Source organism: Periplaneta americana, chromosome 6 (genome assembly GCF_040183065.1).
Source record: "Periplaneta americana isolate PAMFEO1 chromosome 6, P.americana_PAMFEO1_priV1, whole genome shotgun sequence".
NCBI lineage: Eukaryota > Metazoa > Arthropoda > Insecta > Blattodea > Blattidae > Periplaneta > Periplaneta americana.
The window spans coordinates 30314384-30386472 of NC_091122.1; the positions used below are offsets into that span (position 1 = coordinate 30314384).

Here is a 72089-nt window from a genome sequence, read left to right on the forward strand (position 1 = left end):
ACAATCTCTGTGTGACAATGTGTATGTTAACAGAAAACCACAATTCCAAGTCACACAGAGATTGTGTGCACTCGATGTGGGTCTCTGGCGTTTCGTCAGCCCATGCGAGTTGTGTGGATATAAAGGGAAAAGTTGAGACGGTGTCGGGTGGAGTTCCCAGGTAGCTCAGTTGGTAAAAGCACTGGTACATTCAACCAGAGGTCCCAGGATCGATACCCGGCCCCGGAACAATTTTTCCCTTGAAATTATTCAAATCTGCTTTACAGGGAGCTTCACCTGAAAGACTAGATTTACAAGTACAGAAGTGTTTACAATACAATGACAAATGAACTAAAAATCTATGTGCGATGCTGTCTTCACTTGTCTTGCAGTACCGGAAAGGGGAGAGACGAATTCAAATGAAGAAGGGAGTTCGAAAATAGACGTTATGGAGCTGTCAGAAGTTGGTTCTTTCCTTGAGAGAGCTTTAGTAACTTCCTTTTAAAATCTTTTTTCAAGATCTCTCAGTATTATATATATAGTCCTTGCTTTACTAAAAGATGCGTTATGTGAAGAACTACAACAATAAGTATTCAGTCAGTTTATTTAAACATTTGCATAGTTTCTTGTGTTGGTTACTTCTGGTAGATATTTAGTATTCCATGACCTCCAGACCATACCATACGGACACCTGGTTAAGGACCCCTGCATTAATTAAAATAATACATATGAAAATATAAATATCAACATATATACATAGTTACTTAACTGGCCTCACCATACATGATTGAAACTTTGTAACACTTTGGTCATTTTATGAGCAAACACGGCAAGTTTATAAGTTTTAAATTTCTTCACAATATGAAGAAATTTCATGGCAGTTTTTTTTCTACATAATTCACACTCCATCGCCCTGATGTATTCAGAGTTTCGAGTTTCCTATATAAATAAAAAAACAGTCCATAGGCAATATCTATCACCCTGATGCCATAAACCGTGTCTTTGAAAGAAGGCCAACCTTCAGTCTATGAAATATGAAAATAACATCTCCATATTTGATCACAGCATCATTCTGGAAACCACTTTAAATATGATTTATATATATATATATACGTATATATATAGCCTTGACTTCTAAAATATTGCAGATGCCACTTCGTTTGGCTCAAAAAACAAGTTATGGAACACAATATACACATACATTCATAAAATAAAACTTTGAAACCAGTCTTTACATAAGCACAAGTATTTTTACACGTATCTTACTTTCCCATTCCAACTAGAGCTTCGTCCATTAGATCATCATCTATACTGCAAGGCGATGCAGAAGGTGGTGAAGTAATAACCATGGGCGAGGCTGTGGTGGGGGTGGCGGCAGGCGACTGAACGATATGTACCTGCACAGAAGGCTGTGGTGGGGGTAACGGAGGTGGGGGCGTGTTTCTGCGACTTGGGGCCGATACCGCCACTGCACGCTCAGGCACAGTAGCTAATTTCCCAGGTGGCGGTTCTGAAGAAAGTGGTTTGTTTGGAAGAGATGATGACGACATATCTAGAAGGATTTCAGCCGCTTCTTGTGAGGTAGTAGGTGCGGGAGCCATCTTGTTTAAGGACTTATTTGGCATATCACCTAAGATCGCAAGTTTCTTGGACTCATCTACTTGTTTTTGAGAGGAAGATGAAGAAAATTTTGTTTGAGAAGAATCTAGAGACTTACTAGAATTTAACGAAGATAGGGGAGAAGGGTCATTATTGCTATTACTAGAAAAAGATTTTGAAGGGTTTTCGAGTTTACCAATTGCTTGAGATGGCATCTCCTCTTTTGAACTATTTCCCGATGACTGTCCACTACGGGACAATTCTGGCTTTAACCGCGACACATCTGCCTCCCCTGAAGTAGATTCTGAACTGCTGGCAGCAAGACCAGGAACTACCGGGGCAGATGCGGTTGCAGAAGTTTGAGGACCAGTGTCTATATTTATATCCTGTAATTTTGAGCTAATTGAAGGAAAAGTTGTGATTGGCGGCGGTTTCAATATGGGAGCTGATATTGTTAATGGTGGTGTGACAGATGCTATTGACGAAATCTTAGAACCTTTTATGTCATCGGAGGTTTTTGACATAGACGGAAATTTTGACGAAGTATTAGAGCTGTCTCCCTTCCCTACCAGATCTATAGGTTTTGCACTGGAATCCATTCGATTACTGGACTCTGAACTACCGAGAACAGTTTTGTCGGAAGACTGCTTTTTTGAATCACCTTCATTCAGATTACTACTTCGTGCAGATAGTTTAGGTATCTGAAATTTTGTATCTAACGTTTTTATCAAACCTTCGACCATAAGCTGAGGTGGTAATGTTGGTTCCATTTTTTGATGAGCCTGAACAAGCTTTAAAGGTCTTTCGCCCTCTATTTCATCTCTGGAACCACTGGGACTGGATTTCCTCTCAGGACCTTTAGAAAAAACCGACTTTTCACGATCACTACTGCTTTTTGGAGGCCTTGGTTTATTATCCCTCCTGTTAGAATCGGCTAAACTACTCATTTTAGGTGAACCGGTGGATTTGGAGAGGGACTTGGAGAGCATACTGACTGGTGAACTGGAGGATTTTGTTGTAGATTGGGTCTTGGAAGAAGGGTTGCTGCTGCTTGCTTTATTGCTGCTTGAACTAGAGCTAGAAACGCTACTTCCACTCGTAGACTTCTGCTGCAGCATTTGATGTGGTTTCTTGGATGCTGGTCCACTGTTCACACCTGGTTTCAGTCCGGTATGTGTCTTTGGTGAGCCTGAACCAGTGCCAGATGATGATGCTTTCACAACACTTTTAGGTTCCTTTCTAGTTTTATTAATCGTGATCTTTATGCCTTCCGAACTAGATTTTACCATATACTCACCAGGATTCTTGCTACTATTACCACTAACAGTGCTAGCAGACGCATCTCCAGGTGTTTTACTACTAGTATTAGCACTACTGCCCCTCTCTTTAACTACTTCACCTGGTTCTGGTCCCTGGTGCTGGGCTGACTTAAGTTTATCTATCACAGCTGAAAGAGAACCTTTCCTGTTGCGCACTTGTGGTGCTGTGGAGGACTTGCTGCCATCTGTGTTGCTTGACGGAGGCGTACCACCTCCACTCTGGGAACCCACACCACCTTCACTACTTCCACTTGACAGATCTAACTGTTTCAACTTAACGCTAGATGATTTCAGTTTTGGGCTCGAGCCTTGCCCAGACCCCGAACTTGAGCTGCTCCCACTGAACGAACTGGATGTTTTACGGTCCTTGTCCTTGTTCGATGAGGATTTTGTTTTGCTCGCATCACCCGACCCACTCTTCCCTGTTGTTGATGGAGAGTTTGCTGCAGATTTCAGGGCAGACATGCTTGGCTTCCCAGAGCCTCCAGATGACTGGTGTTTTGGAGAAGAGGTGCCGTGGTGCTTAGGGCTGCTTGTGGTGTAGCCCGGGGAGTGTTTTGGACTTTGGTGCGAGGACGAAGGCTTGCTGGAACTGGACTTCGTGACTGAAGGACTCATATGAGTTGGGGAAGAAGTAATTTTTCGAAGAGCACCTGCAGGTGATGACGGACGTACAGATGACAAAGGCGGCAACTCAGTTGGCTTTATGCTCACTGACACTGGCTTAGATAAAGGGTCTTGCTTGGGGGGAAGTTTGTCTGGAGGACCCATTGCAACACCTGAACTGCTGCTCCCACTCGGACTGTCTTCTCGTTTCCGCTTATTGCGCTTCTTTTCAGGTCTTGCTTTATCCTCTGTTCGACTTTTTCCGCTCTTCCTATCTCTGTTGTTACGGTCTTCTGCTGAAACTGCTTTGGATGAAATTGGAGTAATTGTAATAGAGGTAGGAAGAGATGTGGCTGGTGTTGAGCCTATGGGAATTATCTCAATACCCGGCCTCCGCTCCAGTCCCAAGACAGAATTAAAAGTAGAGCTGGATGACGTGATAGGAGTGATGCTCACTGATGGCGCCACAAGATTTTTACTTTCAGCCAAATCTAGAATGATTGTTGGTGGGGAAGTTTTCTTCTCTTTCTTTGGTTTTCTAACAACCATCTCTTCGACCTCATCAATTGGCATAATTTCTTCCTCACCAAAATCTGAACTTGGCTTCTCCTCTTCGCAGTCAATGTTAGTTTCCATTGGAGCATCCCTCGAAGTAGGGGTGCCCAGAGGAGTTGAATCGCTGCTCGAACTCTCCAGAACGATCTCACACTCTTCACTCTGTTTCCGTTTGGGGCTTCTTCGCCACATTCCATCTTTGTTACTTCGTTTCCTTTGTTTTTTGGAGGTTGTTGTCTGTTCCCCAAGCATGTTTAACAACACGGGCCCCTTCCCACCTGATCCCTGAGACAGAAGAGCACTGAACTGAAAAGGGTTTGACACAGAATTGTCAGACGGATTTCCTGGACTCTGGAAGCCGACACTCGATTCTGACATATCAGGACCAAACCCCTGACGACTACCAGAGCCGCCCAGTGATTGATTGTGAGATAAACTGCCACCGTCAGGCTCAGTTTTAACTCGGCTCACATCAAAATCCGGTGGCATAGAGTGGCTTCCATTTGAACCACCATGACCACGTCCAGGATCACTCCCTGGAGGAAGACTGAGGTTGCCACCAGTTGTAAGACCATTTGAACGAAGAGTCTGACTCTGCCAAGAACGAATCAGCGCCCTCATTGTCACTGGTATTGACCAGCACCTGTAACAAACATTCAATAAGATAAATGTTAAGTCGTTGGTAGTCCAGTGGTTATTATACTTGCCACTGAATACAAGATTTGAGGGTTCAGACCGATCGATAATGATAGATTTTTAAGGATGATAGAAATCCTTAGCCAGGCTTCTTCCAGAAGACGAATAAGCATGAAAATTGATTTACACCATGTAAAAAAACCTTAAGAGTGCTCCAGCAAAGTTTACCATCTATTCATTACTATAGCGAGTAAAAATATGAAATTTAATATTTTAAATTATGAAGAAGAAGTAAGTGGGAACTATAAATCTTTACGTTTTAGTCCTAATCACATATAAATCTCACTGGCCATTCCCATAAATGGCAACATATGAAAGAGAACAGTCACCAGGATCTCCACTGTCGAAAATGAACTTTTGAACGACTGCTAGATGGAAGAACAGATGCAAGCTCCATGGAGTAATAGTTATTGCTCCAAGTCAGCTCTACGAATTCCTCTCTCATTGTATCATATAGAAAAACTATACAATTTGAGTGTGCCAACATTAAATTCTCATTAAATTAAATTAAATGAATTTATCCAAAGTGAATGAACCATATGAGTAATCTAAACTATTTCATTTATACTGTATAACAATAATAAGCCAGGTATATAAATAAGAAACATTGTTTAGAACAATAAATTAAACTAGTGGCTTGTGCAGCAAATGTTGCAAACTAAGTTCATTAGACGTTCAAATAAAAATGTTTAAGATTTATTTTCAATAAAGAATACCAGACATTTTGAAAGTTAATTCCTTCCGTAATAATGAAACATATTCCCTCTGAATGGTTTTTTTTATGGCAAATACTTTCTCTTGAACCTTATCACCTTCAAGTTTTGAGCTCCAACGCGAAAACGCAAGTAACAAGGTCAGGACGATCAGTGGGTTTTTCATGTGGGAGTAAAGCAATAACTATTTCAGGTCATTGTGGATTGTAGGTGAAACTTAAAAAAATGTCAGGTTTGCTATGCTTTCGAACAATAACATAGCATCCTGGTATAGCTGCTGCATGTAAAGCTTGAAATGTAGAGGGTAAAATCATTTTATCCTGCTAAGATATCTTGCTGAAATGATCGGGAGACTACATAATTTTGTAGGCTTATTATTTTATCTGTAAGTAATACCTTTTGCTCTTTCCTCAGGAACTCTAATTTTTGCGCTCTCTCGAGCCACTACTGAAGAGAATGACGCATATAAATATCTACACCACACCGCCATTAAATATATAAAAACGACCCAACCTCACTTGACTAATAACTATAAAAATATTTGATTTTTAATAACAATATTATTATCTTACGTAAGTTTTGTAGTTATATACTATATAGCCTTCACTCAGTAAATTATAGAAATGAAGAACTAATTTAAGATATTCTCTATTCTATAACCCCAAAAAGTTTCACTTTCATATCATCAATATAGCATTAATATGTATAATATTAATGAAAAGCAGTTACATCATGGCATTAACTATAATAATATTTCATTTCTAATGGTAATAATGTCATCAAACCACCTCAAATTTTGTAGATTTTAATATCAAATACACCACAACTCTATTCAGATAATTTCACACCGCAGAATCAAACTTGTAAATTATTTTTAGTAATTCTTGAAGTTTTTAATAACCAATTGAATTTGAGCTCTAAATATGTCAGCAATCCTGCAGGTCATGGCCTTCATGTAATATCTTATTGTTTATTGCAGTGCTGTTTTGTTTTATATTGAAATCCAATTAGTTCTTAAAACTGACGAAAGATGGATTTTGGAAAATAGGAAAATTATGTAGGAAAACTAACGCTTCACTGAAAGTTACTATTTTTCTGAAAAACTTCAGGTTACAAGCTTCAAAATGAGGGGTGAGTTATTAAAATCCGTTCAGCCGTTTTCCCGTAATTTCCATTACCAGTTCAAATTATATATATAGATACTGTACAATAACAAATGCACGATCTTTCTTTACATCCATTTTGTTTTCAATGCAACTTTACATGCTTTGAGTTTGTGGTGTCATACACCAGCTCAGAAATATTGCAAACATTTTATACTACATGTGACATATTTGAATTGTTCATATGTTTTTCATAATGGACCTAGTAGGTAGCTCTGAAACATAGCAAACATTTGGTCCAAAACATAGTGTAAATTTGTATATTTCCTGATTTCACAAGCAATGATTTTTAACTACTGTAGTGTGTATCACTCCAAACACAGAAAAAAGTTCTGAATCCTTAATATGACAATTATAGTTCAAATTACAAGTACGCACAACAATATTTATATTAGAATTTTAAAGTGGGTTCATTTGTCAATTCTGAATTATAAACAATGGCATAACACAGGCCTGCGATGAAAAAACTTCGTAAAAAATTTTAGCTCTCCTTTATGTATTTTTGTGTGGTGAAGCCAGAAATGACATCAAAAATGGCACATCAAGCACCATTTTTACACAAAATTATATTTTATGTTATTAATATAATAGCGACTATGCTGTATACATAATTCAGGGCTCTAATGTAAAATTTTGCACTAACTTGTTAATGAGGATCAGAATTCAGTCATCCAATAAGAGATTTGGGATTACCCAAAGAAAAAGTTGAGCTCTTACGCTCCAGATTAAAAAAAATTAATTTGCTGACACCAGGAACATATCTTCATTGCCCTGGCACAGAAATGGAGAAGAGTAATTTACGCCCTACTTTTCATAAGAGGATGCCTTAGTATACCGCAGTGACATTTCTGGTTTGATACTAAAGTTTAATATTCAGTATGAAGTGGATGAGTGGAGACTTTTATCGATTCCTTCAAAAGAAGTATGAAGGCAGTGATCAGTGCTTTTGCACAATGGTAACAAGTATGCTTCGTTACCTGTTGGTCATTCAGCTCGCCTTAAAGAAACTTATGATAATCTTGTACTGATTCTTACAAAGATAAGATACAAAGATCATAACTGGATGATCTGTGGAGATCGGAGAGAGTTGTGCATTCTTCTTGGTCAGCAGGCTGGGTATACAGTAAAATCCCTCATAACCGGCACCCAAATAACCAGCAATACCAACACAACGGCACTTTTGGCTGGACCCAAAAAAAATTTTTAAATCTGCCACACTGCCACAGTCTCAGCCGTCAGTTTTACCACATTAGGAAGTTCGTACGAACTTTCGTTTTCAGTGAATATTCGAACTTAAAATTAGTGTATTATTTGTGTTGTGTGATGTGTTTTAATAAAGAAAGTCCACACAATTTTTATGTTTATTTAGTTATGTTCGGACTGTCAGTGTTGCCACATTAGAAGTTCGCACAAACTTCCATTTTCAGTGAATATTCGAACCTAACAGTAGTATAGTGTGGCGTGTTTTAACAAGGAAAATCCACACAGTTATTCAGTTATGAGCAAGTGATAGAGAAATAAGCTTCACACGGATGCAGTTTCAACATGTGGCATCATGAAATAACTTTTTTTTTGTATATAACGGTATTTATTCAATTATCCGGCAAAATCTCATATACGGAACTAGCCTGGTCTCTTTAGTGCTGGTTAAGAGGGATTCTACTGAACTAAGTTTCCATACTTCCTCCGTGAATGGGACAGCAGAGCAAGAAGCAGTAATTGAGAACAAAAACACTGGCCACAAAGAACATCTCTTGAACCTTACACAAGCGAAAAAGCAACAAACACAACTTTATCATGAAGAGAAAAAGATTATATTAAAGATATGAATAAATGTGAGTTGTTAATTATGGATAATCTAATAATTTTTGTAAAATATACCTTTAATATTTGCCATAGGACATGTTTCTCTTAATCACTTTTCCATATTAAATTCAATAACGCTACCTTCACATTGCTATAAAGTGCCAATGCATGTTACGGAAAAACGCTACGTGATAGAGAAAATCTGAGCTCAGTTTTGGATTCAGCACCCCAAGAAACCATAAATGTAGCATAAATTTTTAGAAAAGTTTTTATGATCCTTAATTTTGCAGGCCTGTGTAATTAATCTTTAAAAATATAACTGAACTGAAGTACTTACGAATGTATTTCATTAATGTGCAAATGTTCAAAATTACCCTAATAAAAACATAGGAAATGTTTAACTGAATACATAAGTTCTTTAGTTCTCCCATACTGTATCCAATAAATACAATTATGGAAATCCGTAACGACAGTAAATAAAGTTACACTACCTCTGCAATACTTTGCTGGCATGCTCAGGTGTGCATCCATTCTCTCCATTGCTGGCTCCATACACCTTACACTTGATGCTTCCAATATCAGTTAGATCCAGTTCTGCTGTCGTCATGGTCTCTTCCAGGGGATGTTCAAACGAAATAGAGAGATGTTGCCATGACAAAGCAGTCACTTCAAACATTATCACACTCTCCAGATCCGCTATAAACATAAAACAGAAACAATTCAAATGAAATAGAAAGATATTGCCATGACAAAGCAGAACATAATCACACTCTCCAGGTAGCTAAATCAAACACTCGAAATAATTAATTTTGGACGAAACAACCAGCCTTTAACATACTCCCTACATTCAGAATTTAACCATTTCCAAAGAAGCTGATCATTCATTCGTAGGTGCTGAATTACTAAGCAGTTAACAGTTATTATTTTCTAGATCTATTGATCCAACATACCATGTAGCCCGACTTCTAACATGGACATGGAATAGACATACAAGGTGTTTAAAAAATACGGGGCATAATTTCAGGTATGTATTTCCCACATGTAGACAATCAAAATAGTTCATTACAACATGTGTCCGGAAATGCTTCATTTCCGAGTTATGACCTTCACAACATTGAAATTCACCGGAACGTTTTTCTTTCCGCAGGTCGTTGTCATTACATAAGATGTTCAAAATGTCCACCTCCTGCTTGAATACAGACCTCACATCGATGTCTCATTGACCTGCGAACACGATCCCAAACTCCAGGAGTATTGCGTATGTCCTCAGAACATGCCACAATTCGATTCCACACACACACACACACACACACACACACAAACATACATCCAGGTGCATCCAACAACTAGAGAAGACATGAAACAAAGAATTAGAGAAGCCTGTGGGTCTCTCAGCTGTGCTGAAGTGCAATCACGGATGTTAGGAGGTGATCAGAACATTGTTTAGCACAGGGTGGCGTACATTTTGAACACTTATTATGAAGAGAGTACGTACATAAACAACATACCGCATTTCTCAGAAGATACTATTTTTATTGCTTTGTGAATAAACAATAAAAGTTAGAGAAAAAGAGTTTCAGTAAAAGTTGTTTCTTTTTAAAAGTAGTTTTCAATGGTACCTTCAATGACTCATGTTATCATTTGAAATTTCGAAGTTGACCACAGGTAGCACTACTTCCGGTTTGTTACGGGAAATGGTACTACCACCAATCGATTCTTTACATAGGTTTTGGTTATCAATATTTTTTTTATGAACAACCAGTATCACATAGTTTTCGAGAAAAAAGGCTGATATACAGATGGTCTGAAATACCTGGTATATACTAATGTCACGCATATTGACATGTACTTCTGTCTACATGTTGGCAATTATGATGAAGAATCCTGTTCTGAGGTTGGGGCACCCACTAGATTGGATTCTGTTCACCTCATACGATAGGATGACATGAGTATGGAAGTAGGCAGGATGGATGAACATGAAGGTGTACCCAGAGACTCACGCTGAAAGTTACCCAGCATTTGCTCTCGTAAGTTGAGGGAAAACCCCGGAAAAACCTGAACCAGGCAATTTGTCTCAACTAGGATTCGATCTAGTTTCACAATCAGACACACTGCCCACTACTCCAAAGCAGTGAACACACTTTCAATGTTAAAAAAAATGTATCCCTACAGATTCCGAAACAGCAATCTTAAAACCCTTCGTTTACTAAATGGGTACAATATGTACCCAGGCCATCTAACTTTATTTATATATTTATTGATGCTGTGAAAATAAAATTTTGACAAATCATGTATTTGTTCTCTAAGCTCTTCTGAGTGAGTGTGTGTGTGTGTATGTGTGTGTGTGTGTGTGTGTGTGTATATATATAAATATCGTATCGTGGGACCAACTTTTGTATCCCTCTGTCGTAGAACTCTGCCACTTGTGAATGGAACCAGCGTGTGACAGACGTCTTCAGCTCTTTGTCGTTGCCAAAACGCTCACCGGAGGACAGGAATTTCTTGAGGTGCAAGAAAACGCGAAAATCGCTGGGAGCAAGATCAGGACTGTAGGGTGGATGACGAAACAACTCCCAGCCAAATTCCGTCAAAACAGCTGCTTTGCGCCGAGCCGTATGTGGACGAGCATTGTCATGGAGGAGCATAACACCTGCAGTAAGCATTCCACGCCTCTTGTTTTGAATGGCACGTCGCAATTTTCGCAGTGTTTCACAGTAACAGTCAGCATTCACTGTTTCACCTCTTGGAAGGAAGTCAATGAGCAGAATGCCCTTCCTGTCCCAGAACACCGTGCACATCACTTTCCGTACCGACAGCATCTGTTTGAATTTCGTCCTGACCAGAGATCCACTATGCCGCCAATGCATTGACTGCTGCTTGGTTTCCGGGGTGAAGTGCGAAATCCAAGTCTCATCACCCATGACGATCCTGTCGAGGAACTCGTCGCCGTCATCGTGATACAGTTGCAGAAATGTCAGTGCTGCTCCTAAACGTTGCATTTTGTGTTCGGGTGTCAGGTTTTTCGGCACCCACCTGGCACACACTTTTTTGAACAGCAGGTGCTTAGTGAGAATCTCATGCAACAAGGATCGCGATATCTGCGGAAAATGCCTGCTCAGCTCCATAATCATGAAGTGACGGTTCTCCATGATGCACTGCCGCACCAGCTCAACACGATCATCATTGATGAGGGATGGTCGCCCACTGCACTCTTCATCATGGACACTTTGACGACCTTCGGAAAACTGCCTACACCAGAGACGCACCATCTGCTTACTCATGATGTTCGGCCCATAGACCTGACAGAGCTGCCAATGAAGTTCAATTGGCGCAATGCTTTGTGCATTAAAGAACTTTATCACCAACTGAACCTCGCAGGCAGCGGGAGAAGGAATAAGAGCTTTCATTTCGGACGACTGCTACCATGCTACTGGCACCAGGCGGGACCTGTCCAGCTGGCATATGATTGATATGTCATAGATCTGTTACGCATGTGCAATTGACACGGCTAATTACGTTTAATTTCAAGGGGAAAAATCGGGAAATTTACTTTCTGGATGCGCCTCGTGTATATATACACACACACACACACACACACATGTACATATAGTAACTTCTTTTTCACATATACACTTTCTATTTATTATTTAAAAATATTTTGTTACTGTTCCAACTAGGAAATAGACTTGAAATGTAATTAATGTAATGAAATATGAATGGGTTTGCTAGGATCACAAAGAAAAACTCATCTGTGTAATGTGCAAGAACTGTTCAAAATAGCTTTATCGTTTTCAAATAAAATTTGGTTTTTGAAGAAAAAATGAATATGATTGAAATTAAATACATAATTAGTGTGTCAAGTGTAAAAAGAGTTCAAATGACATTGTTGTCTTCAAATAAAACTTGAAAAAAAAAAAAAAAAATGAATAAATGAAAAAAATGCATTAAATTTGCCTTAAAAAATAATAATGGGTCCAAAATGTACCGAGTCAGTAAAACTTAGAAAAAAAAATTAGGTCAGTTAACCAAGAGTTACAATAGAAACCTACAGATTAATCATACATCACATCACAAACATAATTCAGCACCTTACATGCTAATCGTTCTTAGCAAGTGTATACGAGCAGCCTTAAAAAAATGTATTTTTTTTTAATAGCCCGCACACTCTACTTTTGAAACAAGAACAACAATTAATCCTGATTTAAACCTAATCTGGCATTAGTAAATCCCAATAAGACATTTAGATACTGGGACTTAACCTAGGATGAAGTTTTTCATAAACATTATTGACAAAATTCCGTTAGTGAAAGTTGGGTTATCTCAATCCAGCAATAGGAAGAAATAAAGTTCACAGTTCAATACATTATTTCCATTACGAAAGAGTAGATTTTAAATAACAACAGTAGGAATAACCTAACCATTGCTTATGCTCACAAAACATACCATGTTTGCTGGCTGGTCTTATGCAGCTGGAGACAAGAACATTAAAAAGAGCCTGCTGTCTTAAAAAGACGAGGATCTGTGGCACATGAGCTGGATGAGTGAAAGGGATGTTCGAGACCAAGATGCCCTCGAGATTCTTACTTTCTGTCATGAAGTAGCAATGTTGTTGGTCCGGCAATGTCTGCAAGTACAATAACAAAACATAATGTCACAAGCCCTGAACACATGGAATTAGAAAGGAACCTGTGGAATCATAACGCATTAAGGGGTCATATATATCTTTGGAAGCAGAAAAAAAAAATGCTTTTTTTTTTTAATTTTTTATTTATTTATTTTTTACTTTTCTCAATAGTATGGTAAAAAAGAATGTTTAAATACCTCTAATATATTTCGAGTTGTGACCTAAAATGTGAGATTGTGTCAATTGACTTGGCCATTTAAATATGGACAAAACTTTTCATCTTCAGTAAGTTTGTCTCATTTCCCATAACTTAGATTTTCCAAATAATACAAACCACGCAAGTGAAATGGGTAGGCACTGAATAGACACAAATTTTCCAAATCCATTTTCCTCATAACTTCCACTTTTTTTATATATAAATTCAAGAAATTTTCCATGCAAGTGTATTTCATACTGGAGAACAAACCCTGCCTTTAGCACTGTTTCATCATTTCAAGTTTTTTTTTTTTCATTTATAGTTCTTTATGTAAAACTCGGTAAATTTTACAATTCATGGCAAAATAAAACGCAAAATATATTAATTTATATATTCAATTGATAATGGCAGGATTTATTAACACTCTCATTATGAATGAAACTGAGAAAAAATCATTAACAAATATTCAAAATTGTAGAAGATATCAGCAAAACCAGTTTTCCCTGCACAAATTGTATCCTCCAATATATAAACAATAAACATTGTTTGACTAAAAATTGTTTACTAACCTTTCAACTTGGTATTTAAAAGTCCTGACACTAATTGCTAAAGTGGTATTTAAATGCCCTAGTAGAATGAAATTTACATGACGTCACTCTTTTATTTCTATTTTCGAAATGGTTAAACATAATACAATCAATCATATGGCAGTAGAAACCAGTTTCTCTGCAATACACTTGAAACAACTGCACGAAAATACAGTAGAACCTCTATTATCCGTGGTAATGAAGGGGGTGGACTGAACGGTTAAGCGAAAAAATTGGATAATCCGTACCGTAAATTTTTTTTCGTAAATTAAGTGAATAATAGTTGTATTTCTTAATTTCCTCCGTGTTCTTGTGTTTAACACGCCAGATATTGAATCAAAAGTTCATCATTTAAGTCTGGTTGTCAACGACGGGTTTTCAAGGGGCAAGGAAATTCCTTGAACTGGCTGTCAGCAGAAACATAAGAATAATACAGGTCTCATGTTGTAGATTTACATAATTTATACACTTCAGTGTTGATTTTTATTAAATCGCGCACAGTTGTAACACCAATCTCGTACTCTGATTCGAGATGAGCCATAGTTTCTCTTTCCCCGAACCACTCAATTATTTCTGTTTTTTCGGTACTTAGCACAACACGTTTTCTTTTGATATTGGGGGAATATATTTTATATAGAAATTCTATAGTACGGCAACTCTAACAGCAGATCATACTGTGTAAGTGTCAAGGTTTGTAATAACACATTCCAGAAAAAATACGTACTGGTACTACGAGTAATATAACGTACAGTAGTACTTCATACATATGAAGAAGACGGACTATATGTGTGTCCTGTAGAAAAAAAAAAAAAAAAAAAAAAAAAAAAAAAAAAAAAAAAAAAAAAGCATAGTCTGAGTCGGATAATCCAGCAATCGGTTAATAGGGTGATGGATAATCGGGGTTCTACTGTATCTCAAAACAGATTACGAACTGTGGCCAGTTTTGTTCAATCATGCATGATGTGTACATATGTATGTAAAACCACTACAGACTGCATACACGCATACGGCAAACTGGCCTGAGGGGTTAATTTAGAAATATCTTCTTGTTGTTTTCTAATGCCGGGCGTTTGACAATAAAGTCATTTGACCTCTATTGTAAAATTACTATACCAATTCCAGCATCAAATTAATTCAAGACACGTAGCCATCAAATTTTGAATTTTACTGACTTGTACTACCAAAAGGTGTAATATCTCCTTAAGTTATAATGTCCATTAATTTTAAATGCCAATTTTATTCTTTGAAAAGGTGGAAAAATTCAAGTATCTTGGAGCAAGAGTAACAAATATAAATGACACTGGAGACAAAATTAAACGCAGAATAAACCTGGGAAATGCCTGTTATTATTATGTTGAGAAGCTTTTATCATCCAGTCTACTCTCGAAAAAACTGAAAGTTAGAATTTACAAAACAGTTATATTACTGGTTGTTCTGTACAGTTGTGAAACTTGGACTCTCGCTTTGAGAGAGGAGCAGAAGTTAAGGGTGTTTGAGAATAAGGTGCTTAGGAAAATATTTGGGGCTAAGACAGATGAAGTTACAGGAGAATGGAGAAAGTTACATAACGCAGAACTGCATGCATTGTATTCTTCACCTGACATAATTAGGAACATTAAATTCAGATGTTTGAGATGGGCAGAGCATGTAGCACATATGGGTGAATGTAGAAATGCATATAGTATGTTAGTTAGAAGACCTGAGGGGAAAAGACCTTTGAGAGGCCAAGGTATAAATGGGGGAGATAATATTATAATAGATTTGAGGGAGGTGGGACATGATGGTAGAGACTGGATTAATCTTGCTCAGAATAAGGACCGATGGCAGGCTTATGTGAGGGCAATAATGAATCTCTGGGTTCCTTAAGGGCCATTTGTAAGTAAGTAAGTAAATTTTAGAACGACTTACACGGAAAATAAATATAATTTAATTATTTAAAGCTCACCAATAATTAATTTAAAATATAACAAACATAAAAGACATCTCGTCCTGTAATTCTGTTATTGTTTTCAATTTTCCAGTAAATGAGTAACACTGACATACGTACCACAAAGAGTCCACGATTGTTGGCACAATCCAACTGGCCCGCTGATGCATGCTGAGTGACTAGGCTCAACAGGGGATGTGGACTGGAGAGGTCTCCACATTCCATCTCCGTGACTTGCTGAATTCGACGCACCAGGGCAAGGCACATAGGCATTGGATTTTTCAAACGTAGTACAAAGCAGGCAGGCAGTGTTGCAGAATTGTTTGTATTCAGATTTGCATATGATGGAGAACTAACAAAAGAAACAACAAAACTAGTTTATTATAATGCATGGCTTGTGGTTGGTTTACTGGCTGATTTCACTGTTTCCAGATATGGTGAACTAAAACTTTCCTGGATTCCGCTGTTTTGTGTGTTACATACAGGACATTTTGCATAAATTTTCTTGAACTCAAATATAAATACAGACTTACAGACTTACATATAATTCAACAGAATGCTTTTGCTTACATTATACCAAAGTAAGGAATCCAAAATCTCATTTCAATGCAAAACAAAAAAAAATTAACACCTGTTACGTATTCCCGTTTATTTATTGGTTTATATTCACTTCATTTTTGGTGCTCAGCATTACTTAACAATATATACTTATGGCGAAGTGCATCAACATTGATTAAAAACGCAGTAATCATAGATTACGAAACGACGGTTAAACAGTAGCCGTGGTTAAAATGTAATTTATGTGCATCATTCATAATCACCGATTACTAAAACATGGCTAGCTGACACCTCATTTAACCAGAGTAAAGTCTATGATGGTACATTGTTTCTACAAAATGACTAAAGGAAAGCATCCATACCGCTGCAAAGATAATAGTCAATGTCTAAAAACGACTGCGCTCACTATGTTCTACATCGAAATGAACGTATCCTACATTTTCGCGTTGCATTTGTTTGCCTTTGGGAGCTGTTATATTTGTGAGTTCCATTTCTTTGTTTTTCAGTACCTTTAGGTTAAAATCGTACAAAATGGAAAATTGAATCCAAAAATGATTATATCCCAATGTTAGGTTGAAGTATCGATAGACTTAATTACTAGATTTAAATGTAGGCCTATTATATAAAAAAGATGGAATATCCATAAAGGAAAAGGATGCAGAAAATTGGTAGGAATGTGTGTACGATCTTGGATTACACCAGGGAATTGTGCATTATCCTAAGATCCATCCATAATCTCTCTTTGTTCAGCCAGTGACATAGAGAAAGAGATACTGGTATTCGAGTATTCCCTCTTAAAATACAGAAAATAATAGTTACATAGAATCGTAATATAAGCAGCCAATCCGTAGGAGAAATATGATTGTTCTTGTGTTATTTCAATTGATCCATTTGTAGATTTTGATAAACGAAATCCCTCCTGAAATTTTCTGTCACCTAATTGCTCGCAAGAATTCTCTCTTTCCACTAAAGAACCTTCACGCTAATGCTCTATCCAAGTAATTCAAGTACTGCACAATAATAACCATCTTCGAAATAATCATCTGTGGTTATGGCCGCCATTTTGCTTTACTTGCTCTACTAATCGCTGGTTATCTCCTTTAACCGCTCATATTTGGCCGGTTAGAGATTACTGTGGTTAACTTCCTAATTAAGTCGTAACTGAGGTCGATCCACCGTAAAAATGCTTAATCGGGGATTAGGTCACAATTTTAACCGATGGTTACACTAACCGACGTTGATGCACGTGGGCATTAATGTGCTATCAGATCAAAGATTTTCCTTTACATGTTCCAATCACAAAAATATAATTTCTGAGAGGTGTAAGTTATGTATGGGACACTTCATTTTTAACACAATTTTTTTCTCCAGATATCGATCATATTCCAGCAGAATTAATGCAAGAGGGTGGAAGCGCATTATCTAACGAAATTTATAAGCTTGTACTTGCTATTTGGGAAAAGGAAATTGTACCAGAACAATGGAAGGAGTCCATTATCGTACCTATCTTTAAGAAGGGGGACAAGACTAACTGTAGTAACCTTCGAGGAATATCACTTTTGTTGACGTCATACAAAATTTTGTCCAATATTCTTTTGAGAAGATTAACTCCATATGTAGATGAAATTATTGGGGATCATCAATGTGGTTTTAGGCGTAATAGATCAACTATTGATCAGATATTTTGTATTCGACAGATAATGGAGAAAAAATGGGAGTATAAGGGTACAGTGCATCAATTAATCATAGATTTAAAAAAGGCATATGACTCGGTTAAGAGAGAAGTTTTATATGATATTCTTATTGAATTTGGTATTCCCAAGAAACTAGTTCGATTAATTAAAATGTGTCTCAGTGAAACGTACAGCAGAGTTCGTATAGGTCAGTTTCTGTCAGATGCGTTTCCAATTCACTGTGGGCTAAAGCAAGGAGATGCACTATCACCTTTACTTTTTAACTTTGCTCTAGAGTATGCCATTAGGAAGGTCCAGGATAACAGAGAGGGTTTGGAATTGAAAGGGTTACATCAGCTGCTTGTCTAACATATGAATATGTTAGGAGAAAATCCACAAACGATTAGGGAAAACACGAGAATTTTATTGGAAGCAAGTAAAGAGATAGGTTTGGAAGAAAATCCCGAAAAGACAAAGTATATGATTATGTCTCGTGACCAGAATATTGTACGAAATGGAAATATAAAATTTGGAGATTTATCTTTTGAAGAGGTGGAGAAGTTCAAATGTCTGGGAGCAACAGTAACAAATATAAATGATACTCAGGAGGAAATTAAACACAGAATAAAATATGGGAAATGCCTGTTATTATTCAGCTGAGAAACTTTTATCATCCAGTCTGCTGTCGAAAAATCTGAAAGTTAGAATTTATAAAACAGTTATATTACCGGTTGTTCTGTATGGTTGTGAAACTTGGACTCTCACTTTGAGAGAGGAACATAGGTTAAGGGTGTTTGAGAATAAGGTGCTTAGGAAAATATTTGGGGCTAAGAGGGATGAAGTTACAGGAGAATGGAGAAAGTTACGCAATGCAGAACTGCATGCATTGTATTCTTCACCTGACATAATTAGGAACATTAAATCCAGATGTCTGAGATGGGCAGGGCATGTAGCACGTATGGGCGAATCCAGAAATGCATATAAAGTGTTAGTTGGGAGGCAGGAGGGGAAAAAGACCTTTAGAGAGGCCGAGACGTAGATGGGAAGATAATATTAAAATGGATTTAAGGGAGGTGGGATATGATAGAGAATGGATTAATTTTGCTCAGGATAGGGACCAATGGAGGGCTTATGTGAGGGCGTCAATGAACCTCCGGGTTCCTTAAAAGCCAGTAAGTAAGTAAGTACCACTAACTTTTAAATTGGATAAATCTTGTAAATATATGGTATGAAATAGTTTTAAGTACATGTCTTTGAAAACATAGGTAGAAATATTTCAAATAAATTATTTAAAATTTAAGCCTTACAGAAATACTGTGACTTCACTCTACTGTCTAATCAAATTAAGGAGAGTTAGTAGTAATCGCATGCAAAATAATGCTAAAAATAGAATATCTTCAAGTAGTCATAAATATAATATTTATCAGAGCTCTTTCATCTTTTTAGTGATGTGTGTATACATATTTAGCTTTAAAATAAAAAAAAAAAAAATAATGGTTACTCTAGAGTAAATCTTTCACCTGAAAAGAAAGCTTATAGTACATCTTAAGTATATGAAGCTGTTCACTTGTTCTACTGCCTCCTTTAGAATTCGCAAGTTCAAATGTTTTGGTGAAGCTAACATTAGTTAAATAGAATTTTAGTAAGTCAATTAATACCTACTTCATTGTATTAACGTATTTATTTCTTCTTATCTTTATATACTTTCTTCTGTTTTTATCACCTCCCTATCCTTTGTTTATGTGCCAACATTTCAAACTATAAACTCAATATTACTGTAAATGCATGGGAACATATTTGCAGCGGTGTTCCAAATAACTTCTTTAGTACGATTCTTGTCATCTCTCAGTGCTGTCCCTACCCGGAGATCCGATTGAGGGACTATTTTACCTCCGGAGAATTTTACACTGAGGCAAAATACCCCTCATTTCTCGTGAAAAACAACAACTGAATAGACTACAGTGGACTAAACTGGACTTTATGTTGTCAGCAAACAGCTGGATACATTAAGAAGATTGATTGATTGGTTGATTGATTGATTGATTGATTGATTGATTGATTGATTGATAGATATTTAAAGTGGGGGAAAGAAAAAGAGAATGCAAAACTATTTATGACGAACTAAATGACAAAGTGTTTGAATATTGTTGTTCCTTTACATTATACACAGTAATTTCCTTTCCATGCATGCTCAAAAATTTCTACTCCCCTCTACCTTGGACACCACATTAGGTTGGAGAATTTTTTATTGAACCATATGTGTCCAGGTTAGAGAGATTTCACTGTAGAGGAAACAAATTTTAAAATGTTATTTTTGTAACTAAAAAATCTGAAAGTTAGAATTTATAAAACAGTTATATTACCAGTTGTCAGTGGCTGACCATAATAATGGAAAATAATGAAAAATATTGGAATGCAAGAAGTCAAATGACTTTATTGTCAAACGCCTGGCATTAGAAAACAACAACATATTACCGGTTGTTCTGTATGGTTGTGAAACTTGGACTCTCACTTTGAGAGAGGAACAGAGCTTAAGGGTGTATGAGAATAAGGTTCTTAGGAAAATATTTGGGGCTAAGAGGGATAAAGTTACACAACAAGGAACTGCATGCATTGTATTCTTCATCTGACATAATTAGGAACATTAAATCCAGACATTTGAGATGTGAGGATAATATTAAAATGGATTTGAGGGAAGTGGGATATGATGATAGACAGTGGATTAATCTTGCACAGGATAGGGACCGATGGCAGGCTTATGTGAGGGCGGCAATGAACCTGCAGGTTCCTTAAAAGCCATTTGTAAGTAAGTATTTTTGTAACCATGGGTTCCAGAAAAATGCGTATGCACTGTAAAGCCAGATATCTACATTATGTATTAAACCTTGCTCCAATGGTTCACTTGTACATAACAAATATATTTACAAGAAATCCTATACCATCAAAAATGAAACAGAGGTAACAACACAGCTGCAGGGGTAAGTGCTGCTTAGGGATAAGGAAACATAACAGGCACACCATAAGTGCTGTGTTTTCGCGTAGCATGCAAAGAAATGGTTCAGTCTGCATCATATTTCCTTACTTACTTACTGGCTTTTAAGGAACCCGGAGGTTCATTGCCGCCCTCACATAAGCCCGCCATTGGTCCATATCCTGAGCAAGATTAATCCAGTCTCTACCATCATATCCCACCTCCCTCAGATCCATTTTAATATTATCTTCCCACCTACGTCTCGGCCTCCCCAAAGGTCTTTTTCCCTCCGGCCTCCCAACTAACACTCTATATGCATTTCTGGATTCGCCCATATGTGCTACATGTCCTGCCCATCTCAAACGTCTGGATTTTATGTTCCTAATTATGTCAGGTGAAGAATACAATGCGTGCAGTTGTGCGTTGTGTAACTTTCTCCATTCTCCTGTAACTTCATCCCTCTTAGCCCCAAATATTTTCCTAAGAACCTTATTCTCAAACACCCTTAATCTCTGTTCCTCTCTCAAAGTGAGAGTCCAAGTTTCACAACCATACAGAACAACCGGTAATATAACTGTTTTATAAATTCTAACTTTCAGATTTTTTGACAGAAGACTAGATGACAAAAGCTTCTCAACCGAATAATAACACGCATTTCCCATATTTCTTCTGCTTTTAATTTCCTCCCGAGTGTCATTTATGTTTGTTACTGTTCCTCCAAGATATTTGAATTTTTCCACCTCTTCGAAAGATAAATCTCCAATTTTTATAGTTCCATTTCTGCATCATATTTATGATAATGAAAAGAAGGGCAGAAAACAACTACTGCAACTGAAATGATCAAAAATGAGATATAATATATTATCTTTAAACATTTTAATAAAGCATTAACTCGGCATTTGATAATTACCTTTTACCATTAGGGCTACGATTCACAGAAATAAGAGGGGTGATCTGCAACTTATGAGCTGTAGAACCTTCCATGCACACCATGACACTATAACCAAGATTCCTCGACGTTACTTCCTCCACAGACAGAGGCAGTGAGGTCTTTGTTTGCTGGTCCAGTAAATCATAAGGAGGCACCAAGTAAGTCAACTTCATTGCATGTCCTGCAAAATCCAAGGTAAGCATCACATAACAAGGAAACACAACACACCTAACATTCAACTATTCTCATATTCATATGAGAGGTCACATCCAAATATAAGTAGATTAATATTAAAGAAAATGGGAACACTTCATTTTTAAAATGTTATTTACTGCAAAACTATGACTCTAATAACTAGAATGAAATAGCATTGTTAAAATTGAGAAGAAATTCTGTAAATACAGTACTTTCTGTAATTTTGATTTCAATACAGTTAACATGATATATGTTATTATAAGAGCCCAGATTCACACGCATTACTTTGTATACAGAGTGAATGGTAGCCTCTGCACCAAAATGAAACTGGTAATAGATCATGAGGAGAAATTTGAAAGATCTAAATAATAGTGCTGTTGATCGATCAAAATATTTAATCGATTAAGCAAGTTTTATCGAGTTGAAAAAAATGTTTTAATATACTGTAATATACAATTATTGTTAAATTTAACTTGTGTTTGGTGATAAGCATAAGTATTAAAAGTTGTATATCTATATATATTGTATCGTTATATTACAAAACAACTATTTTAATTACTTACTAACATATTTATTATGAGGTTTATAATTTATTGTGTCAATTTCTCTGGGAATTTTTGAGACAAACATAAATAACAAAAAGTATGAAGACTCACCTAGTTAATACTGCTTCATCCAGGATTTTAAACATGTGATGTTTCCTGTAGCACTAAACACGAAAAAACTTTTTTCCTGCCAAGCACTTCTCCACGATCATTCAATTTAAATCCAAACGTTTCGCCGAGTTTTCCTCTCAAATTCTCATATGACATAATGGAGTTTACACTTCTCACAAACCACAGAAAACTGATTTTTTTTTTCTTTATCGGACTAAACACACAACCTTCATATACAAATTCAGTACAGAAACTGCAACTGCAAAAGTACAGCGGTCGAAACAGAAGACTGGCCCGTATTGTAATCGAATTACCAGATTTTAGAAAGAGAAGACGGTAATTACGCTTTTACTTGCACACACTGTAGACATGGCTATTTTATAAGGGACGAGGGGGACGAAGCCCAGAAAAGTATGTATTTCATATACTAGGAAGATGAGCTGACAACAAAGTGGAAGTTTTCTTGGAAAACCATAAAATTTAATAAGGGTTTCAGATTGTGTTTCAACTTTCAATAGAGGTAGACTAGGTCACTGTCCTCATATCTGCATCTCTATGCAAAGATGTTCCCTACACTACCTGATTTACAGTTAGAAAATAACAGTACTATTGTGCTTTTAAGTAAGCAATTTCCGAGAGAGAAATATTGTCGGAATTTTTAGTATGAGTTTGTATTAACAAAATAATAATTAATATCAACTACAACTGATTTATTTTAATTGACTCGATTATTTGATTAAATATTTTTGATCGATTAATATTACAATAGAAATTGATTGATTAATCGATTAAATCCCACAACACTACTAAATAAGTTTTATTCTCTAACATTCACAATTTTAGAGGAAATCGTTATGTTTCTATGAAGCATTTGGCAACATCACTGCTGCTGCTGCAATAACTCTAAGCAAGTGCAGCCTGTACTCCTTATCTTAGTACTCTAAAGCCCATAGACCATTTGAAACTCAACCATCAGCCACCGGCAAAGATATAATGCAAAATCGGCATGCCTATTCACGTACAATTGATGTCATTTTTAGCTTACAGTGCATATATATTGACCTGTAATTATTTAACTCAAAATTATGACTAAACTATTTTTTGCGGAGTTTATTTGTTATTGTGGATGTATTTACGAAATTTTTAACAAAAGATGATTTGAAAGGTCATTCTAAACAATTCAAGTAACAGCAATTTAAAATAGAAGATTTTAATAATTATTACGAAAAGAACTACAAAAGTTCCTCTGTTGAGAACACCTCGCCATTTACAGAATCTGCTAAATCTGCTTGCTACTATAGAATGTAACTGGAACAAAATGTGGGAAACACCCAGAAACTTGCTAAATTCATGCCTTGACGAAATTTGACAAGTCAAAAAGTAAAATGGATCCTTATATCTTATTAGATAGGTGTTTATAATAAGGTGACTATTCAGTATACTGTATTTCAGAAAGTCTGCGAAGTTTTAAACTGTAGGCATTTTGTTAAACACAAGATAAATTCCACTACATATAAACATTCTTAAAATACAAAAAGTCAACATTCCTAAAACTTGAGTAAATAGTAACAGTGAAAGTAGGCAAATTTTCTACCAGGAATATATGAACATGCTGCTACATTAAATATACCTCCACGCCTCTTCTCTAAAATGCCAACAGGAGATTTGTGAACCAAATTGAAAGGTTCCTTGATGAATGCCTGGAGTGAAGCAAGGACTCCCAAATCTGATTCCAGGCTCTGCAAAGCACTAAATGCATTGCATTTCACCTTTTTCTCTGCATTTAGCTGGTAGATAGATGCTAAGCCTTCCAATTGGGCTGTGAAGTCAGCAAAGTCGCCTCTTGAAAGACAGGCCACCAATTCTTCACAGCTCTGTACAAAAGATATGATAATATCTTAAATAAAACAGCAATGTGTGTCTGTATGGTCACGTAACATCTGAAAAATATGTCAGGGCAGAACAAATACCGAGTGTGCCTAGAATATTTTGTTGACAAGTCATTTAAAAATTCCAGTTGATAATCGACATGACTGCTTGTAGCTCCTGCACATTGAATGCCATGGTAAATGGCCATTAGCTGTTTCAAATCTCCTTCGTCATCCTCTCCACAGTTGAGTTTAAAAAACGTCCCTTCCATTTACGTTAGAAACAGTGATGTTTAGAGATTCGGTGCAAAAGCATTATGGTTTATGCATAACATTGTGATATATTTCAGTGTGTCATTGCAATAGTTGACATTACAACCTCGCAAACTTAGAGAATGAAAATAATTGATTAAATGGCACCGAAACAGCTGTAAGCCGCACATGCTTACACAATTAACACGAGTAAGATCGCCATTTAATCAATTATTTATATTCAAGTGTTAAAAGTACTGTACGAAAGATTCAACATGGATTAGAGAATGATTTGAACACGTGCATAATTCATGGATTTTTAGGAAAGCTATAACTTTCTGTTACAGTAGAGCATCGATTATCCGAAACAATTGGGGATGTGTGGGGGGGGGGGTTTAGGATAACTGATTTTTCAAATAACCGATCGTTTACGAAAACAAATTGTACCAGTGTCATAGGAGCTGTATGAAACAAAGAAACACTGATATTAAACACAAAACTGTACATAGAGCAAATATTTTGTATCACATGGCTTACAAATAACACAGAAAACTGACTAGTCTAGTTTCACAAGTTCAAAACGGCCATTAAAGTAGGCCTACAGTTTAGGAAAAAAAGTCCTAACTTTTTTTCTTGAAAGCTGAGACTCGTTTCTTTTTTTCTGCTGCTAAATCTCGCAAACAGCGCTAGCGAAACTTCTACATGGCGCACGCGAAAATTCAAATTTGGTGATTGGAATGCTTTCGGTTAACTGATGTTTCGGTTGATCGATATTCGAATAATCGATACCCTAATATATTTGCATACACCCAGTCCCAGTCTCCACAGTATGTTATGAAAGAGGTTTGAGTCTGATGGATCTCATTAACCCTTCTACTATCATGGCGTCAATGGTGACCCTACGCATTAAACAAATCGTTTGTATCTCCTTCAAAAAATGTTTATATTTTTTTTCTCCTCTTTGACTTTTATTTATTTTTGCTTAATGACACTCCTGTAAAATATTTTTCGGCCACAATTTTTATTTTTTGAATTAATTTAATTACATCATACCACGGGGTCAACACTGATCCCAAAACGACATTTTGTGCAGGTTATAATTTATTGCGGACGAACCACTCTTGTGCTACCTAGTCGCAGAGTATGACATCCTCTACACCTGTTCTTAATTTTTATCGGTTTGATTGCACTATTATTTCAGCCATTAGCTGCCTTTGTTTTGTGGTCTGTTGAGCAACTCCACTATGGCTGCTGTAAATCTGCCCGATCATGAAATACTCAAAATTCTGTTAGAAGAAAATAATAATGCAAAACATTGTGATGCTAACAACATTGTTGTTGACATAAAACTCAGAAGGTTAGAGTGGCTGGGACACGTAGCCAGGATGGAGAACAATCGCACACCCAAAGCTCTACTAGATGCATTACCGGTAGGAAGAAGGAAAGTCGGACGACCTAAATTGAGATGGCTGGATGACGTTCAGGCTGACCTAACAAAAGTTGGAATTAGAAGATGGAGAACACGAGCATTAGACAGGAGTGATTGGTCGGATGTTCTGAGGGAGGCTAAGGCTAAACTATAAGGGCCGTAATGCCAATGATGATGATGATTGTGATGCTACGTTATTGACGAATAATAACCAGAACCTCTCTGATGAAGATGGTGAGGTTGACACCATCGAAAGTTTTGAAGACAGTGATGCTTGGAGTAATTATTATCCATCAAGTGTCGAGTCCTCGTCTGACAGTGAGGATGAAAATATTGACTCTGCTGTTATCCAATGTACTGTCAAGTTAGTCATATCTTTATTGTATAATGTCCTAAACATAGAATAAAGCCTTCCAGTTCATCAGCATTAGCATGTGTCCCTATCACTATGTGCAACCTGGGTTCAATTTCTGATGTTGACTGAAATAATAATTGTGATGGATAATATCGGAAAATTAGGATTTTTTTTCAGGGTACTTCTATGAACCGAAAACATTCAAGCAGGTGCTCAAATTGTGCAAATTTTACATGTCAAGTTCATTTTATATGCAAACAATGTAGTAATTCATTAGAAAAGTTCTTCGAAGCACACATGAAAAATGTTTGAAAAATATTCTCTCTCTACACATCAGTGTCAATTACTATAGAAAAACGTTAATATTATAGTTAAATAATAATTTTATAAATAAATTATGATAAAAACAACAAGACTAATTTAGTACAGAAATGTCAATATCGAAAATGTCTTTTTTTTCCTTAAGATTTTTTAAATACTGGGGTCACACTGACCCTATGATATTGTGGCACCAGTCTGGATTGTTCTGGTTGCCTCTGGAGTGTGCGCGCGCATGTAGCGAGAAGGGAAGCATGGGGAAACAGAAACTCGAGCTTCGGGAGGAGCAGTAGCGTGGTACGGAGCGAGGGGAGAAGAACTACAGTGACGGTGCAGAGCGGAGAGAGCAAGGAAAACATCTAGAAGCGGAATTTTCTCGAAGATTCTGAAAGCCATGCGAATCGAAGATTCCAGAACATGTGGTTTAATAAATAACACTGTGACTGCCGACAGAAGAGTCAGTCAGTCTTGAGTCTTCAAGTCTTGTCTTGGACAGCAGCGAGCGATGGGACCTGGGTTCGACGTGCAGTGGACCGTAACTGGGAAGACCTGAGTTCGATGTGCAGTGGACCGTAACTGGGAAGACCTGAGTTCGACGTGCAGTGGACCGTAACTGGGAAGACTTGAGTTCGACGTGCAGTGGACCGTAACTGGGAAGACCTGAGTTCGACGTGCAGTGGACCGTAACTGGGAAGACCTGAGTTCGATGTGCATTGAACCGTAACTGGGAAGACCTGCGTTCGATGTGCAGCAGACCGTAGCTGAAAGACCTGAGTTCGACGTACAGTGAACTTGAGAGAGTGAGTCTGTAACTGTGGCAGTGTCCAAGCGAATGCGACGCAGTTCGGAAGACCTGAGTTCGACGTGCAGTGCACTTGAACAGTGAACTAGAAGAATTAGCCAAGGCAAGCGAATTGTGAACTGAGAACTGACAGTTTTGTTGTTCTGCACATAGTGCATTGTGAACATTAACTGAAATTAGGAGTACATTGTTGTTCTTCTCAATAATACACGTCGTGTATTGCCATGTCGTCGTGTGGAGTGCGCAATAACGACTACTGTGTTGCTGTGTTGAGTGGAATACCCACTGTTGTAGGATGAATTATTATCAGGGAACGGATTTATATGGACTAAAAATATATGAAATATGTAAATATATATGTAGTTATTTTTACCAAAATATGGAATTAAATATGGATTTTTACCAAAATATGGAATTAAATATGGACTTAAAATTATAAAAAAATGACTATGTACGTTAAATATTGGTACATTTTAATCAAACTAAACAAAAAATATAATGGACGTACCTTATCTTCCAATGTAGTTTCAACAAAACACAATTTTTATTGTCTGTTACCATAACAATAGGTTACAAACATTTCTTTCAAGTGCTGAAAAGTGAATCTTCTTCTATTGTCTCTGAGGATAGATTTATACTGACTAAAAGAGCGTTCGACGTCACAAGAAGTAACTGGTACATAATTCAATTTCACAATGTCTGCTGGGGATAAGTCCAAGTTAATCTTCACTGTTGATTCACCACTCATCACAGCAACAACCTTTTGTAGTTCTTCATATCCAGGGTTTTTTGAAAGTACAGTGTCCACCTTAGCTCTTACTGCATCTGCAACTTTACCTCTACCACGATTCAGTTGTTCCACAGTACTATTTATAATTTCAAAACTTTCAGATAGTGAAAGGTACCTATTTTGGAGACTTTTGAGCGTTTTTATGATGCATGAAAATGTATGCTGAATGTGAGCTAAGTCATTCTTCACACTTATGTCACAGGTAACTGTTTTCGCAGTATCAATTGAGACTGCATCTTCAGAGTCCAATGCAAGGAGAACATTGTTAATAGAGTCTATATGTTCGGCATAATATTCAACTGCTTCTAGCCATGTACCCCATCTAGTTAAAATTGGCTTTGGTGGCAATGGAATTTCAGGGTACATTTCTTTCAACACGTTAACTCTACTGGGAGCTTTGAGAAATACTTTTTTCACTGATGAAATCAACAAATCTACTTTAGGGAAATTGTCTCTGACCACTTCTGCCACACGATGAAATGCATGCGCCACACAAGTAAAATGAGTCAATTTAGGATATACAACAGATAATGCTTGTCCAGCTTTGACCATATAAGGGGCAGCATCGCTAATAAAGAATAACACATTATCGTACATAATACCCTTTGGCCACAGGATACCCATAGCTTCGTTGAACAGTTTAACTATAGTTTTGTTATTGCACTTTTCTAGAACATCACAATGTAAAAGAATTCGTTCAGAATATTGTTCACTTAACAAACCGATAACTACATTACCAACAAGTCTACCTTCTTTGTCGGGAGTCTCATCAATGGAAACCCAAATTGAACTATCTTTAATTTCATCTCTTATCTTCTGTATTGTCTCATCGTAGATGGATGGAGCATACGTCTTCCTAAGTGTTGACTCATCCGGGATTGTATGTTGAGTATATTTTTCAAGGAATTCCCTGAAGACCTTATTCTTTAGTTTGTAGAGAGGAATATCAGCAGAGATGAGAGAACGGCACAGGTCGATGTTAAACTCAGATCTTACATTCGATGTTGTTGGTTGTGTTAAAAACAATTGTCTCTGCTTGGAATTTAGTTGTTTGTTGGCCTGATGTTTACTAGTTGTAATGTGTTGTTGCACCAGGAACTTTTGTGTAGATGATACTGCACACTGACACAAATTACAAAATAATATTTTATTGTCAGTTGATAAACCATCTTCTTTAAATTCTGAAATGTAACTTGTTAGTTTTGATTTTAAATTGACTGAATGACGTACTTTTGGCATATTTACCGTCTTTATAGTATGATTTACAAAACTGAACCTATGGGTACTCTGACTGGCATTTAACTGTTGAGCTGCACAACTGAAGTCTGTTAAAAATTTTAAATTAAATTAATACAGTTTTGTAACTTACTTTCCCATTGTTGATAGGACTGCTAATTTTCAAATAACTCTGATGTTAAAGGGATTACTGAACATGTGTTTAAATCTCTATTGTTGAAATGTATTTTTAAAAGTTAATGGAATTTTGTTTTGTTTTATTGTTAAACCTAATATAATATGGACTGTTTTATATGAAATATGGAAAATATATGGAAATTAACGAAAATATGTACTAAACTCTAAAATATGGAAAAATATGGAAAATAAAAGTAGGATTTTTCAACCCTACACATTGTGAAACATAAAGATAATGCAAAATATAAATTATATTAGCTTTATAAGTAAATATGTATTTACATATAAATCCTTTCCCTGATTATTATTAAGAATAAACGTCACATTGTTGACAGGTGTGGTGGTTAAAAGTTGAATAAACGTTATAATAATTTAATTTTACAGAATATCTGTATTTAAATAATGCAACAACTTGGGTTAAATTTGTGAACTTGACTTGAAAGTTACTATGCAATGAGTTTGCTCTAAAATATTAGAGTTCAAAGAATATTATTTTCTCACTTATAACATAGTATTTTTGCAAAAGTTTCAGTGTGAAAATGTCTCAGTTCTGGAAATAAGGGTCACTTACCTGTTGTTCAACTTTTCCTTCGTGGTGTATTCTGACATCTTTAATTCCTCCTGTTGATTCTAACATCACTTCTAGGTAAAACATATCTGATGATATAAACCAATCTAGTGGGGAACCACCAGGTGAAAATTTCAACCTACAAAACGAAAATCATAACATATGCAGCCTATTATGTAGTTTCAAAATATTACCTTTAATCACAATCATCATAAAGCAATCAGAGATATAGACCCCACGACCTGTTCCGATACTATAAAACATTATTCTAGAAGTCTCTTGAGAATTCGACCTTGACTTCTTCTTCCATGGGTAATATTTCAGAATTACATGTGGTAATCTGCTTCTGCCCATTCACTGAAATGTGTAGAGCCCGATTACAATGGTAATTTTGAATTCTGTTCAAAAATGGATTAACTTTGAGTTCTGATAAAAATTTCTTATTAATTTTGTTGCCATGCCATGTATATTTTACAAATTTTCCTAAAAATTTAATCTCTGCTGCCCTTATCCTGGATATAATATCTTGTTCTCTTACTGCCCAAATAATACATCCATATAAAAGAGTAGGTACAGGCAAAATATTGTATATTGTATATTTTCGGTCTGTTTGAATCATCAGTACCAGTTGCAGAACACACAGCCATGCAGTATATATTGACTACACCCCAACTCTAGCTACTAGCAACAGGCATCTATAATGAACACCGATCAAAATACCCCTCATTTCTCATGAAAAACAAAAACTGAATAGACTACAGTGGTCTATAGTGGATTTCATGTTGGCAGCAAACAGCTGGATACATTAAAAAGATTGATTGATTAGTCTCTGAATATGATCCATGTATCTTAATGTAGAGGCATATAACCGTGAAAATACATCCTGATTACACAACTTTTTACACTATCTTGCAAGGTCAATAACAGACCGAAACATGTTAATCAGGTACAGTAATATTTAACATGAGAAAGACATATAATATATATTCCGAAGTGATATAGTGTTAAAAGTTGTGTAATCAAGATGTATGTTTAATGTAATTTCGATTTAATACTTTTGACTTTCTTGCACAGTAGCCAATGGATTATCTCTTTAAAAATGCCCTCAGCCTTTTGTATTTACTACGATCAACATAATTGTTAATCAGAAACGTTGATTTGATCATAGAGTATTAGACCCAAAGACTAGATAATTTGCAGTAGAACCCTGCTTTTGTAGAATTGGCAGGATTTGAGAAAGCTGAACACTGCTGAAAGAGTGCATTACTGACATCAAACCAAACAGACACAGCACACCCAACAAAAAACTAAATACCATTAAAGTCAATAAAGAAAAGGAATACTAGGATCTCTTAACAAACAAAGACAAAACAAAGGCTACTCCAACATAAGAAAATCAGTTAACCCTTTGAGGCATAGAACACTTAATTAACAAATTTGAGGTGGATATTGGTCAAATGAAATAAAATACGAGTACATAAAATAGAGATGAAATTTGCAAACAATTTGTATTTTCATAAATTTGCATACAAATTAGAAGGTGGCTTTATTTGAAGCCACAACTTCACGACATTAAAACAATTCAGACTTTTACCTAGAAACAATACCAGAACTACTTGCGGTAAAGAATGATTCAAATGAAGCCACCATGCCTCAAAGGGTTAAAACCATGCAACAAATTTCATGAAAGGAAGTAGTGATTCACTTTAGATTACTACAAAACATCAAAGATTCGGATTTATGGAGGAAAATTTGTGCAAATTCTGTTCCACCGGCAAAATAAGCCTATTACACGGCAAACATCTTATGGTTGGCTGTAACTAAACAAGTGTGTTCCTAACAAGAAGATACATAAACAATAATGGCTGGCTAGGGAAAAATTGATGTAATCAAAATCCCTCACATTAGATCAACAACATAAACCACCATAGTGGTCAAGTGGCTAGAGCATTGAGCTCATAATCCTGTGAACCCAGGTTCGAATCCTAGCATACCTCCGATTGTGTTGGGCAAGTCCATGACCCAGGTAATACAGGAGTTTTCTCCAGGAGCTCCTAACAAATTCTACATCATTATCTCATCTCATAGTGAATGTAGCATAGACTAGCCTCCTATAGTGCACCCTTAGCAATGAGTCTGTTAGTAAATCGGTCTAGCTGCCACCTTTGTTTTGCTCAGCACAGTACTTTTTAAATCTATGAAATGAAGTGAGAACATACCCCAGTTGCCTTGTAACACTCTCAAGTCTTTCCACCATTCCTTGCAGCGAAGTCACCTTGATAGAATGCTGCAGGATGTCTAAACATTTCTGCAGCTGATTCCGTTGAACACTATCCACTGGATATCGTTTTTCCTGTTTACAAATAACAAGAATATGTTAGCAAAATTTCATTTGAACAAAAGAAATCAAATTTTCCTATTGTATATATCCATCAAATTATGAATACCACTCCAAAGAGAAGTTGCTTGCAGTACGGAGATAAATGCAGATAAACTTAGTAATGAATTCAGTGAGATGGTCCTCCTACCAGAGATAAAAATTCCTCCTCAAAGGATATCTGGTGTGTCTAAACTATTTTACTTAATCTTAAGCTACTTATCATAAGTGACACTTAAAAGAAATTATAAATTAATTAAGCTCATGTTTTGACCTCCTTACTAGGATGGGGAACAATTGATGAAGTATAGTAGCAGAAAAAAAAGTAACGGCTCGCCTCTTGGAGGTTGATTCATAGCGCAATTCACACAACATGCGTTGTTGTCAGTATTTTGGACCCGAACCTTCATGAGAAGATCCATCTCATCTCATCTCATCTCATCTCAGTAGCATAGACAGGTGGGACATTGCCTGTAATGCAGAAGGGAGCAGATTCGAGCCCTATGCTCGCGAGTTTTCTTTTTATTATTTCCTTAATAATGTTAAACTGGAGTTTTACAGAGTCCTGGGATCAAAGTTTCAGTTTATTTAACAAAAAGTGGAATAATTACCACTCAACTCGTATGGGTTATTGCCCAGATCACGTATATAACAGATTGCTCATCCCTATATTAAAATCGGTAGCACTTTTGAAGAGAACAACCGCCAGGATTGCCTACCATCTGCTGTGAATGAACACGAGATAGCAGTACGGTCGCTAATACAATTCAAATGGGAGTTATGACGTGACTCCATATGTAACAACTAGATGGCAGCATAGTAAACCTGACTGTAGGGCTCTGCATTCTCGACTGGCCTATGCTTGTGTTCATCACACAACGGAGTGGGCCATGAAAAATATAGCTCTCCTTGGCAACGTTTTGTTGTTACTGTTTTTGTATCTTTCATACTATAAATAAAACTATTTCTGAGTTTGATTTACTTATTATATTGTACTCTCACTACATGACAAACGTTGTTACTATCAAAGCCTATAAGGCTGAGCAATCTGGGTATATAATTATGATCTAGGGTTATTGTTAGACTTGACCTGGCCTAAAAAACAAAATATTAATTGAAAGATAGTTTATCTTCCTCAAACAAAATAAAGATAAATAAATACAATTATGAAAAAAACACACACAAACATATTAACCCAATACTCTCTCCAAATGCCATTGGCTTCTATCATAATGAATGATCTGGGCATCGAATGAATCCATGAGCTCGCGGATCCCAGTCATTAAGAACCTGACTCCAGAGTTTGTTTGTATTCCAGGGTAGCTGGTGCCTAAATAATTCGCACATCCTCAATTCTGCCCAAACATTTTCGATGACATTCAAATCTGGTGACCTGGGAGGCCAAACATCTTGCGATGTGTGTGCTGGAACTGTAATGGTCGTGTGGTAGAATTTTTTAGTAGGTTATTTTACGACGCTTTATCAACATCTAAGGTTATTTAGCGTCTGAATGTGATAAAGGTGATAATGCCGGTGAAATGAGTCTGGGGTCCGGCACCGAAAGTTACCCAGCATTTGCTCATATTGGGTTGAGGGAAAACCCCGGAAAAAACCTCAATCAGTTAACTTGCCCCAACCGAGAATCGAACCCAGGCCACCTGGTTTCGCGGCCAGACGTGCTAACCATTACTCCACAGGCGTGGACTCGTGTGGTAGAAAGCAACATGTTTTCCAGAAAGTGGATATACTGTGCAAACACACCCAGTCATAGAAATGTTTTAAGACACCTGACTCAGCATGACACACTAATACATTCCAAACTCTGACATCGGTCCACATATCGAGCATCAAATCTAGAACCAGGATCACGATAGACTCTGACAGGTTTGTTGTAATCAGTCAAGACAGATGCTTCATCAGATAATTGAGAGCAGCTAATCTTGAAAGCTACAGGCCTGTCCGGAAAGAAAACAATGAAGAAGAATAAGCTGTAGATTGGCTAGCCTTAGGATTTCGATTGGGGGGGAAGTAATTTAATACCAGGACTCTGTAGAACTCCATTTTAATGTTATTCGGGAAATAAAAAAAATCTCGCAAGCATAGGGTTCAAAACCATTCCCTTCAACATGATACACAGATGTTCCAGTCATATGAGCTACTGAGATGAGATGGAAGGTCTTGCTTCTGCATGGCATGTCTATCTCTCCTCACAAAATTCCAAATTTCGATTTTACTGCACGATTTATATGGGTCATACATATTCATCCATTATTTACAGTAAATCCATTCTCCTAGCATCTTTTCAAGTACATTTCGGGATGGACTACAACAGCACTTGAAATAATATGAATTTCAATAACTTCATTAGCGTTCACTTATGAATATGTGCTCTAAGTCTCTGATCATGCGCATTGTTTTGTATCTGGGGTTTAGAATATTCAAGTGGGTCATTATTTTTTTTATTCTATACACTGTTACGTACTAAGATGAAATATGCACTGCAAGATAAGATAAATTCTTGTTTCATAGATGAAACTGCTAAATATTTTATCAGAATGTATAATTAAAGTATAATATATTTCAAAACTAGATTGTAAATTACAGTTTCTCAGCACAGAATAACAATTAAGTGTCATAGAAAACAAATCAGCTGTAAAAAAGATATATGATTATTTATATCACACTGTTGTAGCTCGCAGCATGTTCATTCGATATGTGATACAGGACCTTGTATCAGAATTTCAAGAGCTCACTTCACTTGACAATTATCTGAATTGTGATACCTTCTATTATCAGAAGCTAAAATTAAATAGCTGAGGAAGAGACGTCATAGACCTTTGTTCCGCTAATAACTGAATTTTTACATAAATATAACAAAGACCTTTCTTTTCATTATGCTTCAAATATTTATACAACATGTAGGCCTAGATGTGCAATAAACAGGCTACTGTATTATGAAGAATAATGTCGCTGTACCTCCAAAATCCACTATGTAAATTTAAACAGATTTTTCAAGAGAAAGAAAAACGCATTATCCCTTTTAATTACCTTTATTTTCAAGGCTACTTTCATTATAATTTTAATCACTGCATGAAAAATGATGAAATTATACCGAAATTAGCTTTGAAAATCAAGGGAATTAAAAGTGATATTTGTTTTTTCTTTCTCCTGAAAAAATCTGTTTAATACACAGAGTCGATTTTGGAGATGCGGCGATAATAGGAAGTTGTAAGTACATAAATTTCCTGCTGGGTCAATTGTGTGTTGTCTACAATATTAAATTTAGATAAAGCAGGTTCTTTGAATGACTCAAAAGTTCCTGAGATATGGAGTATAACAGACAAAATTTCTAAAGCATAAAAAAAGTTCGATCCAGATCGATTTTCTTTACTGACAAAACTTGGTTTCATCTGACTGGTCATGTACGAGTAACATCACGTACTAACTAATACTGGTCAGCGGAGAAGCCAACAATCGTGAATGAGACTCCAGTGTACTATAAGATACAAATATTGGGCTGTGGTGTGCCATCAGTGTTAACAGAATTACTGAACCATTTCTCCACGAAGAAACAATCAACTATGCAAACCATAAAAAAACATTTTGGAATCGTTTCTTAATGAATAATTAACATAAGCACCTTAACATATTTTGAGAGTAGTTGTATTATTCAAAACAAGAGAACAAAGTCTACTTACTTACTGGCTTTTAAGGAACCCGGAGGTTCATTGCCGTCCTCACATAAGCCTGCCATTGGTCCCTATCCCGAGCAAAATTAATCCATTCTCTATCATCATAGCCCACCTCCCTCAAATCCATTTTAATATTATCTTCCCATCTTCTTACGTCTCGGCCTCCCTAAAGGTCTTTTTCCCTCCAGCCTCCCAACTAACAATCTATATGCATTTCTGGATTCGCCCATACGTGCTACATGTCCTGCCCATCTCAAACGTCTGGATTTAATTTTCCTAATTATGTCAGGTGAAGAATACAATGCGTGCAGTTCTGTGTTGTGTAACTTCATTCCTCTTTAGCCCCAAATATTTTCCTAAGAATCTTATTCTCAAACACCCGTAATCTCTATTCCTCTCTCAAAGTGAGAGTCCAAGTTTCACAACCATACAGAACAACCGGTAATATAACTGTTTTATAAATTCTAACTTTCAGATTTTTCGACAGCAGACTGGATGATAAAAGTTTCTCAACCGAATAATAACAGGCATTTTCCATATTTATTCTGTGTTTAATTTTCTCCCGAGTATCATTTATATTTGTTACTGTTGCTCCCAGATATTTGAACTTCTCCACCTCTTCAAAAGATAAATTTCCAATTTTTATATTTCCATTTCGTACAATATTCTGGTCACGAGACATAATCATATACTTTGTCTTTTCGGGGAACAAAGTCTACATGGGTCCTAAATTAAATTTTGTATGAAACAAGGGCTTTTAAATTGGAAGGTAGCCTATTGTAAGAAAACATCTTGTAATGTGAGCTCTCTACTTGGTTCTTATTGGGTATACAGTATCATCACAGTCTAATATATATAGTCACGAAGCTTGAGTTGTTGAGGGTACTAGGAACAATAGACTGTGCCGGTACTATTTCACATTGTCTGTGATGAGGCGATAGTAGCGATCCTAATGGTTAGCAACTATCTATGGATGCATATTCCCTACATATTGAGCTTCGTGACTGTATAGGCCTATACTAGACTATGGTAGGCTATTTCAACCAATTTCAAGTATCGATAAAAATTTATCGGTTCATGTAATTCGGAAATTATTTCAATTTCAATTTTACGAACGATATCCGTATTGGTTATCAGTGTTTTATACTTCAAAACATTACACTGACTATTCAACAGAACGAATGAAGATAGTGAATTAGATATAAGATGAGTACTAAAATGACATTATATATTTGTGTGTTAATGCTTCCTCTACCTGTAAAGACTATATCCACTGCATATACGATACAGTCTGAGGCTTACAAAAGGGGGCAAGCCCCCCACCCCCACAATATACCTTCGCCATAACTCTTTCTATATCACAGTTTAGTCGCGAAGCTCAATACATAGTAAATATGCAAACATTAGATAGTTGCTCACCACTAGGATCGCTAATATCGCCTCATTACAGGCAATGCAAAATAGTACCGTCACAGTCTATTGTTTCTAGCACCCTCAAAACTCGAGCTTCGTGACCGTATATAGTTGACTGTGTCTATATTATGCCTAAACCGTCAAAAGCCAATATAAGAAACAGACACGAATATCAGGGTTAAAAATAAAACCTACGAGACGTAATAGTATTCCAAAAGTAGCATATGTGAACAGATGGTCACTTCTACACAATTAGTACACGCCCGCTTCGGTACTGTGCACTTAAGCCAAAAAATTAGAATTAAGTTATGTTACGTTAAATGTACGATTCCGACACCAAGTACAAAACAGGAAGATTGCAATCTTTATGGAAGAATACTCAGCTGGCCTCCAGTTTATCATGATATTGAGGTTAGGTAAATTTCTTTTTATGTAGAGATAAATGGGTGCGATATTTATTACAGTAAACGTAATTTCATTTGGCCAGTCTTCGACATCTCCCCACACCACACACGGGACTGACGTCCGATTTGCGTTTCGACCTGATTAGATGGGTTATGTGACAAGACTAATGGGTTAGTTAAGGGGATGTTTTAAGTGACATAAGGCCGATGAAAGTGTAGTGTGGAAAGATATCATGCAATAACGACTCGAGTACATTACCATAACTTTCTGAAGATGTTTCAAAGTATACTCTTAAGCGACTATGTGAAAGAAATACTTACCAATAGAGACATTCGCAATGCCTTTGCACTTTCTACAAAAGACTTGAACTGCCCCGCTTTGGATCGGAGCTTCTCCATCAGGAGTTCCATCTGCCATTCTTTAGCTTTATCCATGTTTGAAGTAAAGCCTAGAGGAAAATATAAAAACAAACGTGTCATACAGCATCACAGTCACTTCTATAGCTGTCATGTGAGTTTTTGTATTGTATTATTATAACAAAAACAGTTTTAATAACATAAAATAATAAATTAGTTCAATCCAGTTACAATTTACAATGTAGAAAACACAGTGACATAAAATTATTACGTAAATCATGCTTCCTGAAGTTCTAAAAGCCTAACTTACCCTATTATAGGTTAAGTTATGGCGTTCGGGTTTGATGGCAGCCTATATTAATCCTGGAAAATATGGACAACCTTAACAATCGGATCATTTTTTATTACTCACTACCTGTTTTTTGACTTGCAGACCCTTCAGAATGGCCTTTAACATAAAATACAGATGTCATTTCTAACAACTCAGTCTAAAGTTACAGAACACAATCCACAAAAACACTATAGTTCTCGTCCCTAATATTACAGCTGTCGGTGCTGTCGTAGATTGTGATATTGGGACTGTCATACATACAATATTACTACTGAGCGAGTTTCATTACACACCTAATTCATATACATATAATCTTACAAAATATATATTGTAAACTTTCATTAACTATACAGATAAGCGTTATTTTAATATGCTTAGATATTGAGCACAAATACATCTAATGTATATTTGACTAGCGTAGTAGTATACACCTCACGAAAGATTTACAATAATTTTACGATTATTAATCAGAATTTAGTTTTATTTGCTTACTTCCTTCGGAAATTTTAAATACAAAACGCCTATAAATGTATATATTTATAAATATTCTAATGAATACCACGTGAATATTATATTTATTTCCAAATTTAATTTTAAAAAAAGGTGATGTGAAGTGCTACGGTAACAATTTCGCCAACATAACAAAAATATTGGTCAATATAACAACAAATTAATACGGTAACAAATGAGGTGTTATATTTTGATAAATAATTACTTAAAAATATAATAGAATCTTGTTTCTATAATTCCAATATGATTATTATTTAATGAAAATCAATACTTAGGTGACGTCCAAACGTTACTTTGCAACAGCTGAACGGACACGTTGGCAATTTCGTTACTAAGAATGAGTAATGGGCGAATGAATCGTTCTGAATTAAAATGCTGAAGTCGCTTTCTTCACACTTTTCTTTCATACATATAAAAATCAAAAGAGTCAATTTTGCGACAAATAAACTGGCTCTTTCACATTTACGTATAGACTATTCGCTTATTACATCTAAGGATTCACAATCAATTATTTAAAAACGTGATGGTCCCCCTTTTTGCCTAGGTGTCGGGCGTCTTCATTTTTTTTTTTTGTCGGGACGCGCAAAAGACTCGTATTTTAATCAAACTTTATTTAATAATGTAAAAATTAATAATTTCTCTAACTGATGTTTTTTTCTATCTCATGCGGAAGAGAGATCCGAAAGCTTACACTGCAGCCTCAGGCTTATTGTGTTTGCCACTCCTATTCTTGTGAATGATTGGGTAGCCGAACGGCCGCGCTCTTGTACAAGTACAGCATGCCGCACCGTGAACTTAACTCGGGCTATTGTATGGGTGATGGTGATATGTGAATTAATGATGATGAAATGAGTCCGAAGTCTAATGCCGAAAATTAACCAGCAATTCTGCTTCAATTGGTTGAGGGAAAGCCCCGAAAAAAACCCCAACCAGGTAATTTGTCCCAAGTAGGATTTGAACCTGGGCCCGTTCATTTCATAACCAGAAGTGCTGACTATTATTCATAGTGGTGAACAACTAATGTTTACTTGATAAATTAATGTTCAAATTATTGTTCGATTTGTATAAATGTTTGCAAATGCTTGATTTTTAAATCAGCAGATAAATGATGAACTATGTATGAACGGTAGGCCCTACTGTTAGAGAAAAAAATGAGTGCAAAGTTCTGTGCTACGAGTTCTGTCAAGTGACGTAAATAAATTGACATGATTAAATATTGTTTAACTTCCTTGCTTCAATGTTAACACATTTTTCAGTAATTTCTAACTTCAATTTCCTTACAAAAAAACGTCGATAGTAAAAAGTGTCCCATATTTTCAAGAAACATTTATGGCAGGCATAAAATAATAGAAAATGGAAAGAAATAGAATTTTTCTAGGAGATATATCCATTTTCATGGGATAACCGATTTCGACTTTGTTTTCCAACGTCCTCTATGATGCCAGTCGGGACGCTAATTGTCCTCATTGTTGTAATTTTTGTTATTGAATTCACAAAAGTAATTTTCCCCGTTTTTTCACGTGTAATTTTGAATATTATTTGAATATTCTTCTTTCTGGGGCACATCAGTGACGTAGCGTGTCTTCTAAAACAGGGGAAGCAACCAGGTTGTGCTGGATTTAGGCCTAGGCAGGTTGGCGGCATTTTCTCTCTCTACCTTTTTTCTTTCCCCTCTCTCTCTCTCTCTCTTTTTTTTTTTTTTTTTTTTTTTTTTTTTTTTTTTTTTTTTGCAGTGTCATTTTTTTTTCTTAAAACATTTGTTAGTAAATCTTTTCTGGAGTTTGTTCTTGAACACCTTGTGGAAGTCGGATATAGTTTTGTTATCGCACTGTCGGGGTCATGGCAAAAGTAAAAGGAAAGTGTGAAACTGCATAATTATATTGTAATGCCGGTATCACGTTATTATATTATGAAACTGCTTGTATAAACAAGAATGCATTGTTGAAAATCAAATTGCGTGTGTTTGTTATTTAAAATATGTTTTATTTAACGACACTCGCAACTGCAAGGGTTATATCAGCATCGCTTATCGCTATGAATAATAACTAAAACTCTCAGTAACATTTTCAATATAATATAAATATCGTCAACAATAGGGCTACTATTTAATCACTTTCCAGCTTGTGCACTATATAATTCGATAATATGAATAGTTTATACTGCAAAGAGTTGGAGTTTATTTTTAAATTTGCTTTATACTTCCTATCGAAGTAAGAAATACTTCTAATAATTAGGGCCCGGATTTTTATGTAAAAAATGTTGGTTTATTTTGTAGAAGTGTAGCTGTGTGAATTAAAAATGGCTAAAGTGAAATCGTGTGTACATGAGTGTCTGCAACATTATGTACTAGAGTTTAAAAACACTTTTACCACCGATGGAAAAATATTATTTTGCCAGCCATGTGCGAAATCAGTAAGTGCAGACCAACAATCTCAGATAATAAAACATGTCAAGAAGTAAGCACAAAGAGTGTTCATGTGCATAATGGTCACCAACTTTACAAGAGAACGTTCATTTTCAAGACAGAAATTTGTAAAAAAAAAATCAGCTTTGCAGTATAAAGGGGCAGCAGCATTTGAACTACTTTTACTCATGTGTATGACATAATATATGCTTGTGAAAAATGAAATCCTGAAGACTATTTATTTCAACCCAAAAAACGTTTTGCAAATGTTTGTGTGAACACTTAATTAAGAATAAATATAAATGAGGCATTGACTTGGGAAAGGTCGTAACTGCCAAAAATTCGAATTTTTAGGTTTTTCATTGAGAAGGTAGTAAATGGCCATGCCAATGGCACAGAGAAGGTAGTATGTCCGTATGTAATGAAAAGAAGTTGGAAACGTGGTCACTAGATGTTGTAGGTTGTATGTGCACAGCTGTTGGCGCGGAGAAGGTAGTAACTCCTTTTACAACATCAGAGTGTGTCTAGACAAATATGGACTGATAACTGTGCAGGGCAGAATAAGAATCGGATGATTCTAATGGTCCTGATTTACATTATTGCCAAGAAACATTTTGATTCAGTGGACTTGAAATTCCTGGTTTCAGAACATTCCTACATGCCATGTGATAGGGAATTTGGCATCATAGAGAAAAGAAAAAAAAAGATGCAAGACCATGTTTCCAGAAGAGGTAAGGCCTAATAATGTAATAATGATGAAGGATGAGGATTTCTTCGACTTTTCTGCAGAATGTGACAAGTTTTTGAATACAACTGAATTAGACTCTCAAGAGCTGATTTTCCTCTAATAAAAACAAGACAGTCATTTAATGACCTTGAAATGTGGACAGAGCACAGGATATTTAAGAAAGGACAGTCATTAACGTCAATCACTAACTTGCAGTGCTTGCAACGCCTTGAAAGAAGACTAGTCGTCCCTGGTGCCAAAAAGAGAGACCTGTTATCTATGTTAGACTTCCTCGATGAAAAGTATCATGCATTTTACCGAAAAATTTGTGCATAATGCATAAATAACGTTAATTCTCAGTTTGGCTAAGGAGTGATTTCAATGTTGTATTTTCATAAAATAGGATTTCACAGATAAATCTGCGCCAGACTTTTAAAATTTCATATGTAACACAAACATGAATGTATGCCTTTCATTTAAAGCAGTTTCTGTAATAATGTAAGTGAGAAAGTGTTCATAAATTTGTTTTTTGCTTCCCCTGAAAAATTTTGTTTTTGGCAGTTACTACCTTTCCCATGTCAGCGCCTCAAATAATTCATGGTAATTTCATAATGTACGCCTGTGTTATCTCTGACAGTACAATTTACTAACAAAGTGCCATTCTTATATTGAAATTTTTATTTTTAAAGTTCAAGGCTGTTCAAATGTTTGTAATGATTAATCTTTGCTGTACATAAGGTTTTTTTAAATGTCAAAATACTGATTTCGTTGGAGGTATCAATAAATATGTAAGTTTATAGATAATTTCCATTTTTACTCTTACGAGTAATTGTGTAAGCAGGGCCCAGTGCACTCCTTTTTCCAGGGGCTATAATGATATTAAGACAGCCCTGCATGCACGAGATCACTTCTAGATGTGTACACATTCAACGCGTCCTTGCAAGGGGTTGGGGGCTGTACAAAACTAAATATGTGAGCCCCAAGCCTGTTGGCCACTAGTCTCACTCCGGGTTACGCTGCTCCACTGAAGGAGCTTTAGAGAATTTTGAAGGGGAAGCTGAAATTGGACATAACCTCTTAGGCACCACATACGCGAGGGGGACGGAGATTTGATCAAGTGATCACGGGACGGGGCGAGGAGGAGATGGCTGGTGTTTGCCGTTAAGATGGCAAGACGCTGTCATCTGTTGTTCGATGACAAGGCATGTGAAGGCCGTCGGAAGAAGCGCCGTGAAATCTAAATCTGCAATTTGAGAGGTCCCTGTCCTTTCAAATTGCGACTAATTGAGTGACCTCGTACATTTAATAGACAATTTAGAGGTTCTGAACTAGGGCATACGTCGTTTACAAGAAAAGGGGAATATATATGGGGAAGGGCATATAGGTCCGTGGCCCATTTCTTATAGGGCTCATCCCGACATGTCTTACGCCTTAGGAAAACCACGGAATACCTTAGGCAGGATGAGTTGTCTCATATAAGAGCCTAGCCAATTTGGCTATTATGTAGAAGGTGATTGTTGTCATGAGCCTTGTTGAATCGTCTCAATTTAGAGACCAGCCATTTGGCTTTATGGTGACTCAATTACGAAGAGAGGGGAGAGATGTAATTATTAATTAATTTAGAGTAATTAGGGAGATTCATGGGGATATGAGCGCAGGTCTTTGGCCAATTTCTTTTAGGGCGTCATCACTCAGCACTCAGCTTGATGTTGCCCCAGATTACATGTAACGTAACAGATTGATCACTTATGGGCTTTGAAGGCAACAACTTTTATCAACAGTAATCTCACTAGAGGTTTTGATTTATCTTGAGAAAATCAAAACTCGAGTGAAATTTAATTGACTGTTACGCGATTAGAAGAAAGTATATAAAGATTAGAAGAAATAAAGTACTCTAAGACAATAAAATATTGACTTACTGAAATTCTATTCCACTAATGTTGTGTGCTGCTCAGAACGGCAGACAGTTTGAACATTTATAAAAATTAATGGAATTGTTCAGTCTTTCAGTAACATGTCAACATTAATTTTCTTGTAACATTTCTCAATATTGATGACATTGTCTTTTTGTACGTTTTCTCATTGAAAGAATAGGAATTAATAAAAACTTTTCCTATGAAAGTTGTTTGTTTTGAAGAGCTCTATCAAATGGTACTCTATTTGACTCGACTCCCATTTGAAATTTTAAAGTGATACGCCACTAACCCTACTTCCTATTAGAGCTGATTGATGAAAGTTCACATGTGCCTTAGTTATAAATATTTTTACCTCGAAAATTTTAATGCACTAGTTTCTAAAATAAATGAAGGGTACACGGGAAAAACGATCAAGCTCCATAAAAAAAATCGAAATTGAGTTAATAATGCTATCTTATAGTGGAAAGGAAGTATTATCATGTGGTCTAGCTAGTAATAAGAAATCATCATTCTTTACATTCCACTACGTCAATTTCTATTAAATAAACACATAACAAAGTATTAAGTGCTTAAACTTTAAATTCGTTTTTCTCGAAACTTTCTAAAATGGATCTTGATCGTTATTCCCGTGTACCCTTCAAATGACATGGATGATCTGAATCACCCATTGCCTTTTCATACATTTTCTCATTGAAAGAACAGGAATTAATAAAAACGTCTCCTATGAAAGTTGTTTGTTTTGAAGAACTCTATCAAATGGTACCCTATTTGACCTCGACTCCCATTTGAAATTTTAAAGTGATACGCCACTGACCCTACTTCCTGTTAGAGCTGATTGATGAAATCAAGCTCAAGTGAAAGTTCACATGTACTTCAGTTATAAATATTTTTGTCTCGAAAATTTTAATGCACTTGTTTCCGAAATAAATGACTGTTACGGGTTCATTCATTCATTCATTTATTTTATTCCATAGATCTTACCTGAGCAATGAAGCTTTAAGATGTGGATCACAACAAGTGATCTGAATCACCCTGTATTCCTTTTTCACATTGGACATTTATGGAATCAAATTAGTGAATATTCAGTAAATTGGATATTAATATAGTTTGGACATTTTAACCTTCAACCGTATTTACATTCAGTAATAAAGTACAATACGTATTACATTTTGAAAGAGCATGTGTTTAAGAAAATTCAATTTCCCCCACATACGTCTTCCCACTTACAACATGCTGTTCATCCGGTATTTTCGAATTTCTACTATAGTTCGTATTTACTGTACACTATCATCGTTCATGGGAAATTAACAATCCCGGTGAGACAGTTTTTTGTTTTGCACTTAAATACCAGATATAATCAGTCCAGCCTTTCGTATTAAACACTGCAAGCCAAATAATCTATGATTTTCTTGCATATTTAGTACGAACTTTCACTTGGGTCTCTGAAACAATAACAGTTAAGTTGGTTACTTACCTTACATTCAGGGAAATTAATCATGGTAAGAAATTTGTGGGCTTTTGTAGTGTCACTGATAAAGAAACATGGATGTTTCAGAGCTATGTATTGAGTGTCTGTCAGGGAAAAAAGGGTAAGGAGAATCAATCTCCTGGATCCATAATCAAGAGCTATTCCCCAGACTGGACCAAACGAAAATCATATTTAAACGAATGATCTTTTAGAGGATGCCTGCTTTCACCTGTCTACAGAGAGATTCATTTATAATTTGAGATTAATCAAGGAGCTATACTTACTCTCAAATTTATTCATTCACTCATTCATAGTTCTCTCAAATTATAAACAGATAATGTTGCAATAAAGATTCAGGTATCACAGATGCTTTTAAAGTGGAAAATGGATTGAAGCAAGGAGATGGACTGGCACCATTTCTATTTAACCTGGCTTTAGAATATGTAATAAGACAACTACAAATACACAGAAATTCAATAATATTCTACAAATCTGTACAGTTAACAGTATTCGCAGATGATATTAACATATTGAGGAGGACAAAACTAGTTGTCTCTGAAGTCTATGAAATATTGCAAGAAAAATCAGTGGGCCTTAAAATTATTGAGAACAAGACAATGATACAGACAAAGGTAAATAAAAAATTACTATACTTGAAATTAAGGATCATGAGATTGAAATTGTAGAACGCTTTAAATATCTAGGGACAGTATTTAACAATTCCAATGATGAAACTGAGGACATCAAGAAAGAGTATTAGAGGTCAATAAAGTATACTAATCTCTCCAAAATACAGAGTGATTCACGAGGAGTTTACCGTTACTTATGGAGCTTATTTCCGAAGACATTCTGAGCAAGAAATGTCATATAAACATTTTTCTTAATCGCAATATTTTCAAAGTTACGTTAATTTGAAGTTGTTAGTAAAATACCTTTTTTTTTTTCTTTATTTTTACAGGTAAAAAAATATTACAAATAGAGAATGAATTATTCAGAAGTGTCATTTCTTTAATTGGCTAGCGTTCTGAAGTTCTGTGTTTTTAATTGCTTTGTACAGATTTTATTTTTCAATTTTTAACTAAAAATGACATTCTTACGCATTTATCATAAAAATTGTTACAAATCGTACAACTTTAGTAACTTGATTCTTTACAGTTTAATTATGCGTCCTAATGTACCGGTACAGTCTTAAATAATTTACAAGAGTGGTGTGATTTGTAACATTTGTTGTGATAAATGCGTAAGAAAATGTAATTTTGTAGTTAAAAAAAAAATTGTACGAATCAATATGGAATTCACAACACATTTTTAGCTTCAGAATACTAGCTAATTAAAGAAATGATACTCCTGAATAGTTAATTCCTTATCTCTAATATTCTTTTACCCTTAAAACTCAAGGATAATGGTATTTTACAAACAACTACAAATCAATGTAATTTTGAAAATATTGAGATTAGGACAAATGTTTATATGACATTTTTTGCTCAGAATGTCTTCAGGAATAAGTTCCGTAAGGGACGGTAAATCCTCGTGAATCACCCTATATATTCAGATCTACAGGAATCCATCACAACAATAAAATAAAACTATACAAAACATTAATAAAACCTGTACTATCTTATGGCAGTGAAACTTGGACATTGTCCAAGACAATGGAAGATTCATTGAACATCTTCGAGAGGAAAGTCTTAAGAAGAGTATATGGGCCAGTATTTGAAAATGGACGCTGACATCTAAGATGGAATGAGGAAACATAACCTCTATAAAAATTTAAATGTGGTACAAGATATATAAATAAGATTAAGATGAGCAGAACATTTCATAAGAATGGGAGAGGAGAGAATCCCTAATAAAGTATTAAACGGAAAATTTTATAATGCTAGAACTGTAGGAAGACCGAAAGACAAATGGGAAGATACCATAAAAAATGATGCACTACAGATTCTAAGAAGTAGAGGCTGGTGGAGAGGAGCTTAGGACACAGCGTATTCCGAATCTCACCGGTCTGGTGGCATCATTGACGTCATGTTGCAGCAAAATAAGGAACAAAACTGCTGGAAGGATCGATGCTGTCATGGTGACTGTACAAGTTGTTGTCTGTGCTACGCTAGCAAAATTTTGCGAAATTTTCGTACTCCCATCTCGTTCAAAGAAAAGATAGCATAAATAATTTATTTCTTGAACCAGTAGTAATAACTGGTCCGTTGACATGTTCGCTCATAAGCCCTTAACATATAGTTTTTACGTTGTGCTCATTACAAACAATACAGCAGAACTAAAGCAGAACACACCGCCATGACACAACAGTGCACGATGTCATTCGTCTGCTAATTCCTGCCCTATACAAGAGTCAATCAGATTCACTGATGGCGGCTGATGGAGACTGCCACCACCTCTGCAAGTTGATGGCACTGGTGCGACACCGGTGGAGCATAATGACGTCATCGGTGGAATTCGGAACACTGTGATGCCATCGGATTGCTCACCGGTGAGATTCGGAATACGTTCACAGAGAAGATTGGAGACATCAATCAAAGGAAGCGCCATTATGGATGGAATGTTACAATAAAATGTGGAATTCTTGTGAGTTTTATTATAATACTCCACCACAGTTAGTGATTTCCAAGCACAGTTGGGGAGTAATGGATTAAAAGTAACAGTTACCTGTATCAGTAACGAAAATATAGTTTTATTTTAGGAAGATCATTTTAAATATGAATCAACACTTCAAAAGTAAGAAATGAGACGAGAAAAAAAAACAAAAATGACTGAACCAATCATCTTATCTTGTTGTGTCATCTCCTAGAGGAGATTGGTGATCATCATGGCCAATCTAACCCTGTTGGCTGCCACACGGAACAGTTACCTTTGTACATTCCATGACCGGTACCAGCCTCTCAAGTTCTTAAGCCAGGACATCCTTCTTCTACCAGGTCTCCAGTAGCCTACTATATTTCCTTGCATCACGAGCTGCAGGAAATGGTACTTCTTATGTTATATATCTGCTTCTTCACCAAGTATTCCTGAATAACATATTTCTTTCCCTAGTTAAGTATCATCTTAACTATGACCCTGAAAATCATTAGAGTATCTGTATTGTTCCATACTGGCCTTCAGTTGAAAAGGCGATTCAATTTAAAATACTTCTGCACATGCATAATCATATGATCTCGCAAGTAATGTTACAATCAACTGCAAGTGACGAAATCGATAATGTATGCAGCATTAAAAAATATAGTGTGCAATTTCTCTGTGAAGAATACTATACTTCTTGGTGTGTAAAATATCGTTAAATATAATTATTACACAAGGTAGAAGTGATCTAATGTGCAGATTAAAGAGGGCAATAGAATACATAAAAAAAATTAAAAACCTATTATTCGTTTTGTAATTAATTAGAAAATTATGCTGCAAGTCTGCATAGTTTTGGCAACAGTGCATTGTCACCTCATCTACAAATACACAAACGAACTCAGGTCTGAATAGCAGCATTCCATCCCTTAGTCACTGCAGTAGGGTTGCCAGACTTCCTAATGGCAGAAAATAATTATATGTGTTAATCTTTTTATTTAATTTGCAAGAAAACCGACCATTTCATTTAAAACTTACAAAGGGATAAATCAATCCTTATCAGTTTCTCTAATGTTAAGAATAAAAGTCAGAATCATACGGATAGTAATTATCAAGTAAAACATTTAGCGAAAAATTATTTTTTCTGAGAAAAGTATTCATTTGGGACTAATATGATATTAGAGATTTTTGCTGTACTCAACCTAAGGAATAAGCTGTTAAAATCTGCACAGTTACATAACTTCTATCTACAATTTATTAATAATTAAATGTTGTTTTCTAATGCCAGGTGTTTGACAATAAAGTCATTTGACCTCTTGCACTCCAATATTTTTCAAAGATATTGTCATGGTCAGCCACTGAAGCACAGATTTTGAAGTGTTCCGAATCCATTTCTTGATTTGAATTGCACAATGGATAGTTAGGGGACTGATATATTCCAATTCTATGCAGCTAAATGCAGCTACAGACGATTTGCGTGGTAAATTGGGAATTAACTGTAGATTATGATGCAGAGAGTTCCATTTTTTCCTTTGAGATTGTGTTATCAAATTTTGTTTGTTTAAGTCTAAGTATGTAGATTTAATAAATCTTTTCACAGAGTAATACGTAGATTTAGTAACAGGTCTGCCCTTCTTTGCTAAAGCATCAGCATCCTCATTTCCCAGGACTCCACAATGGGATGGAATCCATTGGAATACAATTCTTTTATTGAGTGATATTAATTGAGAGAGCATTTTAGTTATTTCTGCTGTTTGAGATGAAGTTGTATGTCTAGAGACTATTGACAGAATAGCTGCTTTGGAGTCTGACAATGTAACTGCATTTTTTAATTTATTGATGTGGCATAGAAGATTCCTGAGACTTTCACTTATTGCAATGATTTCTCCATCAAAACTTGTTGTTCCATATCCAAGAGATCTATAAAGTGAGAAGAGACAGCACGTAACACCTGCACCGGCACCTTGTTCTCTGGAGATCAAGGGTCCGTCAGTGTATAAATGAAGCCAGTTTTGTGGGAGGTACCTAATATTAATTGTCTCTAAAGACAATTGGTTCATTATTTCAGTGTTTACTTCTGATTTCAGTATTTCTTCCGTTAAATTTAGATTATACTCTATATTTAATAGAGTTAAAGGGTTTGGTTTAATTTGTAAGTTTTCTTTTAAATTCGGGGTGTTGATTTTCTGTTTTAATTCTTGAACCATGGATATGAAACATTTTTGAGTTTTTAATCTACAGAAAGGACTGAATGAATAATAATTAAATGTACATACGGGCTATTCCATATGAAATCGATCAGTAAAAACTCGCATTTTTTTAATACTCTAATTTTTTCCCTATTTATACAAGGTGCTGAGGAGAGTGCATTTGTAAAAATATACTATCGAAAGTCAAACGGTTTTCGCATTGTTGAGCGACAAATATAGCGTATTTTATAAAAACAAGCCTCTTTCAGCGCTCAGAACTCTGGAACTGTTTACTGCAGAACATTGAACGGGAGCTCATTTTGAAGCTGACATTTGGTAGATTATGTTAAGAAGTAATCCTATTTTTATTGTATACAGAGAGACAGATAATCTGATTTTACTTACTTTTAGGCTTTTTGCCCATTTGTAAAAATGTAAAAAAATATTGAGAAAAAACCTTGCATTATTAAGAGGGATTTGGCATTGCTTTCTTAGTGGCTCGGCAATAAGTTTCGAGGGTATTAAATAAATTATTTTCACACGCCTAGACTTGAATGACGCAGTACCGCATGCACTGGCCGAGAGATGAAGATAAGCGAGCATTGGGCGTTATTTTACTCCTGTGTTTATGAAAACTTGTGATGAAGCTAGCCCAGCTATGCGCTACTAGACGAAACATCACGTGTTTATGTCTCCTGGCCTTGCTTGCCTAGGCTAGCTCCCGCCTCACAATCAGCTAGTTAGTTCATGCGCGTACTATTTATTTTCTTTATTTGATATTTTCAATACTTTCTTATCAACGTACCACAAGTAAAAAATATGTGTTTATTTGTACTTTCAATGCGGAATCTAACCATATATTTTAAAAATATTTTTTCGTGGTCAAAGGTGTCTTAATGAAGAAAAATCTAAATTTCTCCATTTCCATAAAAAGTAAGAAAAACTGTTTACACGTCAATATAAACTTTAATTTCTCAGCATCAAAATAAACCATGATTTTGATCATTGGGTGAAAGGGTTTCGGAGCCACAACAGTTTAAGTTGCTAATTTTATGAAAATACGATAAATTAAAATATTTTTGATTTAAACACTATGAAGTTCTGATGCCTCAAACTTTGCAAAAGCATTGTATCACAGTTGTCAACGGACAGAAAAAGTTTCGTTGTATTTAAAAATTGCAAGGTCAATTTTCTCTGTATTTCGGTCAATTTGAGATGGAATAGCCCATACGTATATCAATAAACAAGCATAATGCAGCTGCTGCAGCTATTTCGACATTCAATAACTAAATTGAGGCCAATTAACTTGTGAGATCATCAGTGGCGTAGCGTCAATGTAAGCTAAAAAGCTTAGCTTCCCCAGTTAATAATCATTTCATAATAAACCTGCAGTTTATGGAGAAAATTATTTATTAATTTTAATAGAATTTATATTTACGCGTTAAATATTGTGATGCGGCAGCTCAGGATGATTTGTGATGCAGCAGTAAACAAGAAGCCTGCACACACCAGCTTCCAAGCAGACCGGTTTCTTCTGTGTAATCCACTCTGCAGATTTTCCATCCCTTTCTAACTAAGCTACCCTAGTCGCAAGGCTCGCAAAGAAGCTAGCTTTAACATTTAAAATAAGTAGTTTCCGAGTTATCCCTTTTCGTCAGTTGTGTTCAGTTGAAGTGTTAGTGTGCATTGTGGCTGATATAATAAATAATGAGCGAAATAACAGTTCCTGACACTAATTTACTTGAATTTTTTTAGGACAATTGTATTATCAAAACTGACTTACGAACAAAAGTGTGATTTAAAAAACAAATGACAGACTCCCTTGCTGTCAATGAAGGACACAACCAAAAGACAGACGCATACTTACGTAATGATACTAATATTGTGATTTCTCTAAGTATGACAGGGAGTGAGCTAATATTATACGTATACGTGTCTATTTGTTAAGAGATATGTGTAAACCGTGAAATCACATTTTATTACGTATCATTTGAGGTCATTCCTTATTGGTGTTACGATGTTCCAACCAATCTTCGACTGCTGACTTGAAATTGACTACTATTTATTTTAAGACTGTATTTTTGTAATACGTTTTCTCATATTGCATGAAAGACAACTTGAGTTAGCTTCCCCTGCTCAAAATTTCATGCTACGCCACTGGAGATCATGCGATCTTATATGCACAGAAGTGGTCTGAACTGGAATGCCTTTGTATTTCAGAGTCACTGTAGTGAATAATAAAAATATGGATGAAGATTGGAGGAGAGAAAAAAGAACATAGTATTCATACTTTGTGGTGTCTGTTTACTGCACAAAATAGAACAAGTCACTATTTTCTCCATATACAATTAATTGGTTGGTTTATGCAATCATATCATTTCTCTGCACCATTTGTTTCAATGTTTGCACAGAATGATGAAGGGTCTTGAGGGAAATCCATACTTTGTCAGTCCCTTTTTCTTACAAACTTGGCAACTCTGCTTCAGTATATTATGGAGTTTCCCCAAGACCTTCACAACACAGGACACGTTCCCCCTCAACATTATGTAATATAATATTGCATATTTTTGTTGCTTCAATCCTCTTACAAAGGACTGTACCAGGCCTTAAGTTTAACCTTTACTCTGTACATCTACAGTAATATACAAAGATTTACCAATCACTGTGGGTCTACATTTCATCTCCTGTAATGTCAGCAGTTAGATCAAATGCTATGTAGAACATTTCATTTGTAATGTTACTTTCATTATTATTATTATCATTATTAATATTATTTGTATAACTCAGATGTTTCATGACTAAACAACTGATTTATAAGCTAAAAAAAACCTGGACACATGAGTAGTCTTCCTAACATTTAATAATACTGCGACTCTCAATAATGATAGCACTGCAGCTCTGTACGAGACGCCCGGACACCAGAGAAGAGGACAGACATATCATTCTATATATTGTATATAATGGCACTTTCTGCAAGCGACAACAATCAATTTCTAAGGAGCAATTTCATTCTTTGACTTAATTTAAATCCAGCATCAGAAGATACTAAAAATAATGTTAAAATTTAAATTAAAACGTGTTAAAACTTAACATTGATATGAGGGATTCAGAAATTTACCGAACGACGTAAAATGCTGCCTCAGAAATACCAACTCTACATTATATTGATAAATACGAACACACAATCTAGTTACTTTATTACCAAAACAATTTCCCAAACCCATTAGTGGTTTAGCTATATTTCTACAATCTCCCTTTTCTGTTCTTTTCACGCATTTGTAAAGATTACCTACTTTTTAAAATTATTTTGTACTAATTGATTGAGACAAGATGACTGTAGGATATTAAAAATATGTAGAAATATCATTAATGTGTCTCCTCCACGATGACTGAAGGTTCTAACCACGAATAAATTTAATTTCCAGCTGGGGAGTAGAGCTTTATCCCTCTTACAGTCTACATGTATGTCATCTGAAGTGGTTTTGCTTTGTATTAGCTACATAACCATGAATTCCTACTAGTTCGTAACATCTACTTTGGATGAAGATAAAACAAGCCAAGGCCCTCCAATTATTGAAAGCTAAAGATGAAAAAGAAAGAGTAAAGGCCCACTCCCACTTAGCGGAATCAAATCGAACAAAATTTCTCTTCACAATGTATTTAAATGGAAGATAGCAGAAAGCAATGCGTTGAATCGAATCGAACAGAACAGAATTCATGACCTAGAATATTTATTTCACTGCCGGAACAGAATTTCTTGTTTCGGGTACGATCGTAAGTTCTCGTGAAGCCTTCGTGAAAAAAACAAATGAACCACATACATTCTTGGCGGCTTAATTTGTTTACTATTAAAAGTTAATGCTGATATACCGTATTTGCTCGCGTAATTTGCGCACTTTTTAATTCACTTCGGCCACTGAAAAATTGGCGTGCGTAAAATATGCGGATTTTTCAAATAAGAGGTCCTGTTCTGAGTTTATCTCAATTGGTATATGTATAGGTAAGTATTTACGGTAGGGTTAATTTTCTATACTGGTAACTTGTCTCTACCAAGGACAAGCATTGTTAAAGTAGCGGGACTTTGGGGTTTCTTTCTGAACCAGGTACTTCAGTTGCTGGTGAATGACCTACGATGGACTGTAGGGAAGGAAAATCCTTACTACACTGAAAAAAATATGTACGTAAAATGTGTGCGCAAAATACACGGAGCAAAAAATAAAGTTAAAAATAATCCCTTAAAAATTAGGGTGCGCAAATTACGCGAGCAAATTCGGTAGTACGTATACAAAAATCACCATTTAATATGAACGAAGAAAAATTAATAAATCTTGTGCAGAATTATCCTCTTTTGTATGACAAAACACAAAAGTACTGTTCGGTTCAATTCCACTAGATGTGAGCGGCAGCAGACTTTTCATTTCGGTTCGATTCCGCTAAGTGGGAGTGGGCCTTAATACTTATTTCCAAGCTAAAATGTACATTCAATAGTTCTCCATGAAATGTGACTGGTAATTCTAATTTCATTCAAAATCTTATTAAAGTTTCAGAGTTACATTTTGATAAAAGTGCTGACGTTCATTTTAAAAACAATAGGTTAATTCCTAGGAAGACTGTCAGTTCAAATGAACATACGTATTATTTTATAATTTTATCATTAATATATTAAAGTAAGCTAATGTTTTCCCAAGGTTTTGTAAGTATCTGAATGATTCTTTCACATTACAAGTAGAACTGCTCTAATATTCTATCATCTAAGGAGATACTTCTACGGGTAGCATATTACTTTTCTATGAAAAATCACATTTCTCCAACACGATCAAATAAGCTACTTCGATAATGCAGACTCTCGAATCCCACGATCAATACAGCAACCAACTGCAAAAATGTGAAGACTATACACATGAGTTCAGGAATGAACTAGCGATAACAAATCAGTCATGATATTACTCTGCTGTACATGATCACGTCTAAATGTCTGAAATTCAATGAAATTCCTTATCCTGAAATGAAATTTTCTACCTTGTGTTGGACCACCAATGTTGACTGGGCAGTGAGCCATCATCTTTATATAAAATTGATTTCTTACCTTCTAAAAATGCATGAAAATTATTCTACACTTGGGGATGCACCATTAAGAAATGCTATTTGTAGTGAAACACGTTCGTAATTATCATAATCTGCTACATCAGCCAGTAATTTTTCTGAGGCGAGCAGATGTAATAATTTCTGAAACCCTTTTTAATGTATATGGATACTTTTAAAAAAATCTTAACCAAAACAATCTTCAATAATGAAAATAAATCCTTGGATAACAAACTTTTTCTTTTGTAAAAATGCCATTATTAAATATTGCCTGAATAATGAGAAAAATTAAATATAAATAGAATTTAGTTATTAAAAATTCTACAGTAAATTCAACCTATACATTATATATAACACACTACTAGTTTGTACATATTGCACGAGTAGAAATACACAAACAATAATCCTTATGACGAGTAAGACTCGATACACAAAGAGGAGGTATATATTTACATCAACATTTTAATTAAATTCAGGTATTTAGAACTTAACAATAATTAAAAAATATCGAGTAGCACTCCTTACACTTTAGCTGTACAATCAATTAACAAAATTAAAACCTATTTACAACTGTTCAGTAAAAAAAAGAGAGAGAAATCGCATAGGAAGATACAGTTCATTGTAAGTTTCAATTCCACAACTAAAATATGACTACACCACGTACTTGGAGAACAAAAAGAAAGCATTTCCCAAGCACTGCAGAAAATGAAACTTTACGTTAGAAAGGCTTGTACATCATGCTGAAATGTTGGTTTAAATGTCTTGAGGTCAATAATGTCTCTGAGACTACTAAAAATTATCAAATAATACTAGAAAGGCCTGTATAGAGCTGCAGTAGCACATTTTCAAATTACCAAGTTATTCTTGTGTAAAAAAAATGTATATTTTAAGTCTGGAGTTGTGGTATCAATGAAACACCCCTTATATATAAGTCTGTGTTAAGCTGATATACAACGTATTTACATAACACTATAATTCCAGGTACCCAAGTAGAAAACCTGATACCAATACTCTTACTTCATTTCACACCACGTTCTCAAATTAATTTTCAATGGATTCAATTGTAATACAGATCATAATAATAGATTTAACTGTTATTCGAATAAGATTCTAATTAATTTCATCACGTTATTTCATTTTATGAAATTAACTACGACTAATAACAAATTTACAAGTTAAATTTCTAACATAAATTTTTATAGAATATTCTCAGAATTATTTTTATAGTAAAGAATTACATTAATCTCAAACGAAATGTGTAATTCATGACAATACTCGGAACTTATAATGGACAGTGATCATTTTCTTTTCTACTGTTAGTTATATCCTTCATTTTTTTTTCATAAGAAAAATAAATAGCCAGTATAGTTATCAACAAAAGTAAATTTCCCTTTCTTAAATAAGAATAAACGAATAAAGGTGTTAATTAATTTTTAAAATTATTTCTCGAGCTCGGAAGAATGGAAATATATGATATACACATGATTTTATTTTATAGGATGTAAAAATAACTGACACAGACTGGGAATAAAAACATGATTTGTTTGTGAATATAATCCCTGGATTATAATTAATGTAAGGTCTGAACATAAATTACTATATGTAAATCCAGAGTGCTCTTTCATCTACATTAACTTAGGAAGTATAGTTCTTTCAGGACAATGTAATAATGCCAAAATTTAGTGTGAAATCAGTTATTGTATATGTTTTCATTTATGTGTATTACAGGCTAATATAAAAAATAAATTTTAACTATACGATCCTTTGGATGTTATGTAAGACTGAAGACTTATTTTCCTCAATGTGGAATATGCACGAGTTGTGCAGTAGTGGAGAAGTATAATCCTTCTCTTGCTTCAGTGTATTTCCATTAACTTGGTCTCTTATTTAAGAAAGCAGCCCGCATCTTTAACTATATTTTTTCCTTCCTATTATTTCTTGAATCAAATGAAAAATTTTAAGCATTTGTAACAGAAAAACATAGTACAGTATCTTTATTATACTTCTATTAGCGATGGGCGATAATCATTTACGATAATATACATAGTACTATCGACTGTTGTTCCCAAACTATTGATACTAATAATAATCATTACAAACTTTTTTGTTAATTGGTTATAAACTGAATATATATCTGAATTTATGTCCAAACGCATACTGAACTATTAATTTAATATGAATTGAATGTGGATTACATATAACATACAATATTACAATCTGTCTTAAGGGGAGAGGACGTTATTTTTTTTTTTAACTTTTTTCCTATTTGGTGTAAAATATTAATTTTTTTTTATGTAGAGAGCTTATGGCTATAGCAACTCAACCAAATATAAATTAAAAAAAATATATTTGGGGACCAGATTTGAAAAAAAAAAATGTACCCAATGCAGGATTTTACTAAAACCGATGTATCTAAGCCATTTTTAAAGATAAATTCAAACAGTTTGTTATAATTTACTTGTAAAAGCATGCTCTACAAACTGTCTGTAACAGAATTTTGATATTACTCCCTACATTTGTAAAATAAACAATTAAAATTTAATAACACTTTTTTTTAATTTTCTTTCTTGCAAACAGACAGATTTATTTTTAAAATGAAATCAATTAGGAAAATTCTGTTACAGAGAAAAGTTTCCTAATAGTCTAGAGAATGTGTTCTAAATTTCATGCATATATCTTTAATAGTTCAGAAATTATATCGATTCTTGTCTGACAATGTAGCAAAAAAATAAAGTTCCAGAAACAGCAATCAAAAGGGGGGTGTGATTTAAAAATTCAGAGCGCAGGAACTTCAAAAATGACGTCTCAACATCCGACAAGGGCACAAATACCCACAAAATGTTACACAATGTATTCCACACACATCACAGGAAAAAAAAAAAAAAAAAAAAAAAAAAAAAATGGAGTTCCGGAAACAACAATCAAAGGGCGGTGTGATTTAAAAATCCAGAGTGCAGGAAGTTTAAAAATGGCGTCTCAACATCCGATAAGGGCACAAATACCCACAAAATGTTATACAATGTATCACAGAGTATTTTAAGGAAAAAAAAAAAATTATTTTTTGAAAATTTACTCATTTTTCACCAAGAAATACCATCCTCTCCCCAGTTCCAACAATAGCTATCATTATAATGTATTTTTAAACATGTGACCTTTGCACCAAAAATAGTCGTTCCCCATTAAAATAAGTATTTCCACTTTGTTCAGATGCAGATGGTTACGCCTTTCATTGATTAAGTTTTCAGTTTTGGATAACAGTCTTTCCAAAGCAACTGAATATCTCAGTGACTACAGATAACTTCTGACAAAATTACTTAGTTGTGGGTGAATGGTGTATGATACAAGGAATAAGTAGAAACAAAATACTGGATTTTCTTAGTTAAATATGAAAAATAATGAGTGTGCCTCAAATTTGCGTAGTAGTTAAATAGGGATTTAATGTAAAAATTGTACTTGATATTACTATCAAGTATATAAATTATAATTGAGGATAACTATCTCCCATTATGGTCACGAAAATGGTTCTAGCCAATCAGAAAGAGACAATTCAATGTCTCAACTATCATTATAGAAGGACTGTATCCTTCCCGGGGCTACTCTGCCATCTATGCGAGATATGTAGAACACTTTTATTCTACCCATGATTGCAAAGTGAAGAATCCTGTGAGTTGTTCGTTTAAGATTCAAAAGAATACTTGGAATCACAGACTGAGATAAGTTCTGAACAAACTCTGAAAGAATCATTACAAACAATTCGTAATATCTGATTGAATCGCTGAAAAAGAATTGTGTTGCTCAGCTCCAATTTGAAATCCTATAATATTATGAATGATCTTCCCATTTATCAATAGTATTGGAAACAATTTGACTATCCGCCCATCACTAATTCATATTCCTTTTATGGTCTGGGGCATGATCTGTGCCGAAAATTAGATTTATTGTTTACATGGACAATATTTTCTTTTATAGAACATTTTTAGTACTTAACATCTTTCATATGCAATAATTCACTGGAATTTATAAAATGATTTGGTTCCAGTTGTTATGTTAATTTTGTCCCTCCTGGTAATTAAGTACATTAATTAATTTATTTCTTTGCGATATATTTTATTTTGGTTTAATTACAGTATATTATGATTTTTAAAAATTTTTTATTCTTATGTCGTTAATTATTATGCCTTAATGTCTCACGCATATTAAAAATGCTCCATTTGCAGTAGTGTAAATAATGTTAATCTATCATCCAACATTTTTTTCATAAAAGTGGATGAACATTATTATGTGGTACTGGTAGTACTATACAGATGTGTAGCATCGTTGTCCAAGCATCATGCCCAGGACTTACTTTATGGAATGAACACTGGTTCGAGTCCTCATGGGGAAGGAATTCTCATGAAATTTCCGCCAGTGTATAGGATCACTGTCAACCCAACATGGTGATGAATTTTGTAAACTATGACAGTTATGCTGAAATTGATCAGAAAGAGAAAAAGGAATTGGTTGGGTCACTGGCTGAGAAGAAACTGAAGGATGCACTGGAAGGAATGGCGAATGGGAGAAGAGTTAGGGGCAGAAGAAGTTATCAGATGACAGACGACATTAAGATATGTCAATCATATGCGAGGGAGGCAGAAAATAGGAAAGATTGGAGAATGCTGGGTTTGCATTGAAAGACCTGGCCATGGGCAGAACACTTATGTATGTATGAAGTTAGCGAAACACGGTTTCGAAAACGAGCAATAATGTTCACCTCTGCTGAAGCATGTGGATATGAGGCCAGCACCCAGTTGGTCGGCTTTTGTCCTTCATGGGCTTTTCATTCCACGAACAAATGGACGGACTATATTGATGAAATTAGTGGGTATATATTTTATGCAAATTAATGTCTTTTCCTTTTTTTTTTAAAGTTGTTATTGATTTACAGAAAATCAGAATTGTAATTGTTCGTGAACAATTCCTTCCTGAAGTTAACAATTATTAACAGTGATAGGTTACCATAATATCCCACATTTTTTTACGAATATAGTCTAAATAAAATTGCAATTTGTTTGTATCAACCAAATTTAGAGAACACAGATACAGTAACATGACTTCTTTGGATTCAATAACTGACTGGCTAATAAAAGTGTGTGTGATTTCACAGAAAGTCGCCAAATTCTGAATAATAATATTTGTACGAGCAGGCAAACTAAGTCAATCCGTATTTCGACAACAGACTGGTATAAAAGCAGAAGTAAAAAGGTAAATGAGTTCCTTCTTCCAGATTTCATGTACGAAAAATTTTTTTTATATATATATACAGAATTCTATTATCCTACGACGAAAGTTTGAATTCCTGAAATGAATTTAAGTTTTCCTACATCATTATTTAGATTGATGTCATTAAAATAACAGTCTCTACTTCCAGCTGCAAAAACCATGTGATCATTTAGTCATCCAACATAATATTGCATTCAAAGATGAAGTACAGTATATAAGAATTGTTACTACTTCAAAAATATTACACTTCTTTCTTCTACCATCATAAGAAAAGGGGTGTGATTTTATGAAAAGAAAAATCAATGTTATCAACTGAACAGAATGGTAATAAAAGCTGGAAAAAATAATGTGAAAGAAATTTAAAATCTTACTTTACTAACCAATGTGAAATAACGCTGCTTCAAATTAAGAAGATTTCAGTGCTTACCAATCCAAATTCATAAATTTTTTCAGCATAACCAAAAGATAACATAATACACTCAATGTTACCTGATTGAATTACATACATTTTCCAAGTTCATAGACAGAGTCAAGCTAGAGTGATTGAAATAGGATGACTGGAAAAAAAAAAATATGGGCAAGTGGAGGGCTATGACATAATCTATGTGGATTCTCGTTGACGATAACACCATCAAATTCCAAACCTCAAACAGATCGTAAGCATGTCAGATTTGGAAGAGGAAAGTGGTGTGAAGTGATGTAAGTGCCTTGGTTTCAAGGCAGCAGTCACAAATCCCCATTTCTAGGTACAGTCGAATCAGCAACGGTACTCGCACATCATCAACTTATCATAATCATCAGTCACTCTAGAGTTGCGTAGCATATACACGCTCAGCCAGCAGCAGAAACAGAACAGATTTAAAACCTTAGTCACTGCAGCACCAAATTTTTCATTTGTTTCTCAATAAAATAATTCAAGTGTTACAGTTTGAACATTAATTATCTCTCAGTTACATAAAAAAAAACAAGGATATCAAGTGCACAACATTGACAATGATTTCGTTCTTTAGTCACATTTAGATTCTGACGAATTTTATGGCAAATAAGTTCCATTTTGTTATTGTATGTCAACTGTTTAAAACAGAGGTTTCCAAGTAGAGGAAATCTGACATAGATGGCAGTGTCATACAGGCACACATTTCAAACAGCGTCTTTAGGTTGAGCAGAGAACAGCAATGTTATCAATATTAAAACCTATTAGGAGATCTTAATTGCTGTTATTATAAGCATCATTTCGTGGCCTTATATTTTTAAAAAGATTTTCAATTGTCACTTTTTACAATATTAAAACAGGGACCAAGATATTGTAGGAATTTCCTCTTTACTGACTTAGTTGCCACAAAAAGCGATGCCTAAATGTATTAGTTAAACCCCTTCTGTGGAGCAACACACACAATCGTCATATTTAATTTAATCATGTCTCGAGATAAATTTCATGTTGGTATAACCAACGCACTTACTTCGGAGGCAGTGTATACTTAACTGTTATCGCCATGATGAAACGGAATGACTGTGTAACTCCATGTAAGGGGTTCAGAAGACCGATAAACAGTTAAGATAGATACAGAAGGACAACAAATGCTGTTTTCACAGTTACATGTTGAATGCTATTTGTCTACAAGAAACAAATCAAATCCTTATGAACACATAAATCATTTATAGTACTTATGTTTCAAGCTACACGTGGTAGATGGGACTTCGTTCGAGATTACGTTTTAAAAATTGTACGGGCAGCACATTTCATATGATAGATTTGGCAGTGTGGAATCATGTCTGCATTCTCAGCACATTATGTAAAGATCAGTGCCCATGTAAATGCGATCTCGTCTGTGTGTCTTGTCTAGGCAGTGCTATAAGTGTTTGAGCCCCAAGGGAAAAAACTTTAAAACATTACGAGTCTCAAAGAATTTAATGGTAAATGGTTGATAAAAAAGGGGGAAAAAAAGTTACATTGTTTTCAAAAAAGCTGCAGTGCTACGTTTTATTTTCGTTATTATGCACAGAATATGTTCAGTTCTTCTTTTTAAATAGGAGGAACACAGATATTTTTATCAATCTTTTCCCTTTTAAGATAAGGCAATATCTGGCAAAAAAGATTGCAGTAACAAAAAACTACCTACATACAGTACTTAAATTTCTCTAAATTGGAACGAAACTGTAGCAGCATACGACACTACACGTCCATTTGTCTGTTTCTTTCTTTAAAAAAAGTATGAAATACTTACAGTGAGACTGGAAAAAGAACAAGGTACAAAAAAAAAAAAAATTATATTGACTTAATGAGTGTTATCATGACTTATCAGTTAAAATTTAAAAACACCTAGGTTTTAGGAATCTCTGTTACTATGCAATATTACGGAACAGTACAAATTGAAACGACAGCATATAATGGCCGTAATCAGCAGATCGTTTAGTACAGTATAGTAAACATTCAAAGAAATGGAATAATTTCTCCGCTCCGTCAGGCAGGCAGGACAGTGGTGTGTTCACAATGTAAAAATCTGTACGTATTTGTAAAAACAAATCTCTCGAATATTTTATATCACTCTTGCATACGCCGCTTCCACGCAGGAAGGACACGAGGGATAATCGTTTCATGCTGAAAATCTTGTTATGCAGAAGATCTCGATCCTTACAAAGTTTCTTCAAGTTTCCAAGCATTTTGATTAGTTTCCACTTCTCCCATTAGGGATATCCAGGGCGCTAGAGTCAGGGCACTTGTTTCGAGGACGCTCCGTTCCAATGTAAAACACTGGTAACACTTTTGGGAAGGCTTGATGCCTAAAACACTGTTCTGCAGCATCGTATGTCCCCCCTAAGGCAGCCCCACAACAAAAAAACAGAAACTTTTGTGGAAACATAATTGACAACTCTTGCGATTTATACTGAATATAAACCGTAGCACTTTTTCACTTATATTTAAGCCTTTTATTTCTACTCGTATTATTATATATATTATGCTTACCTGAAGAAACTATAGATTTAATTTACAATCATTTTTAAAAACGGACGGTTATTTTTCTTCTTGCTATCACCTCAACTTGTTTTCATTATTGTACAGAGGAAACTATATGCAGGTCTCTGTTAAGTTTCCTAGTACACAGAAAATCAGCACCTTTCAAAACACCGTGTCAACACTGCATACTTCATTCCGATGCACCTCTCACTTTGACTTCGAAAAAGGCACCAGATTTGTGTCCCAAAAATCTTCCAACCAGTCTTTTATACATTTTTCACATCTATAAATAATTCTCTGCATAAAACAATAAATGAACAAACTTATGTTTTTTTATAACAACTACGTCTTCCTTTCTTCTCTTCTTCCTGTCACACGAAACTATCGACAACCACGTTATTATAATAATAATATTAATAATAATAATATAGACTCTGTTTCAAATTTAAAAACAAACTCACATCCACATTTCTTTCATGCGGTACCCTTTTCTTCTCTCCAAAAACTCGACTTCTTTACGAAACAGAAAAAAAGTTTTTATTTATTTTTTCACAGCCTGCATTTTGGTGGTGTTTCAGGAAGATAAATCGGTTTACACGTATCTTCCCTTGTTTTTCACCTCCGAAAAGAACGAACAGAAATCGATCGTTATCACAACCGTTAAGTATTCTCAGTTTTGACATTATTATAGTAGGAACAGCGAAGAGACATCCGATCAATGCCATACAGAACATTGATAGGCCTAAATGAATTAACAAACTAATATCAACACGTAAGCATCATCCGAGTCCACACTGGATCTAATGCCCAGTCAGGTGACCATTAACAGCGTCGTTAACAGACACCCAAGTGAGGTCAACAAGTGCAGGCTACATCATTTCTAACGACAGGAACTCAAAGTTACATGCAGCCATTTTCAAAGAGGAAATACATATTACTCTAATCAAATTAATCTTGGTTTGTATTGGAAACTTTTACAGAATATATAATGACTAATCCCAGAAAATTTAAGTTTCCATTATAAAAAGATTAATTTGTCTGTAGTTGAAAAAGATCTACAGATAAAACTACTCCGAATCTCCTCATTGAATACAGCTACTCATGTTTCTCAAAGATAATCCACCCAAATCTTTCTTCTGGTCTTTCTTCACCATGTCATCATTCTGCCAGATAGAAAAAAAAAAAACACTGATTTTCGAAATGGACTGATAATAACCAATAATGAGAAAAGGTCTTCAAATAGGATGCATGGATAAATATATAATAGGATGCGAAACTGCGGTCAGCACCATCTGGATTTGGGGGTTTGAAATAAGGTGATCAGTGCCCAACGTCGTAGGTGATGAATATTAGAACTACATGTTGGGTACATTACCCAGAATTCTCTATTTATCCGTTCGAGATATTGCTGTACGGGAGAGTCGAAGAGCCGAGATGGCGGACTGAAACTTGCTATTAAGTGAACATAAAGTGATACGTGTGTGTATAAGCAGTGTATGTTAAACAGTGATGTTTATGGACGTTGTAAAAATAGTGTTGTTGAATGTATTGTAAAGTAATAGTAATATAATAAATTGAACTATCTAAGTAGTTCTTGCAGACTTTTCCATTGTGCTGTGCAATAAATACCCAAAGAATACAATCCCAATTATCTAACCTTTTGCTTTATTTTTTGTCTCTGTCTGGTTATATTTTAATCATGTAGTGTAAAACACATCGTCTCTTTTATCTTCCTGTTGGCTCCGGTAAGAATTTTCAGTAGAATATGCTGTAGGGAATAAAACTGTAAATGTTTTATTTTAAATGGGTTAGTTTTGAATATCGATGAGGGTGGGAGGGAATACTTTCTGCACAGTTTAACATTTTCGTCACCAGGTGCGCTGCTAAATGCATGGAGTAATTACTCTTTTCGCTACTTGGTGCGCTGCTAGATGTAATAACGCCCCTCCCAGAAACAGATGGCAGCAAGATCAATTTATATAACAGCGCCTCTAGTATGTGTTACGGGAAACTCATTAAGTTTCGCATCCTATTATATATTTATCCATGTAGGATGTATGAGGCTTCCATAGAGTGATATTTTTCATGTCTAGCTTGTCAATAAAACTCTGGAAATGGTGAATCTAAGAGTGAAACATTATTTTTGTCTTTCATATAATGAGGAAAAATTGTATTTTGTAAAATAATAATTTTGGATTGTTGTTCGTTTCCAGTGCCAAACATTCTTGGCAACTAAGACGATGACTTTTCCTAATTTGTCTCAGTTTAACTGACATACAGTTTTAATTTACGCACTTTGTACGGCAGATATCACGAAATATAAAAGAGATTATGAATCGACATTTCCTAATCTTCTCTAGCAGAGATCCTCACAATTGTCGAGACAGCATCTGGTACTAAGATCAGAGAGTGAAGTAATGCGAACTTAGACACAGAATTTTGATTTCATTTAATTTTAGTTATGATTCTTTTAAATTCAGTAAATCTCCCACATGGGGACCAAAGATCCATGGAAGCCACACATTTTCAAAAACAGTATGCTATTATTTACTAATATTTATTAAAGTTGTTTTACTCTACATATTAAATATTTCGGCAGTTGATAATATTATAAGAAACGATTCGTCCAGAATATTCAAAAGTGAACAAGGATTACTGGCAGCAAATATCTGAAATATGTTAAAATATTTCTGCTACAAGAATGTATCTCCTTAAATAGGCGATACAGCAAACATATTTACAATATATTGAAACATTTCAAGAATTTTGAACTAAAATGTAAATTTTTGTTTGGAGATAGAAAAATACAGAGAGAAAAAATTGTATGTAACCACTATTACTTTACTAGATGTGTGTGAGTTCATTACTCTTTTCTCAGTGTTATTGCAAATAATTTCTATCTGACAGACATACCAATATCTTCATGGAAGCCATTAGACAGTTTAGACTTTCAATTCAAACAACGATGGTGAGATTCAATGCAGAAGTAATTCTGATTTGAACTGTAATTCTGACCAGCAGTATTCAGCCATTCATGTCTTCTTTCTCGCTTTGAAAGTAAAGCAATGCAAACTAATCTGGATATAATATGTCCTACTGCAAAGCAAAGAACACGTAAACCTCTGTTCTGTGGTCCTGTGTTGAGAATATTCAGTTCTCGCGACAGGCAAATTTTCTTTCATGAAAAATGCTGGTAACAACATCATAGTACACAGAATCTAACTTCACAGAAGAAGATTCTGAAATGTAAATATTATTACAGAGCAAGATTAGTTGAAACTGAATTTTGTTTAAGTCAGAAACACGGCAACAATTTTCATGAAGATACTGGCACTTGAAGTTTGACAGAAGATTTGAATTGGATGAAAAATACAGCGTACATTCCCCTACAGATTTTATTTCTCCCTAAATCCCAAATCCCCAAAAAAGTAAATGAGCTTCATGATCGCTGTGCTAACTATAACAACGCTCACATCTGCCACGGCAGCGACACTAAGGGATGACATCCCAGATTTCGGCAAGGAACGGTGGCAGCTTCTTGTTCTTTAACTTGAGTGAGAAGCACATTTCAGAATTCTGATTTCCGAGGGTACGCAGCTCTGTCAGCACCGATAACAGTTTAGCAAAAATTGTGCCCGAGCGAGGACGCCTTCTGTTGTCGACATATGCTTTCAATGCCTCCAGATATATTTCTTGGATCTTCTCTACCTTCCAGCCTTCAATCAGGGACGGCCTCTCTGAAAATATGGAAAATATTCATAAGGTTACAAAGTTGTCAGTGAACAATAACAGCAACATACAAATATTTTATGATCACTACATTTCACACTTAAGGGATTAGGTACAGCTTACAGCAGTAAAATTTTTGGAAATATTCAACATTTTTTCCTCCATTACTGTATCTTGTATAATAATGAAAATTGGTATGTGTAAAACACTGTCCTTCTGCTATATGAAAAAAATATTTTTACAATATAAAAAAATTATTTATATATATTTTTTTTCCAAAATTCAAAATGATGGCAGTTTACACAGAACAAAATGATGCACAGAGACGATATCTTAAAATTTACCACTTGAACTCGCCCATTTCGAAGAGGTGTTAGATGAGTCCAAATAGAAAAATGTGAAATTCTCTGTTCCTACAGCATGTAAAAATTTCATTCGTATGATAGATAGTACCGCTAAGCACTGCTGTTGCACAATGGATTTCACGAAACGCAAGTGAACTATTCTTAGGCTCAAATCACCGAGCGCTACTTCGTCTTCGTAGTTGCGATGTTGGTTACACTGCTCTTCACGTCACATGACTCACATGACCGCAATTTAAAATTGTCGTAACTTTTAGTATTTTATATGCTATTATGTATTACTGTATTACAATAATTATGAAGTGATGAATGTACATTACATCTTTGAAAAATATTGGAGTGCAAGAGGTCAAATGACTTTATTTCAAACGCCTGGCATTAGAAAACAACAACAACATTACCGTATTCAGTACTAAAAATAAACATTGTACGTATTTCAAAACTTTATTTTTAAATATCTATATGAAAATTATACTAAATTTCAACATGGAAAAAAATGTTTGTGCAGTACAGTGTGTCTTTACATAGCCTGTAAATGTATTTTCCAATTATCCGGCAAAATCAGTTATCCAGCACTGGCTTTGTTCCACAGTTGCCGGATACGAGGAATTCTACTGTACTATAGGAAGCTAACATCTCATTTTACCCGTGAGTCGAAACATCATATATAAAAGAAATTAAATATAAGAAAAGACGAATAATAAAGTTTTGTCTGTGTACAAATAAAAAAAATCTTTCCTTTAAAAATAGAAGGAGAAGCAATACTTCCACCACATCCATGGACGCTACGCCCCTGCTTTCAACTTAAGTACAGCACAATCTTGATTATCCATATTAATGAAGGTACATAGTGAATGGTTAGATAATTGAAAAAAGAACGCATATTTATCAATTTTAATAAACTGAAATCTACCTCATGCAATTAAAGATGCTTTAAAAAGTCGGTTTCTTTTTTGCGCACTTCACGCAACTAATTTCCTTTTTATATCTATTCTAAATTTGCTAATTACTAATAAATATCCGAGCAAGGGAGACGGACAGTGAAATTTTTATGATAAACGAAAAGGAGTGGAAATACTGTATTTATTTAAACTTGACAGAAAAACGAACGAAAGTTACACATTCAGCAAAGTTACGATGATCGTGGTAGGAATGATTCAGAAAATAGGAAAGAAAAGTGTAAGCTGTTATTATACACAACTTAAAAGATGCTCTTTTCACAATCCATATAACAATTAATTAAGGGATGACTAACAGAGGTTCTACTGTAACTGTAAAATATATCCGTAAGAAAGTGCTTAAATTATTATCATCATCATTATTATTATCATTATTATTATTATTATTATTATCATCAATATTGTCAGATATAGGGGGGAGAGCCTTTAATCCTTCCCATTGAAGGCTTTAAGGAACCAACCTGGACAAATACCCAATGTCCCATCCCTACCTTCCCGTGGTGTTAGTAAGCATAATTTTACAAGCTGAACTAAAGGGAGGGGCTACTCATCAATTAGCACTGGTCAGCTTGATGAGTTAATGACTGAATTTGGTATAATTTTCCTCTAACCAATACCTAATTCCCTCTTTACCCTTTCCTATCCAGTCCTCTGACTGAACTCTTACTTTCTTCGACCCTGACGGCATTAGAGCATTCGAGGCCTAGGGGTTCATTTCCCTTTCCTTCCTCCTCTTTCTACTTTTCTGTTCCTAGTGCTGACCTGCTATGGCACTAAAATCGTCCTCCAGTGGCTTAAGGAGAGAAAGCTGGTGATCAACAAGATCTCCCAGCTAGGTCCAATGGACCCGTCGACCAACAGCAGGTGTGGTCCTCCAGACATTCTGGGGGTTTTGAGTGAATGAAGTAGCCACCAAAACGTTAAAATATGGTGTTCACTTAAATCCGCTACAACTTGCCATTTTTCACTCCAATATGACAGGCCATGATTGTTTGGCCAAACACATGCATAGAATTGGAATATATCAGTCCCCTAACTGTCCATTGTGCAACTCAAACCAAGAAATGGATTCGGAACACCTCAAAATCTGTGCTTCAGTGGCTGGCCATGATAATATCTTTGAAAAATATTGGAGTGCAAGAGGTCAAATGACTTTATTGTCAAACGCTGGCATTAGAAAACAACAACAACATTTTATTTTATTAGGTTATTTTACGACGCTTTATCAACATCTTTGGTTATTTAGCGTCTGAATGAGATGGTGATAATGCCGGTGAAATGTGTCCGGGGTCCAGCACCGAAAGTTACCCAGCATTTGCTCATATTGGGTTGAGGGAAAACCCCGGGAAAAAACCTCACCCAAGTAACTTGCCCCGACCGGGAATCGAACCCGGGCCACCTGGTTTCGCGGCCAGACGCGCTGACCGTTACTCCACAGGTGTGGACAACAACAACAACATATATATATTATGAGAACCAGTCACGTCTTTTGTAATTTTAATAGTAAACATATTATATTTTAACTATATTTATATTGATTTCCAAACAAACCATGTATTTAGTGTGATCAATTTTACGTGTTATTATGGATCTGAAGATAACATCATAATGCCGAAAACGTTAATCTCTTAATAAATGTACCATAGTATTCAAAACTATATTGTACTTACAGAAGCATATAGACGGTCCTCATATATATATACATCTTTGGTTATTTAGCGTCTGAATGAGATGAAGGTGATAATGCCAGTGAAATGAGTCCGGGGTCCAGCACCGAAAGTTACCCAGCATTTGCTCATATTGGGTTGAGGGAAACCCCCGGAAAAAAACCTCACCCAAGTAACTTGCCCCGACCGGGAATCGAACCTGGGCCACCTGGTTTCGCGGCCAGACGCGCTGACCATTACTCCACAGGTGTGGACAACAACAACAACATATATTATGAGAACCAGTTACGTCTTTTGTAATTTTAATAGTAAACATATTATATTTTAACTATATTTATATTGATTTCCAAACAAACCATGTATTTAGTGTGATCAGTTTTACGTGTTATTATGGATCTGAAGATGACATCATTATGCCGAAAACGTTAATCTCTTAATAAATGTACCATAGTATTCAAAACTATATTGTACTTACAGAAGCATATAGACGGTCCTCATATATATATATATATATATATATATATATATATATATATATTTATAAGTTGTTCCCCGCTTATCGGTCAACTATCAACTTGATTATGAAACATATCTTTATACTTTGCATGTCTCATTTATTTTGACCAAATGTTCATATTTTATTATGCATTTTCCTTTTTTTCTATATGTTATATATTAAGTCTGATTTCTACTGACTTCTTGTGTACATTATATTATGATTATCTACTTCAGTTTTGTGTGTAAAATGTAGCGTACGTTACTTTTTAAATTTGTAATGTTTTTTTGTATCGCAGTTTTACTCCTGGTTGAGTGTTAGAGAAGGCCTTATGGCCTTAATTCTGTCAGATTAAATAAACCATTATTATTATTATTATTATTAAATTCAGACATTATGGTAACAATCTTCCATGGAAATAAGAAATTGGAAGGTTCAGTTACTGTGGCATATTGGAAAATTCTCCTTTTCCATCGCAGTAATCCTTCTGGGGTCCCTTAAGTTGAGAAATTATAGAATTAGAGGCCATTCTTTTTGAGGTTTGTAACAATGTCACAGGGTCTTTGTTACAGTTGGATAAAATAATGAAAAATAAGATAAGCACTTATCAGATCTCATACCTGAGAAAATAACAATGGCAGTGAGAAGAGCGTACTCTGCATTGTCCACCT

The 72089-nt window shown here is 35.3% G+C and overlaps 2 protein-coding genes across 5 annotated transcripts in view; both read right to left on the bottom strand.

Moving 5' to 3' along the window:
• Positions 1 to 267: 267 nt before the first annotated feature.
• On the bottom strand, positions 268 to 39751 carry MED1 (Mediator complex subunit 1). 2 transcript variants are annotated; one of them, XM_069827801.1, is made up of 11 exons: positions 39616 to 39751; positions 39103 to 39155; positions 38757 to 38884; positions 32769 to 32902; positions 30553 to 30688; positions 24385 to 24628; positions 21883 to 22084; positions 15891 to 16122; positions 12880 to 13060; positions 8928 to 9132; positions 268 to 4701 (listed from the first exon to the last, which is right to left on the bottom strand). In XM_069827801.1, the coding sequence occupies exons 3-11, from the start codon at positions 38868 to 38870 to the stop codon at positions 1242 to 1244; spliced, it is 4908 nt and encodes a 1635-aa protein (XP_069683902.1). In that variant the 5' UTR covers positions 38871 to 38884; positions 39103 to 39155; positions 39616 to 39751; the 3' UTR covers positions 268 to 1241. The 2 variants fall into 2 exon arrangements, with proteins under 2 accessions (XP_069683902.1, XP_069683901.1); XM_069827800.1 differs by lacking the exon at positions 39616 to 39751 and adding an exon at positions 39417 to 39520.
• Positions 39752 to 53191: 13440 nt separating this feature from the next.
• The window catches only part of LOC138701177 (ecdysone receptor-like), a 409832-nt gene continuing 390934 nt past the window's right edge, over positions 53192 to 72089 (bottom strand). For all 3 annotated transcript variants that reach the window (XM_069827802.1, XM_069827803.1, XM_069827804.1), the window contains 2 exons: positions 72039 to 72089; positions 53192 to 67942 (listed from right to left, as the gene is read on the bottom strand). The exon at positions 72039 to 72089 is cut by the window's right edge and continues 172 nt beyond it. In XM_069827802.1, coding sequence (XP_069683903.1) covers positions 67698 to 67942; positions 72039 to 72089 — 296 coding nt within the window. In that variant the 3' untranslated portion in view covers positions 53192 to 67697. The remainder of the gene's footprint in view (positions 67943 to 72038) is intronic.

What these genes read in the sequence shown, in the direction of transcription:
- MED1 (XM_069827801.1), bottom strand. Translation starts at nt 38,870, where the DNA reads ATGGATAAAGCTAAAGAATGGCAGATGGAACTCCTGATGGAGAAGCTC. An exon ending in TTTAGAGAAGAGGCGTGGAG is followed by an intron (nt 22,085 to 24,384) that starts GTATATTTAATG and finishes TGGATTTTGCAG; the next exon opens with GACATGCAATGAAGTTGACT. An exon ending in AAGACCAGCCAGCAAACATG is followed by an intron (nt 9,133 to 12,879) that starts GTATGTTTTGTG and finishes TTATGTTTATAG; the next exon opens with CGGATCTGGAGAGTGTGATA.